At 39.9% G+C, this 72,089-nt stretch overlaps 1 protein-coding gene across 2 annotated transcripts; it reads right to left on the bottom strand.

The window, feature by feature from the left end:
* Positions 1 to 22,340: 22,340 nt before the first annotated feature.
* Positions 22,341 to 58,139, bottom strand: hnf1ba (HNF1 homeobox Ba). 2 transcript variants are annotated; one of them, XM_034169181.1, is made up of 10 exons: positions 57,625 to 58,139; positions 55,679 to 55,878; positions 55,151 to 55,418; positions 54,824 to 55,059; positions 41,905 to 42,059; positions 30,477 to 30,603; positions 30,200 to 30,382; positions 29,641 to 29,759; positions 28,347 to 28,391; positions 22,341 to 23,162 (listed from the first exon to the last, which is right to left on the bottom strand). In XM_034169181.1, exons 1-10 carry the CDS (start codon positions 57,999 to 58,001, stop codon positions 23,142 to 23,144), a joined length of 1,731 nt encoding a protein of 576 aa, XP_034025072.1. In that variant the 5' UTR covers positions 58,002 to 58,139; the 3' UTR covers positions 22,341 to 23,141. The 2 variants fall into 2 exon arrangements, with proteins under 2 accessions (XP_034025072.1, XP_034025073.1); XM_034169182.1 differs by having other exon boundaries at positions 54,836 to 55,059; positions 57,625 to 58,136.
* Positions 58,140 to 72,089: the final 13,950 nt, after the last annotated feature.

Here is a 72,089-nt window from a genome sequence, read left to right as displayed (position 1 = left end):
TATGTATATGTGTGTATATATATATATATATATATATATATATATGTATATCTGTGTATATATATATATATATGTATATATATATATATATATTGATATCGGTTTAGGTGTGTAGGAATCTATGTGTATATGTAGCAAAGGGTATTACTGGTTGTGGGGAAGAAGGGGTAGGGATAAATAAGCTGATGCTTCACCCTACCCCTTTTCGGACATGTTGGGTACACAGTAGGAACTTTTTTGTTGTTGTCTTTACTGATCTATCTTGTAATTGTTGTTGTATCAAATGTTCGAAATAAATAGTTTTCATTCATTCATTCAAGATACCATGCTAGCTAAAGCTAACAAGCTTGGTAACTCAATCAAAGCTTTTTATTTATTTCTTTTTGGACTGTGTGCTTGGTCTGACAAGGGGTTGGTTGGGTGTGAGTATTAAAAGCTATGACTGACATATCTCCTCAATAACTGTAGCAGTAGCAATGTAGCTAAAGTTACCTAGCTATCTATCTGACGCTCACGTGCTGATTGGGTCTTTCCGCACCGAACGCCGAACTGTTTACACAGAGACTGCTACCTGCTGCTTTGGACTCTGAACTAACAGTCTTTTTCAAGACTTTTTCACCGTGCTCCAACGCCTGAAGAAGACCTCTAACGGTCGAAACGTCGCGACGGAGCACTTTTTTCAATTTTTTGGCCATATCAATTTTTTTTTTAGCAAGCTAACTAGCTTGCTAACGCTTTCGTTTTTATTTTATTTTTTAGCGCTGTTGCCGTGCGTTACCTGTGCTGCTCCACAGCGTGTCTGGTGGATTTTTATTTTATTTTATTTTTTAGCACCGTTGCCGTGCGTTACTTGTGCTGCTCCATGGCCTGTCTGGTGGATTTTTATTTTATTTTTTAGCACTGTTGCCGTGCGTTACCTGTGCTGCTCCATGGCCTGTCTGGTGGATTTTTATTTTATTTTTTAGCACTGTTGCCGTGCGTTACCTGTGCTGCTCCACAGTCTGTCTGGTGGATTTTTATTTTATTTTATTTTTTAGCACTGTTGCCGTGCGTTACCTGTGCTGCTTCATGGCCTGTCTGGTGCCTTAACTAAAGCACTCCTTCTGCTGAATCACCTCTAAATTATTTACACATTATTCACTTTGCATGTTTTTAGGAATCCGCTAGGTTAGCGTAGCTACTAGCTCTTAGCCGATTTAGCATGGCGGCTTCTCCTGTCTCTCCCGCACTTTTCTGCTCTGGGTGTGAAATGTTTAGTTATTCCTCGGCCTCCTTTAGCAGTAACGGTACTTGTAATAAGTGTAGCTTATTCGTAGCTTTGGAGGCCAGGCTGGGCGAATTGGAGACTCGGCTCCGCACCGTGGAAAATTCTACAGCTAGCCAGGCCCCTGTAGTCGGTGCGGACCAAGGTAGCTTAGCCGCCGTTAGTTCCCCCCTGGCAGATCCCGAGCAGTCGGGAAAGCAGGCTGACTGGGTGACTGTGAGGAGGAAGCGTAGCCCTAAACAGAAGCCCCGTGTACACCGTCAACCCGTTCACATCTCTAACCGTTTTTCCCCACTCGACGATACACCCGCCGAGGATCAAACTCTGGTTATTGGCGACTCTGTTTTGAGAAATGTGAAGTTAGCGACACCAGCAACCATAGTCAATTGTCTTCCGGGGGCCAGAGCAGGCGACATTGAAGGAAATTTGAAACTGCTGGCTAAGGCTAAGCGTAAATTTGGTAAGATTGTAATTCACGTCGGCAGTAATGACACTCGGTTACGCCAATCGGAGGTCAATAAAATTAACATTAAATCGGTGTGTAACTTTGCAAAAACAATGTCGGACTCTGTAGTTTTCTCTGGGCCCCTCCCCAATCGGACCGGGAGTGACATGTTTAGCCGCATGTTCTCCTTGAATTGCTGGCTGTCTGAGTGGTGTCCAAAAAATGAGGTGGGCTTCATAGATAATTGGCAAAGCTTCTGGGGAAAACCTGGTCTTGTTAGGAGAGACGGCATCCATCCCACTTTGGATGGAGCAGCTCTCATTTCTAGAAATCTGGCCAATTTTCTTAAATCCTCCAAACTGTGACTATCCAGGGTTGGGACCAGGAAGCAGAGTTGTAGTCTTACACACCTCTCTGCAGCTTCTCTCCCCCTGCCATCCCCTCATTACCCCATCCCCGTAGAGACGGTGCCTGCTCCCAGACCACCAATAACCAGCAAAAATCTATTTAAGCATAAAAATTCAAAAAGAAAAAATAATATAGCACCTTCAACTGCACCACAGACTAAAACAGTTAAATGTGGTCTATTAAACATTAGGTCTCTCTCTTCTAAGTCCCTGTTGGTAAATGATATAATAATTGATCAACATATTGATTTATTCTGCCTAACAGAAACCTGGTTACAGCAGGATGAATATGTTAGTTTAAATGAGTCAACACCCCCGAGTCACACTAACTGTCAGAATGCTCGTAGCACGGGCCGGGGCGGAGGATTAGCAGCAATCTTCCATTCCAGCTTATTAATTAATCAAAAACCCAGACAGAGCTTTAATTCATTTGAAAGCTTGTCTCTTAGTCTTGTCCATCCAAATTGGAAGTCCCAAAAACCAGTTTTATTTGTTATTATCTATCGTCCACCTGGTCGTTACTGTGAGTTTCTCTGTGAATTTTCAGACCTTTTGTCTGACTTAGTGCTTAGCTCAGATAAGATAATTATAGTGGGCGATTTTAACATCCACTCAGATGCTGAGAATGACAGCCTCAACACTGCATTTAATCTATTATTAGACTCTATTGGCTTTGCTCAAAAAGTAAATGAGTCCACCCACCACTTTAATCATATCTTAGATCTTGTTCTGACTTATGGTATGGAAATAGAAGACTTAACAGTATTCCCTGAAAACTCCCTTCTGTCTGATCATTTCTTAATAACATTTACATTTACTCTGATGGACTACCCAGCAGTGGGGAATAAGTTTCATTACACTAGAAGTCTTTCAGAAAGCGCTGTAACTAGGTTTAAGGATATGATTCCTTCTTTATGTTCTCTAATGCCATATACCAACAGAGTGCAGAGTAGCTACCTAAACTCTGTAAGGGAGATAGAGTATCTCGTCAATAGTTTTACATCCTCATTGAAGACAACTTTGGATGCTGTAGCTCCTCTGAAAAAGAGAGCTTTAAATCAGAAGTGTCTGACTCCGTGGTATAACTCACAAACTCGTAGCTTAAAGCAGATAACCCGTAAGTTGGAGAGGAAATGGCGTCTCACTAATTTAGAAGATCTTCACTTAGCCTGGAAAAAGAGTCTGTTGCTCTATAAAAAAGCCCTCCGTAAAGCTAGGACATCTTTCTACTCATCACTAATTGAAGAAAATAAGAACAACCCCAGGTTTCTTTTCAGCACTGTAGCCAGGCTGACAAAGAGTCAGAGCTCTATTGAGCTGAATATTCCATTAACTTTAACTAGTAATGACTTCATGACTTTCTTTGCTAACAAAATTTTAACTATTAGAGAAAAAATTACTCATAACCATCCCAAAGACGTATCGTTATCTTTGGCTGCTTTCAGTGATGCCGGTATTTGGTTAGACTCTTTCTCTCCGATTGTTCTGTCTGAGTTATTTTCATTAGTTACTTCATCCAAACCATCAACATGTTTATTAGACCCCATTCCTACCAGGCTGCTCAAGGAAGCCCTACCATTATTTAATGCTTCGATCTTAAATATGATCAATTTATCTTTGTTAGTTGGCTATGTACCACAGGCTTTTAAGGTGGCAGTAATTAAACCATTACTTAAAAAGCCATCACTTGACCCAGCTATCTTAGCTAATTATAGGCCAATCTCCAACCTTCCTTTTCTCTCAAAAATTCTTGAAAGGGTAGTTGTAAAACAGCTAACTGATCATCTGCAGAGGAATGGTCTATTTGAAGAGTTTCAGTCAGGTTTTAGAATTCATCATAGTACAGAAACAGCATTAGTGAAGGTTACAAATGATCTTCTTATGGCCTCGGACAGTGGACTCATCTCTGTGCTTGTTCTGTTAGACCTCAGTGCTGCTTTTGATACTGTTGACCATAAAATTTTATTACAGAGATTAGAGCATGCCATAGGTATTAAAGGCACTGCGCTGCCGTGGTTTGAATCATATTTGTTTAATAGATTACAATTTGTTCATGTAAATGGGGAATCTTCTTCACAGACTAAAGTTAATTATGGAGTTCCACAAGGTTATGTGCTAGGACCAATTTTATTCACTTTATACATGCTTCCCTTAGGCAGTATTATTAGACGGTATTGCTTAAATTTTCATTGTTACGCAGATGATACCCAGCTTTATCTATCCATGAAGCCAGAGGGGACACACCAATTAGCTAAACTGCAGGATTGTCTTACAGACATAAAGACATGGATGACCTCTAATTTCCTGCTTTTAAACTCAGATAAATCTGAAGTTATTGTACTTGGCCCCACAAATCTTAGAAACATGGTGTCTAACCAGATCCTTACTCTGGATGGCATTACCCTGACCTCTAGTAATACTGTGAGAAATCTTGGAGTCATTTTTGATCAGGATATGTCATTCAAAGCGCATATTAAACAAATATGTAGGACTGCTTTTTTGCATTTACGCAATATCTCTAAAATCAGAAAGGTCTTGTCTCAGAGTGATGCTGAAAAACTAATTCATGCATTTATTTCCTCTAGGCTGTACTATTGTAATTCATTATTATCAGGTTGTCCTAAAAGTTCCCTAAAAAGCCTTCAGTTAATTCAAAATGCTGCAGCTAGAGTACTGACGGGGACTAGAAGGAGAGAGCATATCTCACCCATATTGGCCTCTCTTCATTGGCTTCCTGTTAATTCTAGAATAGAATTTAAAATTCTTCTTCTTACTTATAAGGTTTTGAATAATCAGGTCCCATCTTATCTTAGGGACCTCGTAGTACCATATCACCCCAATAGAGCGCTTCGCTCTCAGACTGCAGGCTTACTTGTAGTTCCTAGGGTTTGTAAGAGTAGAATGGGAGGCAGAGCCTTCAGCTTTCAGGCTCCTCTCCTGTGGAACCAGCTCCCAATTCAGATCAGGGGGACAGGCACCCTCTCTACTTTTAAGATTAGGCTTAAAACTTTCCTTTTTGCTAAAGCTTATAGTTAGGGCTGGATCAGGTGACCCTAAACCATCCCTTAGTTATGCTGCTATAGACGTAGACTGCTGGGGGGTTCCTATGATGCACTGTTTCTTTCTCTTTTTGCTCTGTATGCACCACTCTGCATTTAATCATTAGTGATCGATCTCTGCTCCCCTCCACAGCATGTCTTTTTCCTGGTTCTCTCCCTCAGCCCCAACCAGTCCTAGCAGAAGACTGCCCCTCCCTGAGCCTGGTTCTGCTGGAGGTTTCTTCCTGTTAAAAGGGAGTTTTTCCTTCCCACTGTAGCCAAGTGCTTGCACACAGGGGGTCGTTTTGACCGTTGGGGTTTTACATAATTGTTGTATGGCCTTGCCTTGCAATATGGAGCGCCTTGGGGCAGCTGTTTGTTGTGATTTGGCGCTATATAAAAAAATTGATTGATTGATTGATTGATCTATACCTGCTAATTAGTGCTAACAGTATTAGCATACAAATTAATTCATATGAACATTTCACTCACCAGAAATCCTAAAACACAATTAACCAAACAGCAAGCCATACTATCTAACATATTTCTTATAAATTGCTCAGAAGGGAAAAGCCCTGTCAATTCCACAGCTAACAGCCGGCTACAGTCCTCTGCTAAAAGCTGTATCTGGCACACGCTAGGTATCACTCAGTGCAAGTAAACTCCTAATTATTCATAACAATATAACTTAAAATGACTTAAACCGATGAGTTGTATAAAAATTCAACACTTGTTGCACACTTGTCATGAACTGACAAACTAGCAATAAAAAACATTTTTGTCTACCTGGCTGTAAACACGGTCTTTCTGTTACGATTTTGAGATGGATTTCTATGGAGATTGAGTCGCTTTTGGAGCCAACCTCAAGTGGGCATTTATGAAAATGCAGGCTTTAGCACTTAAGTTTCCAGCGCTGATTAACAGTCTATGGTAACCACTGCTTTTTTCATTAATTTCTTTGCACCGTATAAACCCTTTAAATATACGAGGTCTGTTAGAAAAGTATCCAACCTTTTTATTTTTTGCAAAGACCATATGGATTTGAATCACGTGTGATTGCATCAGCCAAGCTTGAACCTTCGTGTGCATGCGTGAGTTTTTTCACGCCTGTCGGTTGCGTCATTCGCCTGTGAGCAGGCTTTGTGTGAGCACTGGTCCACCCCTCTCGTCTGATTTTTATTGCGAATAAATGTCTGAACGATTTGGAGCTTTGCTGCATCAAATTTTTCCAGAAACTGAGAGACCTCCAGGTGGACACCATTCGGAAAATTCATATGGCTTTCAGCGACGATTTTATGGGGATTACACAGATTAAGGAGTGCTCCAGCCGGTTTAAAGACCGCCCACAGGGTCTGAGAGCGCGGCCGATCGACAGGCTGACACCCCGCTGAAACAACCAGCTCATTTCCAACGTGAAGGCTTTGTTGATCCGGGACGTCGTCTGACTTCCACAAAAAAAGGCAGAAGGCGTGGACATCAGCACTTACAGGAGTTTTTTTCATGGAAAGAGGAGCGGAGGGGCGCGGCACAAAACCACCTCCGTGTTGGTCTCACAGGACAGCTTTCAGATGGCTCAGACGGCTTTCGGTTGCTTTTCAGTCGTGTGAATATCCGAGAAATTGTGCATGAGCTGGACATGCCCCAACATGTCCTGTGAGGCTTCATCACGGCGTTGCTTTGCGAGATGCGGAAACGTCCCGATGTACGGAATTCCTCCGCACGTCTGTCTCAATGTGCCGAAAAAGTGCTGATGTCCACATCTTCCACAATTTCTGTGCTAGTCAGATGACGTCCCGGATCAACACAGTGTCCAGTTTAGAAATGAACGGCACATTCCACTGTTACAGGAGTTTTTGTCATGGAATGAGGAGCGGAGGAATTCCGCGCGTCGCGGCAGAGCCGCATGGCACAAAGCAATGCCATGATGAAGCCTCACAGGACATGTTGGGGCATGTCCAGCTCATGCACAATTTCTCGGATAGTCACACGACTGAAAAGCCACCGAAAACCGTCTGAGCCATCTGAAAGCCGTCCTGTGAGACCAACACGGAGGTGGTTTTGTCACGCGCCATGAGCGGCACGGTGGTGCATCCCTCCGCTCCTCTTTCCATGAAAAAAAACTCCTGTAACATTGGAATGTGCTGAAAAAGTGCTGATGTCCACGCCTTCTGCCTTTTTTTGTGGAAGTCAGACAACGTCCCGGATCAACAAAGCCTTCACGTTGGAAATGATCTGGTTGTTTCAGCGGGGTGTCAGCCTGTCGATCGGCCGCGCTCTCAGACACTGTGGGCGGTCTTTAAACCGGCTGGAGCACTCCTTAATCTGTGCACAGGCGAATGACGCAACCAACAGGCGTGAAAAAACTCACGCATGCGCACGAAGGTTCAAGCTTGGCTGATGCAATCACACGTGATTCAAATCCATATGGTTTTTGCAAAAAATAAAAAGGTTGGATACTTTTCTAACAGACCTCATATATAGGTAGCTGCAGCATGTTAACACAATGTTTATTTCAACCAAACATGACTGTTACCCTGAATTTAAACAATGAACTTGTGTGTTTTAAAAACACTTTTTTACGGTGCACATAATGCAGCTATACTAGACAAAGATTTATATGAATTATGCCAAATCACAACAAACAGTTGCCCCAAGGCGCTTTATATTGAAAGGCAAGGCCATACAATAATTATGTAAAACCCCAACGGTCAAAACGACCCCCTGTGAGCAAGCACTTGGCTACAGTGGGAAGGAAAAACTCCCTTTTAACAGGAAGAAACCTCCAGCAGAACCAGGCTCAAGGAGGGGCAGTCTTCTGCTGGGACTGGTTGGGGCTGAGGGAGAGAACCAGGAAAAAGACATGCTGTGGAGGGGAGCAGAGATCGATCACTAATGATTAAATGCAGAGTGGTGCATACAGAGCAAAAAGAGAAAGAAACAGTGCATCATGGGAACCCCCCAGCAGTCTACGTCTATAGCAGCATAACTAAGGGATGGTTCAGGGTCACCTGATCCAGCCCTAACTATAAGCTTTAGCAAAAAGGAAAGTTTTAAGCCTAATCTTAAAAGTAGAGAGGGTGTCTGTCTCCCTGATCTGAATTGGGAGCTGGTTCCACAGGAGAGGAGCCTGAAAGCTGAAGGCTCTGCCTCCCATTCTACTCTTACAAACCCTAGGAACTACAAGTAAGCCTGCAGTCTGAGAGCGAAGCACTCTATTGGGGTGATATGGTACTACGAGGTCCCTAAGATAAGATGGGACCTGATTATTCAAAACCTTATAAGTAAGAAGAACAATTTTAAATTCTATTCTAGAATTAACAGGAAGCCAATGAAGAGAGGCCAATATGGGTGAGATATGCTCTCTCCTTCTAGTCCCCGTCAGTACTCTAGCTGCAGCATTTTGAATTAACTGAAGGCTTTTTAGGGAACTTTTAGGACAACCTGATAATAATGAATTACAATAGTCCAGCCTAGAGGAAATAAATGCATGAATTAGTTTTTCAGCATCACTCTGAGACAAGACCTTTCTGATTTTAGAGATATTGCGTAAATGCAAAAAAGCAGTCCTACATATTTGTTTAATATGCGCTTTGAATGACATATCCTGATCAAAAATGACTCCAAGATTTCTCACAGTATTACTAGAGGTCAGGGTAATGCCATCCAGAGTAAGGATCTGGTTAGACACCATGTTTCTAAGATTTGTGGGGCCAAGTACAATAACTTCAGTTTTATCTGAGTTTAAAAGCAGGAAATTAGAGGTCATCCATGTCTTTATGTCTGTAAGACAATCCTGCAGTTTAGCTAATTGGTGTGTGTCCTCTGGCTTCATGGATAGATAAAGCTGGGTATCATCTGCGTAACAATGAAAATTTAAGCAATACCGTCTAATAATACTGCCTAAGGGAAGCATGTATAAAGTGAATAAAATTGGTCCTAGCACAGAACCTTGTGGAACTCCATAATTAACTTTAGTCTGTGAAGAAGATTCCCCATTTACATGAACAAATTGTAATCTATTAGACAAATATGATTCAAACCACAACATGATTATAGAGGACTACAAGTGTGCATGCTCCGAGATACACCTTCAGTCTGATTGTGAAAGTCTTTGTCTTATAAATTCATGCATCAGTAGAGCTTCTGTAAGCAATAACGCAAAAACAATCATGCTACCATGTTGTAATTCATCAAGTTAAAATTTATATGACGGTCCAGTGATTTGACGGTGGTTATTAATGTTGAGATCAATTGAAAAAGAAACAGTTGGACAGTTAGTGGATGCTGGATGGATGATGGACAATTAGGGACAACAGCAGTTGAACTCATAAAATTTGTCTGCCAACTGCTGAACACAGGGTATGTTGTGTGCTCATCTTTGCACTCCAGCCACTGGCGCCCATCTTCACATCAGCAGCTACCCATCACCTAGCATACTAAGTTAGCAACCAACCACAAGGACAAACATGATGCCCACTATGTGGACAAATATGGTACAAAATACATGACAGCACAGAAAAGTAAAACCAGAACTTCTGAATGGATATAACAATTAACATGTAGCTGGTCTCTTTCTAGTCTGATACAGGCCCATTAGGCCGGTACTTCTTGGATACTGAAGCGTCTAGTGGATGAGAGTCCTCCTGAATGGGACACCAGTATGGCGCAGGCTACTTCCCCAACCAAGGCTGGTGTCCATTTACAGTTGGGGGCACTGGGACAATGGAGATGAATAGTCTTTTCAAAACACCAAAACATACACTGGGAACCACTTAGAACCACTTACAGGTTACAGAATCTTTGAGGTCAGGTCAGGTCTGGGAGCATGCACAGGGATCATGCATCGTCCTGTCCACCTTGGATCCTGGATAACGACCATACAGACACTCCATCCCCACCTCTTGAAACCATCTATCTGCTGCAGCCAAATGAAATATGGGTGTTCCCTTGGCTTTTTCAGTTGCTGAGGTATGCAGGTACACATGCACAGCCAAACACTCCACAAGGACAAAATGTTGCAGCTGGTATTCTCACAATAATGCAAGTTATACTCTTCATCTGAGTCTCCCAAAGCAACCATTCATTTGATGTAAAGACAATCAGCATTAAATGGTAAATGGGCTGCATTTATGTAGCATTTTTCCATCTACATTCGACGCTCAAAGCACTTTACAGTTATGCCTCACATTCACCTGTTCACACAGACACACACACACAGATGTCAGGGTGCTGCCGTCCAAGGCACTCACTACACACCGCGAACAACTCTGGGATTAAGGACCTTGCCCAAGGGCCCTTACTGATTTTCCGATCAGGCTGGGGTTTGAACCGAGGATCCTCTGGTTTAAAGCCCAACACTTAACCACTAGACCATCACCTCACCTTAGGATCTGCAGTACCAAAGACATCCAGTCATCATTTTAGGCAACTGGTTAGGTACAGTGGCTTAGTGGTTAGCCATGTTGCTTCACACCAAGAAGGTCATGGGATTGTTTCCCAATTGGCCCTTTCTATGTGGAGTTTGCATGTTCTCTGCGTGGGTTTCTTCCTAATATCAAAAACATGCTTATTTAGGATCTGCGCATTTCTCTGCCACGGTGCATCTCTACATCTGTAGTTGGTCCCCGGTTGCCGGACTGTGGCTGCCCACCGCTCCTAATGGTTGGACTGCGTCAAACTGCAACTAGGATACAATGCAGTGGACAAATTTTGTTTTCTGTATGTAATAATGACAATAAAGGCCCTTCCTCTTCTTCTGGTTAGTGTCTCAGAACCATACAGTAAGATAGGAAACATCAGAACCATAAAGATTGAGATCTTTGTCCTACTACTGTTATGTGTCGACGCGGTTTGAGGAGCGGACCTGCGTCTGACAGAACCCAGCGGTAAAGATAACCAGAAGGCGGTTCCCAACAGAAACAATTTATTTTTCACCTGTGCTTACAAATGTAAAACATAAAAAGCGTCCCTCTGGTGGAGTGATAAGTGGCACGTTCTCCAGCGCCCGCAAGGATTAAAGCCCGGCGCTCCTGGACTCACTACCACCGCCAAACACCCCCCAGGTGGACACGACGAACCGATTCTCTGTGGGGCAAAGAGAAGGTGAGGTGAGTCAGCAGATACAACTCTATCTTTCGCATAACACACGCTATCAGCAACACACTCAGGTCAATGTTTCTTTTTAACTTTATACAAATGAGCAGCCTCTCACAACAAGTGGAGGATCACTTATCCTGCACGCCACCGCAGTGAGAAGCAAGCTGCACAATTCAATCAATCAATCAATCAATTTTTTTATATAGCGCCAAATCACAACAAACAGTTGCCCCAAGGCGCTTTATATTGTAAGGCAAGGCCATACAATAATTATGTAAAACCCCAACGGTCAAAACGACCCCCTGTGAGCAAGCACTTGGCTACAGTGGGAAGGAAAAACTCCCTTTTAACAGGAAGAAACCTCCAGCAGAACCAGGCTCAGGGAGGGGCAGTCTTCTGCTGGGACTGGTTGGGGCTGAGGGAGAGAACCAGGAAAAAGACATGCTGTGGAGGGGAGCAGAGATCGATCACTAATGATTAAATGCAGAGTGGTGCATACAGAGCAAAAAGAGAAAGAAACAGTGCATCATGGGAACCCCCCAGCAGTCTACGTCTATAGCAGCATAACTAAGGGATGGTTCAGGGTCACCTGATCCAGCCCTAACTATAAGCTTTAGCAAAAAGGAAAGTTTTAAGCCTAATCTTAAAAGTAGAGAGGGTGTCTGTCTCCCTGATCTGAATTGGGAGCTGGTTCCACAGGAGAGGAGCCTGAAAGCTGAAGGCTCTGCCTCCCATTCTACTCTTACAAACCCTAGGAACTACAAGTAAGCCTGCAGTCTGAGAGCGAAGCGCTCTATTGGGGTGATATGGTACTACGAGGTCCCTAAGATAAGATGGGACCTGATTATTCAAAACCTTATAAGTAAGTAGAAGAATTTTAAATTCTATTCTAGAATTAACAGGAAGCCAATGAAGAGAGGCCAATATGGGTGAGATATGCTCTCTCCTTCTAGTCCCCGTCAGTACTCTAGCTGCAGCATTTTGAATTAACTGAAGGCTTTTTAGGGAACTTTTAGGACAACCTGATAATAATGAATTACAATAGTCCAGCCTAGAGGAAATAAATGCATGAATTAGTTTTTCAGCATCACTCTGAGACAAGACCTTTCTGATTTTAGAGATATTGCGTAAATGCAAAAAAGCAGTCCTACATATTTGTTTAATATGTGCTTTGAATGACATATCCTGATCAAAAATGACTCCAAGATTTCTCACAGTATTACTAGAGGTCAGGGTAATGCCATCCAGAGTAAGGATCTGGTTAGACACCGTGTTTCTAAGATTTGTGGGGCCAAGTACAATAACTTCAGTTTTATCTGAGTTTAAAAGCAGGAAATTAGAGGTCATCCATGTCTTTATGTCTGTAAGACAATCCTGCAGTTTAGCTAATTGGTGTGTGTCCTCTGGCTTCATGGATAGATAAAGCTGGGTATCATCTGCGTAACAATGAAAATTTAAGCAATACCGTCTAATAATACTGCCTAAGGGAAGCATGTATAAAGTGAATAAAATTGGTCCTAGCACAGAACCTTGTGGAACTCCATAATTAACCTTAGTCTGTGAAGAAGATTCCCCATTTACATGAACAAATTGTAATCTATTAGACAAATATGATTCAAACCACCGCAGCGCAGTGCCTTTAATACCTATGGCATGCTCTAATCTCTGTAATAAAATTTTATGGTCAACAATATCAAAAGCAGCACTGAGGTCTAACAGAACAAGCACAGAGATGAGTCCACTGTCCGAGGCCATAAGAAGATCATTTGTAACCTTCACTAATGCTGTTTCTGTACTATGATGAATTCTAAAACCTGACTGAAACTCTTCAAATAGACCATTCCTCTGCAGATGATCAGTTAGCTGTTTTACAACTACCGTTTCAAGAATTTTTGAGAGAAAAGGAAGGTTGGAGATTGGCCTATAATTAGCTAAGATAGCTGGGTCAAGTGATGGCTTTTTAAGTAATGGTTTAATTACTGCCACCTTAAAAGCCTGTGGTACATAGCCAACTAACAAAGACAGATTGATCATATTTAAGATCGAAGCATTAAATAATGGTAGGGCTTCCTTGAGCAGCCTGGTAGGAATGGGGTCTAATAAACATGTTGATGGTTTGGATGAAGTAACTAATGAAAATAACTCAGACAGAACAATCGGAGAGAAAGAGTCTAACCAAATACCGGCATCACTGAAAGCAGCCAAAGATAACGATACGTCTTTGGGATGGTTATGAGTAATTTTTTCTCTAATAGTTAAAATTTTGTTAGCAAAGAAAGTCATGAAGTCATTACTAGTTAAAGTTAATGGAATACTCAGCTCAATAGAGCTCTGACTCTTTGTCAGCCTGGCTACAGTGCTGAAAAGAAACCTGGGGTTGTTCTTATTTTCTTCAATTAGTGATGAGTAGAAAGATGTCCCAGCTTTACGGAGGGCTTTTTTATAGAGCAACAGACTCTTTTTCCAGGCTAAGTGAAGATCTTCTAAATTAGTGAGACGCCATTTCCTCTCCAACTTACGGGTTATCTGCTTTAAGCTACGAGTTTGTGAGTTATACCACGGAGTCAGATACTTCTGATTTAAAGCTCTCTTTTTCAGAGGAGCTACAGCATCCAAAGTTGTCTTCAATGAGGATGTAAAACTATTGACGAGATACTCTATCTCCCTTACAGAGTTTAGGTAGCTACTCTGCACTGTGTTGGTATATGGCATTAGAGAACATAAAGAAGGAATCATATCCTTAAACCTAGTTACAGCGCTTTCTGAAAGACTTCTAGTGTAATGAAACTTATTCCCCACTGCTGGGTAGTCCATCAGAGTAAATGTAAATGTTATTAAGAAATGATCAGACAGAAGGGAGTTTTCAGGGAATACTGTTAAGTCTTCTATTTCCATACCATAAGTCAGAACAAGATCTAAGATATGATTAAAGTGGTGGGTGGACTCATTTACTTTTTGAGCAAAGCCAATAGAGTCTAATAATAGATTAAATGCAGTGTTGAGGCTGTCATTCTCAGCATCTGTGTGGATGTTAAAATCGCCCACTATAATTATCTTATCTGAGCTAAGCACTAAGTCAGACAAAAGGTCTAAAAATTCACAGAGAAACTCACAGTAACGACCAGGTGGACGATAGATAATAACAAATAAAACTGGTTTTTGGGACTTCCAATTTGGATGGACAAGACTAAGAGACAAGCTTTCAAATGAATTAAAGCTCTGTCTGGGTTTTTGATTAATTAATAACCTGGAATGGAAGATTGCTGCTAATCCTCCGCCCCGGCCCGTGCTACGAGCATTCTGACAGTTAGTGTGACTCGGGGGTGTTGACTCATTTAAACTAACATATTCATCCTGCTGTAACCAGGTTTCTGTTAGGCAGAATAAATCAATATGTTGATCAATTATTATATCATTTACCAACAGGGACTTAGAAGAGAGAGACCTAATGTTTAATAGACCACATTTAACTGTTTTAGTCTGTGGTGCAGTTGAAGGTGCTATATTATTTTTTCTTTTTGAATTTTTATGCTTAAATAGATTTTTGCTGGTTATTGGTGGTCTGGGAGCAGGCACCGTCTCTACGGGGATGGGGTAATGAGGGGATGGCAGGGGGAGAGAAGCTGCAGAGAGGTGTGTAAGACTACAACTCTGCTTCCTGGTCCCAACCCTGGATAGTCACAGTTTGGAGGATTTAAGAAAATTGGCCAGATTTCTAGAAATGAGAGCTGCTCCATCCAAAGTGGGATGGATGCTGTCTCTCCTAACAAGACCAGGTTTTCCCCAGAAGCTTTGCCAATTATCTATGAAGCCCACCTCATTTTTTGGACACCACTCAGACAGCCAGCAATTCAGGGAGAACATGCGGCTAAACATGTCAGTCCCGGTCCGATTGGGGACCGAATTCTCTTCACAATCTCAGTTTACTGTGTAAAAAAACACCAAGATACTATCAACAGTTACTTAATCACTTAATTACCTTTAGCGTGTGCTGACAGCATGTGTCCTCACCCTTCCCTGCTTCACGGACTCGATATGTCAAACCCAGGCGCGGTCCTCAGCGTCTCACAAACGAACGTCACAAGGTCGAGTTCCCGGCAGTTCTGCTCAAATCACACATGACTTATATGCAGAACGCCATCCAATTATCTGCTTCAGCTGCAAGTCTTCAAGGCCGCACGTGAGCCCTTGCCACAGGTGTTCCACATGACGCTAATAAGGGTGAGGACTCTTCAGCCAGCACTTTCTCCACAGACAAATCAGCCCTCATGCCACCTGGAGAGCAAAGAAAAGAAAAGAACACCAACACAGCCAGCCACGCCCCCCCCAACACACAACAACTGCAAAGGTATTAGCACCCCAGTTCACTGACTTCAAGATTACACAAGCTCTTCCCAGGTGATTCTCAAGCACAGATGTTCAGGTCTGGAGTTCTCGGAGAGGTGAACGTCTCTGATAAGTGAATATGTCTACAAGTTCAGTACTTTGCCACAGACAGATAAACTTTTGATCTTATGAATCCAAGACGATCATAAACCCAGACATTCTGACTCTTTACTCAGCTTCTCAAGTGCTGAGATCAACAGATTCCATAAAGATCACAGCATCATCTGCGAAGTCAAGGTTAGCAAAATTTTCCTCAACAACAAAGGTGCCTTAGTCACCCAGGGTATAGGCGTCTTCTTCTTGCATATGGTTACGGCATCTACAAACTAGATGGAGATTCTGCAAATTTTCAGTAAGTCCCAGAGCAATTGGATGAACCAAAAATGGAAACGTTTTGCAAAACTCAATGTAGGCTGCATAGAAACACTGCCAAACTTTACTGCTTATTTTTCTATCACTGTTTTTGAAGTATAGCTGCACTAAACAGTTACCATACAGTACCACAGTTTGTATTTATTTCTGACATAATGCAGATATTGAAGAGATACAATTGTCCAGAGGTGTACTCTCTTAAGACGTGCTGTACACTGTAGCTTGCGTGTGTCAGCTGGCTAAATAGCGCTACTGAACCAGCTCAATCCAGTGGTAAAATAACCATCGCTATCTTGACTTGCCTAACGCTAACATCAGAGAATGAATTCTTTAATGTTCCCACATGAAACAAATCAAACTACATTTCATCTTTATACCAACCATCACAACCCTTGCTGTATCACTAGAGTGACCCCTTGTCCACTAGAGGGGGCCAGCACCCCAGTTTGACAACTGCTGCATTAAACTAAGAGAAACCATGTATTGTTGCTATAAAATGACCATGACAATGAATTCATTTTAGTAAACCAACCTTTACTTGAAATATCAATATTTTCTCAGAAAGTATAAATAATGATTTATGAATGATTTCACTTTTATACAAAAATAATACATTAGGAGAAAAACAAATCATGTCGTGTCACAAGTGTGAGTGTCCTCTGATCAGATGGCAGTAAATGTGCCTATAACAGTCACAAACAACCGACATAACAACAATAATGACCTAATATTGAACAGGAGACTGGATCTGCCACACCTGAAACAAGCCGGGGTTTACATCAAAATCAATGTCTTGTAAAAACATACCTAGATAAAAAGAAATTAATGCCAACTGTTGTGTCCACCTGAAACTGTCTAATACTGTTTGTCTTCACCCACAGTTACTGAACCTCTGCTCCTCTACATCTCCTGAAGGATTAGAACAAAATAGCACCCTCATCTCTCACTCCTTCACAAATGACTCAACCGCATTGACTGTTTTGTGTGGGAATACTTGTCAATATTTTCATTGTACGTGGGGTGTCGCTGCCATGACTTATGAGTAGTGGTGGGCACAGTTCAGCTAATCAGCTAACAGCTTATTAGCAAAGCTAACTTTTTCATAAGTACATTAGTTTTTCAGCTAACTTTGAAAATTGTTACTCAACCGTATTCACTGTTTTGTTTGGGAATACTTGTCAAAATTTTCATTCTACGTGGGGTGTCCCTGCCACAACTTATGAGCTGTGGTGGGTTCAGTTCAGCTAATCAGCTAACAGCTTATTAGCAAAGCTAACTTTTTCATAAGTAGATTAGCTAACTTTGAAAATTGTTACTCAGCTGCGTTGACTGTTTTGCTTGGGAATACTTGTCAATACTTGTCAATATTTTAATTTTACTCTGCCATGAGCAGTGGTGGGCACAGTTCAGCTAATCAGCTAACTAGCAAAATTTTTCGGCAGATCACCTTTTCAGCTAACGTTGAAAATAATTAGTGGGCCAGTTAATGCCCACTAAATTCAGTGGCACTAACTTTAAGTCAGCTAACAATAATAAATAAAGTTTAATAGTCGCAAGTATTTCTAAACACCAAAATCATATGTTTGTTCCTGTTGGAGCTTGTATACTAGTCCAGTAAGTGAAACTGACACATTGTGTGAATGCAATATATATATATATATATATATATATATATATATATATATATATATATATATATATATATATATATATATATATATATATATATATATAGATTATTTTCACAGTCTGTCTGTTTTTCAAGATATTAAAGATAAAAAAAAATCAAGCCAAAGGTAAATTCCTATAAAAAAAAAGGTAGTAGTTAAAGGTCAGCAGTAGCTTCAGCAACACGTTTTAGAGGTTTATTGGCTTTCAGTAAGTGGATTAGAGGTTATTAACGCTGACTTTTAAGTTAACTGTGCCCACCACTGCCTGTAGGATTTAGAGCAACAAAGCAATCTCATTTCTCGCTTCACAAATTCAACTGCATTGGCTGTTTTGTTGGGGGATTCTTGTCAGTATTTTCATTCTACAGGGGGTCCCTTCCATGATTTATGAGAATATGGTACGTCCTCACACTGCGGCAGAAAAGGAACAAGGAAGAGACAGAAGGGCGAGTCTCATTCCTGAAATTCACCTGAACTGGTGTGCAAACAACAGACAGAGGAGTTTCAATAGAGGGAGACCTTGGGTGAGTCAGCTCCCCCCCTTCTACAATACAAGGCAGATTACATAGCAGGATATCTTTCAACATGTGGTCATTTCTTTCAACATTTGGTCAAATCATGCATACACGTCACTGCGTTAATATCTACTGGCAGACATTTATAGGCTTTTTGTGCCATTTTTGAAAGGCAGCATCATCAACATCAAAGAATTGATGGTGCGTATTCATTTCCAGTCTCCACTGGTGGACCTCCGCATAGAATCCAGTTATACAAAGCATTAGATACATTATAGACACATTGCATAGTCCTTTGAAGATTGTCAAAGTCTTTCAATCACAGTGTACACTTTGAACAAGTTGAAATGATGAATCCCTTGGATGAGAAATTGTATTAAGTAGCTGTACCATCACAAGTACAGTAAAAATGATTGTGAGGGAGAAAACATGGAAGACTCCTTCAAAAGAACCATACTAACCATTGTTTTAAAAGCCCAATATATGCAATTTGCCAGTGAGTTAAATTACTGGGAACCATTTTCCAGAACATACACCTGTAACTACAGGATGACCCCCCCCCCCCCCCCCCCCCCCCCCCCCCCCAAAAAAGCAGAACCCAAGACATGTTGGGGAAGATGAATGGAACAATAGCCTTTCCCAACATGTCTTGGGCAACCAAGGAAAAGATATTTTGCCTGGTGGACTCTTTCGTCAACAAATCATACTATTTGGAGCATAATTTGGAAAGAACATTACTTTTATGCAAAGCAACCTAGATAACTGAAACTTTGCGGAATAATTGTACACAAGCTGAAGTTTAAGTCCAGCAAATTTCAAGGAATTTCTGGACCTTTGTAGAATTTATTACAATTTTTATGGGTTTTGTTTATTTTTTGTGTCACCCTCTACATCTGCTAAAAAAGTAACATTCTTAGTGCTGTTTGTCTGTCTGTTAGCAGGGAAAGAGATAATGCAGATATTAAAACTCTACACATGCTAGATTTTTTTCATAGATGTATCTGCTGTTATATTTTGAGAAATTCACAAAAATGTTGAAAAATGCCCTATTTCGCAATGTTGGAGAGAAAGAAAATTCCTGGTCTGCTCCAAACGTTAATGGTTTCTTCCTTGGCCTGTACCCCACCCTTTCAGCAACTTTCAAGAAAATTGGTTAAGTAATTTTTTCGTGATCCTGCTAAGATTGATCTCTAATCATTTCAAAGAAACGTGTTGGCTGAGGTATGTGCTCTCTGAGCACTCTAGTTGTGAATTAAATTTTTTGTTTGTTTATTTTCTAACAACTTTTTGATACTTAAAGCATTCTTGTAATAGGTAATCCATTGTAGTATTTTATCATTTCAGTGCAATTAAAAGTGCACAAGACCTGAACACCGTTCCTGATGGTGCTTTCAAATGGCGCGGTGAAATTCCAACAATGTTCATTCTCAGGTATGCACTTCAGTTCTGGAGCCACAACAGTGACAGTTAAGGTTGTTATTGAGAATAAAATTTGGCTTTGCAAGGCAAAACTTCAAGTGAAAAAGTAAACACTGTCCCATTAACACATCTATTGGAAACATTTGGACTCGTACTGAAAAACAGTATTAGGAGTGAAAAAGTTGCACTGAAAAAAGGACTATAAAAATATCTAATTTTGAAATATGTTTTTGAATACAGACTGTGTGATTTTTTTTTTTGAATACTGATGAGTTTTACAATCACAGTCTTTACAATTAAAAAAAAAAAAAAGCTTTTTTTTTTTACCATTTTGACATTAAGGCGGGAGGCTTGAGGGGCGGGGCTGCAGAGCGTGATGACTGTATAATATGCATATAGTAAGTCCCTTCGGCTGCTCCCTTGTTTGCACTTGGGGTCGCCACAGCAAATCCAAGGTGGATCTGCATATTGAATTGGCACAAGTTTTACGCCAGATGCCCTTCCTGACGCAACTCCACATTACATGGAGAAATGTGGCAGGGGTGGGACTTGAACCCGGAACCTTCTGAACTGAAACCAAGCGCATTAACCACTTGGCCACCACCCCTTATGACTGTATAATATGCATATAAACTGCATAATGTATGTGACACCCCTCTTATTCTCATTCATTAATACAGCTTTTTTCAATACATATGTTTCTATATCAGTGTTTTCTTTTTCAGTTGACATTTTGTCTTTCAATGCTAAATTTTATTTTAAGCTTCAAAGTTTGCTGCCACTGTTCTGGTTCCATGTTCAATCAGGACAACTTCTTGCAAACACACAATCCTTTATCCTTTGGTTAAATGCTGTGATCATTCTAGGGATTGTAATTCTGAATTTTGTCTGTGCAGTCTGTTGAAATGGGAAAAATTTAAATGGTGATGTACTGATTTGTTGCCACATCTGCCATAGGTAGTATATTATTTGTGCAGAGCTAATCATCATTGCTTAAGTCAACCAGTATCATACACATATTAGTAAGAATACATTATATGCTTGCAAACACATTTAACACAATCTTTTTCAGGCCAGCTGTAGGATACCTTGCCAACTAAGTGTGGGGAACTGTTATGATGACAGGAATAGGCTAGCTAGCTACCTAGCTAATGCAATCACAACCTACATTGTCATACAAGTCATAAATTTTGATTTTTCACTCCAATGTCCACCAAACCTGGCACCCTTATGGGTTTTGGAATTGCCCAGTCAAGATCAAATTTACCAGCAATCAATCATTGGGGTCAAAATTGTATAAGTCAAAGGTTAATAATTTGTTTTTCACTCTGATTTGCAACAAACTTGGTACACATATGAAGGTGGATTCTGGAATTGCCCACTAAGGTAAAATGTTCCAAAGGTCAACAATGGTTTGTTTGCTGACCTACTCCTCCCAGGTGTTTTTGCTGATTGCTGCCAATCTTGGTATGTCAGTGAAGGGTGACCTCAAAATGTCTCTTAGAGAATTCATTTAGTCAAAGATCAGGGTCAAGCAAATACATTTTCAACCAGATTTGGCAAAAGGTAGCACACACGCATGCCCTTGGATTCCAGGATTGCCTTGGTAAGGTCAACCACTGGTCAAGATATTGGGGACAAATATCAGATTGCCATAACGCTTACTGCCCTCATACCCATGGGTAGTATTACCTAGTAATTTTTCTATTGCTACTTTAATCACTTGTGCTGTTTCAGGCAAATCAACTGGATTGTTTCAAAGCAATTAACAAGGCCCCATTTAGCACAAGACACAATGTCTTACTTTTGATTTGGACACCAGAAAAATGTTTCAAAATACCTGTGTTGCAAAAGTGTTTATAGTTTGCCATCAGTAATTTGCAGTACAGATGAAAAGTTTTGTTATCATCCCAGACCACAGGTCTTTCCAAATCTTTAATTCTGGTGTTTTTTCACATTCTGTTGTATATTGTACACAGTATTTTCCCACATAGTGGGTATCATGTTTCTCCCTGCAGTTGCTATCTTAACTTGCTAGCTGATGCCCTGTGAACTTGTGCTGCTGTTTCTAATTTGCAAAAATCCATCCAGTAGGTGGCAGACATGTGAGTGCACTACCAAGAAATGTGTTCAGATCATTATACTGTACACCTTTAATTGTGCTGAAACACTAATAGTACATGGTTTACACAAAATTGTTCACTATGCTGGATTACCAATCCCAGGAAAGTTTCAAGTACCAATAAATAGCTTTTAATTATTCAGTTTATTTATATAGTGTCAACTCACAACACCTCAAAGTGCTATAAAAAAAAGTATGGTCTAATAGTGTTCCATATCAAATTAAAATTGATCCTGAAGATACTGAAATTTGTTAAAGGGTAATACTGTGCAAAATCCATTTTGTCAAAAAAAAAAAAAAAATCCCATTCAGTATGGTGGGTTTTTCATGGTAGAAATCTTAAAGGTCCATCATTCTGGCAAATGTGCATGGCATGATTGCATGATCTGGCAGATATCAGGTGCCTTTCCTGACTCAACTCTACATCAACAAGAAGAGCGGAGATGGGCAGGCTTGAACCCATGACCTTCTAGCTGCAAGGCAAGAATGTGCGCCACAATACAATAATAATATTAGTATTACAACACATCTGCTCAGTGTCTTTGGGGTATATTTGCTACAAACATTAATATCCATTTTTAAGATACATGGTGCCTTTTTTTTTACATGACCTTGCTTTTTTTTTTTTTAAGCATAAATTTTTTTTTTTTTTTTTTGGAAATTCTCTGTTTCAGTTGTATGTTTTTGAAAATAGTTTCCAGTATTTCCTAACCTCTACATAAATTGCAAATATTCTGCTCACAGAGACAAAATGGCCTGTATGGTCCTCAACAGGCAATTTTTTTTTTCTTACAGATATTTCAGGTAATTGTGAACGTCACAGTTCTGCTCTGAAGTCCAATGAAAGGGTCGGAATTTGTGTGGCCACTAAAGAAAGATATGAATCTACCAGTGACATCCAGGACCCAGATGTGAGACAGTCTGCATCAGATGGTACTTCAGCATTCCCAGACTGATCTGTTGGGATTCAGAATCGTCTTCATTTTTCCACCGTCAATCACAGCATATCTGTGACTCGCCTCACAGCATTAGTTTCATGAGTGTTTTTCTGTGCTTGGTTTGTCTTTGTTCCTTCGTATTGTCACAAAAAAGAAAAGAAATTTGATATTTTTGAAAATGGACATGAAAAATTGAATACTGTTTTCAAAGATTGTGGTCCGAGGAAGAAGAAGAAGAAGAAAAAACATTTATCCTTGTTGATCACTTGTGACAGAGCGAGTCCAGTCTCCTCGTGTGACTCTGTCTCATTTTCATCACCGCCTGCCGTCATCGCCACTCCTTGTTTATTGACCGACTCATCAACCAGCGCGCTGTTGCCGGTTATTAAGCGTTGCCATGGTTACCACGGTGAGAAGGTGGAAAAATGTGCTGTGGTTGCTGAGCACCGATGAAGTCAGGTGTGCACTCTCACCAAGCTTGAAGCGGACACTGAAAACAAGGAGAGAAATGTCAGAAAAGGTTAGGCTTGAATTACTTAAAGACAATAATACAATCTGTGCAATAACTCAGATATGATCAACTAGTCGTCACCCCCCCCCCCCCCGCCCCCCAAGAGTAAACTAACGAATGAAACCTAAGCAAATACATCACCTCTGCACCTCCATGTGCCACACCTGACCAAATACATTCCTCATCCTTCTTCCGCTGACGCGAAAAAGCCTTGTTTCCATTAACAGACTTTTTTTTCCTTTTTCAGATTGTTTGTGGAATTTATTTCTCTCCTGTCTATGTCGGTGGGTGGAGGCAGCTGACCCCGGCGTGACCCCGAGGCCGGCAAACAGCGTTACCTGATAAAACTGACCTGCAGCTTTCGGTCATTAGACACTGGGCTCTGAGCAGAGGTGAGTTTTAAACAGTCTCAGGTATAATGGAGGGTTCTGGGCAAACAGTGAGTGTTATAAAGTCTGAGCCAGCCCGTCATGTCATGAGAAGAACCCACAGCTCTCCATTCTGCAGCGACCAAATAAAGGCCCTGATAAGAAAATACCTGGCAGAGTCTGCACACTAATCGCTCTCTAAATACTGGGCTTGTGAAACGCCACCGCGCAAAGTGCAACCAATTATGTCCTGCTTCAACACCTTATTATTTTCTGTCTGCAGCCTCAGTTAGGTCCATAAGTATTTGGACAAGGACCGTTTTTCCCAGAGGCTGTCAAATGTGGCCATTGGGTATTGCAAAGATTTTGTGTCCGTCTGTCTGTGCTCAGCATAACTCCAGCCCTATTGCTGCCAGAGTCTTAAAATTCACATCAAACATTCTTGGGACACAGGCCTTGGACAAGTTCAAAGATGGTTAACCTTGACCTATTTTAAGAAGTATTTTAAGAGGTCAAAATGTCACATTCTGTTTCATATATTTGTGCTATGAATCATCCATTTTTTTAGGGGCGGAAGTGACAGCCAATCAGAGTAGAGTGGCACCGTGACATCACTGACTGGTGTCTCTCTGGTGCTTCAAAACCGCTTCATTTATGTGTAAATATAACATGTTTCTCATATATTATGTAAAAGCTAGCAAGAAATAAACACTTCTAAAATTGAAAACACTGTTTTTGTAACCTGATAACACCTCTGGAGTGATTTACAAGACATCTCGTGAACGTCAGCGTGCACTCTAACTTCCGCTAACTCAAAGCTAAATTAAAGCTCGTATGCACAAACGCATGGCCTCCTGCAGATGCCATTAAAACGTAAATAAAATATTGTTCATAAGCGATTGATTTTATTCTGCAACATTAATATAAACATACACAGGCGACTGTGTCAATGATACATGGATAACACAATAAAGCATAAATGCTTATTTCCATTGTGGTCCTTGTGAAATGATCATGTGACAAAATAAAGGGGCTTAATAGGATCTTAATAATTAATGTAAATAACAATAAATGTGTGTGTCTGTATATATATATATATATATATATATATATATATATATATATATATATATATATTGCACTGGGATACCAATTAAACAACTGTAAATTATAAAGCTGACAGTGCTCATACGGCCGAGGGTATTTTAGTATTGTGTTATATTTATACTTCTGCACAAACACCACCACAGAGGAGATTAAATGAAGCTATAAAGATGTGCTTGTAGTTTTAATTCACTAAAATATCATATTAATCATTTGGAACCATGGCCATTTGTACACACACTGCTTACATTTTCAGAGTCCATAAGTAATCAGACAAACTAAATATAAGGATTATTTCTATTACAACCGCAAATCAGTAAAAGTTAGAATGACATGTAAAATGCAAAAATACAGTGATCCTTGATTTCCGTTTTGTTGCAGACAGTATGAACCTAAGATATTTAATGTTTTGTGATGTCAGCTTCATTTAATTTTTTATATACTATGCATCCATTCCTGCATTTAAAACCTCCAACAAATTCAAAAAAAAATGTTGGGATGGGGGCAATTTATTTCACATATAAGTATAAATCATCACTTTTTGAGAAAGTTGTCTTGAGAGATGTCTGGGGATAGATACATGAACATTTCCATGTCACTATATGTCTTAGACATCATTTACATCAATTATTAAGAAATACAAACAGTATGGTACTGTATGATAAATCTGTGTCAAGTAAGCAGTTCTCAAAAACTGAATGGCCATGGTGGAAGGAGACTCATGAGGGAAGCCACCAAGACAACCAGACGACTCTAAAGAAGTTATAGGCTTCTGTGGTTATAGAAAGAGTTGCAGTTTTACCAGAAGTCACACGGGAAACCTGAGCCCATATTTGATCTGCTTTCCTGTTTTACAATCCCTTTCTACCCCACTCCAACATGAAGCAGTTAGTGGGGATGCAACAGGCAAAGGTTGCACCATATCCCAGTTTCTCCACTCACATCCATGGAAGTCTATAATTCTTTCAGAGCTGTAATGGGTGTCTTAGTGGCTTCCCTCACTAGCTGTCTTCCAGCATGGTCACTCCATTTTTGAGAACTGCCAACCTAACACAGATTTACCATACAATAACATATTTTTTGTATTTCTTAATGACTGGTGTAACTGAAATCCAGGACATATTCAGTACCTTGAAAATGTTCATGTATCCATCCCCTGACTTGTCTTAAGAAAACTGACTGTAAAAGTGATGATTTAATCCTTATATTTAGAATGAATTGCCCAATCCCAACTTTTATTTTATGTTTTTATTCATTTTTGGAATGTGTTTCAGGCCTTAAATGCAACAATGGATGTATATGAACAAATGAAATGAAGCTGACCACACAAGACATGAAATATTTTGGGTTCATTCTGTCTGCGATAAAACACAAGTCAAAGTAAATGTAAGGATGACTGTGTTTTGTTTGTTTGTATGCACTTTCCATATCATCCAGCTTTTTCTGAAGGAGATAGAAGTTTGCACTATGCCAGGTTTCTCCAGTTAGAACGTTCATGTATCCATGATGTATGGATCCATATCCTGACTTGTCTAAAGAAAACTGGCTGTAAAAGTGATGATTTGTATCAATAATAATACTTGTGTTTAGTTTGTCCAAATACATATGGGCTTTTATAATGCAGGGGCTGTGTATCAAAATAGCTGTAATTCATAAACGGTTAATATGATATTTTTGTTAAACCCCTTGAATTAAAGTTAAAGGTCGACATTACAAGAACATCTCAACAGTTCATCTCTACTGTGGTGGTGTACAGAGGCAAAATTCCAAAAACTATGTCAATGTCCAAATACTAATGGACCAGGCGGTAATTATTTAGACTAGTCATAGTTTAAATGAAAATAGAAGGAATTCACTTTTTAAATATTTGACACCCGAGTTTGGAAATATTCTAATTGGAGCGTAAATTCAATTTTTGCCAAGTAAATGCAAATTTCTATTAAGTGAATCCAGTTTGTGTAACGAATGATAAAATAGCTTAGCACACTGTTTAACCCTCCGAGGGATTTGTGTGACTTCCCCACTACATCGGGCAGAGCTGTGACCCATCATCCCATCAGCCTGAACACTGCGCGTCAGCGTGGGAAATTGAGCGTGTGAACACACCGTGGACAGCATGTCAGGGTAGAGCGATCACTGAGAGCAGGGAGAAGTAGGAAAGAGGAAGAGGTATAATTAGAAAAAGAAGAAAAAATATTACACCCCCCTCCCTCCACCTGGCCTATCAGCAGCCTCACTGTAGCATGGATGACACAAAGCCTGGAGAAGTTTGATGATGGGCCTGTTTCCTGATGGCAGAGGCGACTCTTAGAGAGGAAAGTGAAAGGAGGCAGCATTAATCAAGAGACGTTCAGGTTGAGGAAGCAGGAGATTGATTAGATGGAACCTTAAGAGGAAATAGGATTGTGAGGAGTATCATATATGGGAGAGCCTCAAAGGACAAGTTGGGTGTAAATTCCCATGATGCTTCACCGCTACTGAATGTTATGGAACTCTGAATCTCATATACAGACATAACCAAGATCATTAGCTCTGAAATAAATTAATAATATAACACAGGTTTTGAAACTGAAATACACTTTGACGATTATCCCTAAGAAGTTGCTGGACATAATAGCTGGCCTATACAGACGTACTATGAGTGCTGTACGGAGTGGAGGCAGAGACAGAGTATTTTTATAGTGGAAAACTGGCATTCCTCAGGGATGTGTTTTAGGTCCTACACTGTTCAATGCTTGCCAGGACTGGGTGTTGGGTAGAGTTGTGGAAACCAGTGATTTAGGTGCCTATTGTTGGCGAGGAAATGTTTACTGACCTTGACTTTGCAGATGATGCTGGTCTCTCAGTTTTTTTTTTTTTTTTTTTCTGTTATCAAGAATACCACAATTGTAGCATTTGAGAAGCTGAGCAATCGGAATATCTGCATTTGCAACTGTCCTGGATCAAGAATAAATTCCAGGCTTCCAATGACTTCCTGGAGGTGGCCAACAGAAATCTATCTGTGTGCAAAGAAATCATCTGACTTATAGAGGCATTCACTCATCTTGGCAGTGAGATTCATGTCTCTGGGTCCTTGGCCTTTGAGCTCAAGACACACCCGAGAAGAGCTCATGAAGTCATGAGGTCACTGGATACAGATGTTTGGTGATGGTGATATCTTTACAGGAGAATGAAAGTCCAGGTCTTTGGGGTCCTGGTGCTTCTTGTCTTACTGTATGGTTGGTTGTGAGACTTGGATGCTAACCAGTGACTTAAGGTGACCACTGGATGCTTTTGATGCTAGGACACTTTGGAGGATCCTTGGGTACTGTTTGAAAGACTGTTACTAAGCAAGACCCAGATAAGGACTATCAATTGCATTGTTTCATTTCAGTCATTTGATATGAAAAAAGGGCAACTTTGTCACTGCTCCTAAAGTTGGCCAGGCTCCGCAATGCACTGAGTACCTCCACTCAGTGTTCAATGGTTTTGCTTCATGTTGGAACAACATGTGAATTTTCCACCCCAACTCTCCTTCAATACTCTCCTACTGATGAGGTCAAACCAAATACCAGCAGGAGTCTGAAAGCTTTGAGCAGCAACAGAAGCAGTGTGCACGGCCACAAGTGTTTCAAGTGTTTTGATGTGCGATTTTGATGATTTGTTTCAGTGCATTTGAACTGCGTGACTGAACTAAGAAAATTGTATTTACCCAGGAGAGACCCCCAAGTTGCACCATCTTGTTTACAGGAGCGTCCTAATGTGACAGGAATTAAACAAGTCAACACACAATCATAACACACACGGCTTGTAGCATCGGCGCCTTCCTTTTGTTAGCGTGTGTCCAGATTGCGTTATTCAATCAGAATGGCGTGAGGATATGAGGCTGGTTTTTTTTAATACATGTAGTTCAGGGATGGGCAACTCTATGGACAAGGAGGCCAAATATAATTTTATATTTATTGTCAAAGGGCTGACCACATCTTACATCAAGTGAAACATCTGTCCAGCAAACCTTCTGGAATGCTTGAAGTCTAAATTTAAGATTGAGAACTTAAACAAAAAAAAAAATGCTGGAATAATCGTAGTATACTTCTTGGTGGTGCATACTTGCATTTTAATCAACATGATCCATCCATCCCTGGTTCTCAAGACCAGGCACCTAAGTGGCTCTACTTTACTCTATTCTACTCTTCTCTTTTTTTAGATATTTAGATATACCTTAGTACAGGGGTGCTCAAGTTCGCTCCTCGAGAGCTACCTTCCTGACACTCTTAGTTGTCTCCCTGCTCCAACACACCTGAATCCAATGAAAGGCTCATTAAAAGCCTGCTAACAGTTCTTTCATTGGATTCAGGTGTGTTGGAGCAGGGAGACAACTAAGAGTGTCAGGAAGGTAGCTCTCGAGGACCGAACTTGAGCACCCCTGCCTTAGTAAATACACTAGTAGAGTTCTACCTTAAATTTGGAATATATTATAGAAGACATAACTTACTGAATTTTCATGATTACAATGCACCACCAGAAAATGTTTCCAGACAAATTGCTTGGAAGTTTTTATTTCACTAAAACTCTAAAAACATGATTTGCAGGTGGGAGTGATGACAATTTTTTTTCAGTATGGATTAGCCACACAATAGGTTTTCCAGTTAAATTGACTCTGCATGCATGAGGTCCCATTTCAAATAGTGTTCAACTCTATCACAGTACAAATGAAGTCTATGAAAAGTTGATTTAACACTACGTGCACTCACTGCAGGGTCAATTGAAGCCTGCACATAGTCTTTCTTCCAGGTTGCCCATGCCTGATCTAATGCAAGACCAAATTAAACTTATACATCAAGTAAGGGTGGTTTAGGAAACAATAAGCAGCTACATTACAGAGAAAACTGTAAAAATTCTAAAATTTGTTTGTTGTCATGCAAACGTCCCCATAAAGATTAGTGAGACGGATAGGCAGATCGAAGTGAGCTGGTTGTTCTGACCCATGTGGGTTAAAGACTGACCGTCTTGCTTGAGGGCATGGAGCTGAGAGTACTGATGTTGTTGGTATCCGTGAGAACCATGGTTGATGGGAAACGCGATGGGTGAGAATATTGCGGGGAGTCCTGTTTGTGTGGATACACTGCAAAGGCAAGAACAGCCAACAATTACAAAGTCCTCATTTGTACATGGACCCATTGTAAACTGAATGTATGGTAAGAGGTTTACAGTAAACCTCAGTTGTTTAAGTTGTTGTAATGTCATGATCATAATGGACACACGATGTATATATTTAGCAACATTGCACATAATAGACATTTTACGCTGCAACAGTAGTTGTTAATAAACAGTACTCTTCAAAAAGTTTTTTCAGGATTTTGTTGACATTTTAAGGGAGTTGTTCTTTAAATTAAGACCTTACAACATCTTAAGCTGCACAATTTCAGCATTTTGCAGATAAATTAACAACCCCGATGTACAACCAATGTTCCAGTACTCAAGATAAATAAGATTACCATTGCGCTATTGTGCTTCACAAAACCTCGTGACAGTTAAGAGCATGCAGCACTGTGTGTTACTGACTGTGTGAATGTGTGACAGCAGCCATGAAGGGCTGCTGGCTCATGTGGCTCGGAGACTGTTGCATCAGGCTCTGCTGGTGCGGACTGTGGAGCTGCTGAGAGAACTGAACCGGTTGCAGGGCTGCCAGGCTGCCTGCAACACTGTTGATCACCGGCACCGTCTGAGACTGTGACGTGTTCAAAGCTGGTGAGACACAGCGGGACATTAATGAGCTCAGCACCAAACACAGCACTATTAATAACTTTAATTTGAGTGTTCTGATGGAGGGAAGACTTACTCTGTGCTATAGCCATGACTCCAGAAAGAGGCATGATGAGGTTCTGTGTCTGCTGATGGCTGTGATGGGAACTGTGGATGTTGGTCAGTGTGCTCACTGGAGGGAGTCCTCCACCTGAACCAGAAATCTGAACATGAAAAAAAATGAGACTTTCCATGAGACTTTGCACCCTTTTTTGATTGATGGTTCATGGTGCAAAATGAATAATACACACTTGTTTTTGAAGGTATGTCCAACATACTATTTAAGCCCTAAAGGTCCTTTTTCAGTTATTTGGTTGTAAATGTGTCCAGCTTTAACAAGAGGTGAATGAATGAAAGATGTTTAAAAAGCTTAATCTCATAGAAGCAACTCAGTCTCACGGCAAGTCGTGATTCAGCAACACGAAATATACATTAATTTATTGGTTTGTGATATTAGGGAGATTAGGGTTGGGGTAGGAGTAGGGTTAGTAATAGTGAGTTTAAAAAAAAAATCCGTCACGAAAATTTGACTAATTTCGTCAAGGGAGCACAAAAAAAACAAACAAACAAACAAAAAAAATGTGAGACTGGCCTGCATAGAAGTGGTGAATGTTTCCTTAGCTGTGAGTGTGGTCATGGGGGGGGGGGGGGGGGGGGGGGGGTGCTGGAGCCTAGGATGCAAGGTAGGGTACACTATGGACAGGACACCAGTCTTTTGCCAGGCCATATATAGACTGACAAAACTCTGTCACACTCACAGTCACACAGACAGTCAATTTGAAGATTACAATTCACCTAATCTCCATGTTTTTTGTAGTGGGAGGAAGTTGGCGCACCCAGAGGAAACCCATGTGAACTTGCAAACTCCACACAGAAAGGACCAGGCAGATATCGATCCCAGGACATCTTTGCTATGAGGCAACAGTGCTAACCACTAATCCACCGTGCCGCCCTGACCCTTGTCATGTTTTACATATTGCGATTTTGTCCCTTTTTCTTGTGATTTACTCTTTTTTTCAAGTTTTAAGGTGACGTGAATTTATATACACTGCTTGACTTATCTACAGGTCTTAAACAGTGAATCAGATTTTTCTTCAAAAATGCCTTTGAAGTTAATACAGAATATTCTTTTCTGTGTTAGACAGTAGTGTTGCCATACGATATACTTTATTGTCCCACAGGGAAATCTGTCTTGGACTCATATGCAGCATACGTATGTCTTCAAAGTACAAAAAAAAAACAATCTACATAATAGATAACAATGAAAGTGTGTGTGTGCACATCTGACCTTTGCTGAGATGTTATAAAACTTTTGTTTACAACTGCTCAGTCATTACAATGGTGGATTGTGTTTGCAGGAAACTGTTGAATTCTCTTTTTTGTGGAGTTTCGATCAGAAATTTATAGCAAACAGTCTCACTACTAGTGTTATAGAATAACTAGCGTCTTGCTTGTGGGGATCCATGTGCTCTAGATTGGGTAGTGTTTATAAAATAGGTAGCTGACATTTTTCAAGGGTGGTAATAAATTAAACAAAGCTTGTATAATGAGCTGGAATGGTGTGTGAGTCCAGAATGTCTTTAGACCGTTAGACCTCAACAGTTTTTAGAAGAAGAACTCACCCCTTTTATTTTCCCTTTTAATGTTAATTTACTGTCTCAATGTATTTAAAAGTTGTTTAGGTTCTTGTTATTATATACACACTATTATTATTCTTATTAATTATTCTTATTATTCTTATTCTTATTATTTTGTTTTATTATTACTTCCATTTTGTCATTTGATTTTTTAAATGGACCACAATGGAAATAAGTGTTTTCACTGTCATCCATCCATTGTGTCATCCATGTATTTTTAACGTATTTGCAATTATATTATGTACTTACATTGAACTACTAAATCAAATCATGCATGCAGGCACCAATGCTTTTAATATAAAGATGATTTACTGCCCCCTGCTGGAATGGCGTATGAGTCCAGAATCTAGTTAGCAACATTAACTAATATCTGTAGCTTCTTCAAAAATACGTTCCATTTTGGCAGCGTTCATCCTTGACCCAAAAGACACAATTATACCAAACGGCACATGTTAGCTGTCCCCAGTTTGTCCGTGATCAAAGTTACACGCACGCACACACAGAGAGGTTTTTGTCTTTTCTGCATTCTGCTGCAAGCAGGTGGTTCTAAGTTTAGACATGCAGAAACACGCAATACACGCATAGACATGCAATACACTTCTCAAATGTTAGCTCTCCCTGGTTTCTCAGCGAACAAACCCATACACACACAGGCACGCACACAGAGGCCACTTGGCTATTAGAATATAGATGAATAAATGTAGACCATATGTTTTTGATTTCTTTGTCTTGTATGTTACTCCACTATGTTTATGCTTTGGCAGTATGATGGATGTGAAATAGGCATTAAATTACATTAAGTGGCATTTTTTTAAGCCAGTGGGCAGGCCACCAGGCCATACACTTAAGTGCACTTGTTTCCAGTGTGGAAGGTTCCTGGTTCAAACCTGCTCATGCCCATTCTCCATGTAATATGGAGAATGAATGTGCATTCAGTGTAAGACTTGTACAAAATCAACATGCAGGTCCACATTGGATCTGCTGTGGTGACCCCAAGTGCCAACAAGGGAGTAGCCAAAGGAACTTGCTGGCATTTTAAAAAAAAAGAAAGAAAGTGTGATTTAAAAGGCTCAAAGAACTGAACCAGTTTCAATTTATCCATCCATCCATCCATTTTCTTCCGCTTTATCCAGAGTCGGGTCGCGGGGGCAGCAGCTCAAGCAAAGCCACCAAGATCTCCCGATCCACACACACCTCCCCCAGCTCCTCCAGGGGAACCCCAAGGCGTTTCCAAGCCAGCCGAGAGATGTAGTCCCTCCAGCATGTCCTGGGTCTTCCCCGGGGCCTCCTCCCAATGGGACGTGCTCGGAACACCTCTCCAGCGAGGCGTCCAGGGGGCATCCGGAAAAGATGTCCGAGCCACCTCAACTGACTCCTTTCGACATGGAGGAGCAGCAGCTCGACTCCGAGCTCCTCCCGAGTGACCGAGCTCCTCACCCTATCTCTAAGGGAGCGCCCAGCCACCCTGCGGAGGAAACTCATCTTGGCCGCTTGTACTCGCGATATCGTTCTTTCGGTCATGAGCCAAATCTCATGACCATAGGTAAGGATTGGAACGTAGATCGATCAGTAAATCGAGAGCTTTGCCCCCCTACTCAGCTCTCTCTTCACCACGACGGTCCGATACAGCGACCGCATCACTGCAGATGCTGCACCAATCCGTCTATCGATCTCACGCTCCATCCGTCCCTCACTTGTGAACAAGACCCCAAGATACTTAAACTCCTCCACTTGAGGCAAGGACACTCCACTGTTTCTACAGTTTCAATTTATTTTCATTTATATAGCACCAAATCACAACAGAGTTGCCTCAAGGCGCTTCACACAAGTAAGGTCTAACCTTACTAACCCCCAGAGCAGCAGTGGTAAGGGAAAACTCCCTCTGAGGAAGAAACCTCAAGCAGACCAGACTCAAAGGGGTGACCCTCTGCTTGGGCCATGCTACAGACATAAATTACAGAACAATTCACGAAATGAATATACAGGAAATGCTGTTGGTGCACAGGACAGGAGGGTCTCCAGCACAAATACAGTTTGGTCCACAAAGACCTTAGCTAAAACAAGTTCCTTAAAGAACCAATTTTTGCTGAAGCTCTTTGGAGTAGCATTTATGTTGCACAAAGAAACCTTTTTAATGGTTCTTTGAGGCTCCTTTGTCAGTTCTTTAAAGAACCATTTGAAAAACGTCTGTTTCCTGGGAGTCCACATAGAGGGGAAACTGAGCTGGGACAGGAACACCATACACTTGGCAAATAAAACAGGCACAGCAAAGACTCCACTTTCTGAAAATTCTGAGGAAAAATAACATAAACCAGAGATTGCTTGTCTTTTTACCACTGTACCATGGAGATCATCCTCACATACTGCCTCTGTATGTGGTTTGCCAGCTGTACAGGGACAAACAAGAAAGATCTCCAAAGGGTTACCAAAATGGCAATGAAGACCACTGGGTGCCCTCTACCCACACTGGGGGAACTTTCATGGCTCTTACTGTCTCAGGAGAGTCAACACCATCCTAAAGGACTCATCCCATTTCCCAAATTTCCTGTGTTGTCTGTTGTGTCAATAGCATGGCCCAAGCAGAGGGTCACCCCTTTGAGTCTGGTCAGCTTGAGGTTTCCTCCTCAAATCATCAGAGGGAGTTTTTCCTTACACTGTCACCTGTGTGCTTGCTGTGGGGGTTGGTAAGGTTAGACCTTACTTGTGTGAAGCGCCATGAGGCAACTTTGTTGTGATATGGCACTATACAACTCCTGGCAATAATTATGGAATCACCGGCCTCAGAGGATGTTCATTCAGTTGTTTAATTTTGTAGAAAAAAAGCAGATCACAGACATGACACAAAACTAAAGTCATTTCAAATGGCAACTTTCTGGCTTTAAGAAACACTATAAGAAATCAGGAAAAACAATTGTGGCAGTCAGTAACGGTTACTTTTTTAGACCAAGCAGAGGGAAAAAAATATGGACTCACTCAATTCTGAGGAAAAAATTATGGAATCATGAAAAACAAAAGAATGCTCCAACACATCACTAGTATTTTGTTGCACCACCTCTGGCTTTTATAACAGCTTGCAGTCTCTGAGGCATGGACTTAATGAGTGACAAACAGTACTCTTCATCAATCTGGCTCCAACTTTCTCTGATTGCTGTTGCCAGATCAGCTTTGCAGGTTGGAGCCTTGTCATGGACCATTTTCTTCAACTTCCACCAAAGATTTTCAATTGGATTAAGATCCGAACTATTTGCAGGCCATGACATTGACCCTATGTGTCTTTTTGCAAGGAATGTTTTCACAGTTTTTACTCTATGGCAAGATGCATTATCATCTTGAAAAATGATTTCATCATCCCCAAACATCCTTTCAATTGATGGGATAAGAAAAGTGTCCAAAATATCAATGTAAACTTGTGCATTTATTGATGATGTAATGACAGCCATCTCCCCAGTGCCTTTACCTGACATGCAGCCCCATATCATCAATGACTGTGGAAATTTACATGTTCTCTTCAGGCAGTCATCTTTATAAATCCCATTGGAACGGCACCAAACAAAAGTTCCAGCATCATCACCTTGCCCAATGCAGATTCGAGATTCATCACTGAATATGACTTTCATCCAGTCATCCACAGTCCACGATTGCTTTTCCTTAGCCCATTGTAACCTTGTTTTTTCTGTTTAGGTGTTAATGATGGCTTTCTTTTAGCTTTTCTGTATGTAAATCCCATTTCCTTTAGGCGGTTTCTTACAGTTCGGTGACAGACGTTGACTCCAGTTTCCTCCCATTCGTTCCTCATTTGTTTTGTTGTGCATTTTTCGATTTTTGAGACATATTGCTTTAAGTTTTCTGTCTTGACGCTTTGATGTCTTCCTTGGTCTACCAGTATGTTTGCCTTTAACAACCTTCCCATGTTGTTTGTATTTGGTCCAGAGTTTAGACACAGCTGACTGTGAACAACCAACATCTTTTGCAACATTGCGTGATGATTTACCCTCTTTTAAGAGTTTGATAATCCTCTCCTAGGTTTCAGTTGACATCTCTCGTGTTGGAGCCATGATTCATGTCAGTCCACTTGGTGCAACAGCTCTCCAAGGTGTGATCACTCCTTTTTAGATGCAGACTAACGAGCAGATCTGATATGATGCAGGTGTTAGTTTTGGGGATAAAAATTTACAGGGTGATTCCATAATTTATTCCTCAGAATTGAGTGAGTCCATATTTTTTTCCCTCTGCTTGATCTAAAAAAGTAATTGTTACTGACTGCCACAATTATTTTTCTTAAAGCCAGAAAGTTGCCATTTGAAATGACTTTAGTTTTGTGTCATGTCTGTGATCTGCTTTTTTTCTACAAAATTAAACAGCTGAATGAACATCCTCTGAGGCCGGTGATTCCATAATTTTTGCCAGGGGTTGTATTTATATTTGCTTTAATGGCCCTGTACCATCTGCCTGATGGCAGTAGCTCACACAGAGAGTGGCCAGGGTGGATTTTTTTTCAATTTATTTTCATTTATACAACCCCTGGCAAAAATTATGGAATCACGGTCCTCGGAGGATGTTCATTCAGTTGTTTAATTTTGTAGAAAAAAAGCAGATCACAGACATGACACAAAACTAAAGTCATTTCAAATGGCACCTTTCTGGCTTTAAGAAACACTATAAGAAATCAAGAAAAAAGATTGTGGCAGTCAGTAACTGTTACTTTTTTAGACCAAGCAGAGGAAAAAAATATGGAATCACTCAATTCTGAGGAAAAAATTATGGAATCACTCTGTAAATTTTCATCCCCAAAACTAACACCTGCAGCAAATCACATCTGCTCGTTGACATTGACCCTATGCCATGACATTGACCCTATGTGTCTTTTTGCAAGGAATGTTTTCACAGTTTTTGCTCTATGGCAAGATGCATTATCATCTTGAAAAATGACTTCATCATCCCCAAACATCCTTTCAATTGTCCAAAATATCAACGTAAACTTGTGCATTTATTGATGATGTAATGACAGCCATCTCCCCAGTGCCTTTACCTGACATGCAGCCCCATATCATCAATGACTGTGGAAATTTACATGTTCTCTTCAGGCAGTCATCTTTATAAATCCCATTGGAACGGCACCAAACAAAAGTTCCAGCATCATCACCTTGCCCAATGCAGATTCGAGATTCATCACTGAATATGACTTTCATCCAGTCATCCACAGTCCACGATTGCTTTTCCTTAGCCCATTGTAACCTTGTTTTTTTTTCTGTTTAGGTGTTAATGATGGCTTTCTTTTAGCTTTTCTGTATGTAAATCCCATTTCCTTTAGGCGGTTTCTTACAGTTCGGTGACAGACGTTGACTCCAGTTTCCTCCCATTCGTTCCTCATTTGTTTTGTTGTGCATTTTTTGATTTTTGAGACATATTGCTTTAAGTTTTCTGTCTTGACGCTTTGATGTCTTCCTTGGTCTACCAGTATGTTTGCCTTTAACAACCTTCCCATGTTGTTTGTATTTGGTCCAGAGTTTAGACACAGCTGACTGAACAACCAACATCTTTTGCAACATTGCGTGATGATTTACCCTCTTTTAAGAGTTTGATAATCCTCTCCTTTGTTTCAATTGACATCTCTCGTGTTGGAGCCATGATTCATGTCAGTCCACTTGGTGCAACAGCTCTCCAAGGTGTGATCACTCCTTTTTAGATGCAGACTAACGAGCAGATCTGATTTGATGCAGGTGTTAGTTTTGGGGATGAAAATTTACAGGGTGATTCCATAATTTATTCCTCAGAATTGAGTGATTCCATATTTTTTTTCCTCTGCTTGGTCTAAAAAAGTAACCGTTACTGACTGCCACAATCTTTTTTTCTTGATTTCTTATAGTGTTTCTTAAAGCCAGAAAGTTGCCATTTGAAATGACTTTAGTTTTGTGTCATGTCTGTGATCTGCTTTTTTTCTACAAAATTAAACAACTGAATGAACATCCTCTGAGGCCGGTGATTCCATAATTTTTGCCAGGGGTTGTACATTCTTTTTTTTTTTTTTTTTTTGTGCTCTGGACAAACCTCTTTCATTTGGTTAAATTTTATGTTGATTTTTCTTTTGTTTTCCAGACCTTTCAAGTCTGTCCATCGTTTACTCAGGTTTATATTTGCACTGAAAGGCTTGCACCTTACCTTTTGTCATACTGATTACAATGACAATAAAGAATCTGTATCTGTATATGGCTACGTATGACACTTGCACTGCACTGCTTTGAAACAGTTTGGAACACCACCAAAATTTATTGAAGCTCCAACTTCATACAAAATGTTCCTGGAACCCATAATTCACATTTTGAGTTTTAACATCCACATTCAAATAATGACTGTCAGTTGGTGGCGATATTATTGGAGGAGGTAGGTGCAAAATGTGCTTCATTACATTATAACGTGAACACAGGTTGACTGAGCTCAGTATCGCCCTCTTTGGACCATAGACCATAGACTGTATACAATGGAGCAGGTTTAGTCCCTTTACCTGTGTTGTTTGACCAACTTCCTCCTCAAATGCATACATTTGTTTAAAGCCTACATTTTGTGAAATGAGAATAATGACCAAATATCTACTTCTGCTCTGACTAACAAAAGCTAATCTGTATTTGCTCCATGACCTACTTCAAATGATGAGGTAAGAGACAAATAAAGTTTTATATGCTGAGCAAACCTTCCAGTGTAACAGGACGATGTCAGTATATTGGGAAAGGCTAACAATATATTGGTTTGGCATAAGGGATTTCTTCAACATGTTTGATGAATTCTTAAGAGCTTTTCCTCCTTTTGTGCCAACAAACTATTCCTTCAACTCGATTTTCTATGCCTAAAATTTAAGGGTTTCCTTATGTTCATGCATGGATTAGTGGCCAATCAGTTTGTTCAATAAATCGACAGTGTATGGTCAACACTAAAACATCGGTTTGTATCATCTTGACAAAAATTCTAGATATGGTGCAGTTACATCCAAATGAAAGAGAAAACATTTGTCACAGTCAATTGAGGCTTTTCAGGTTTCAAATCCCGCAGAACTTCGGAGAGGTCGCAGCGCTGCGAGATCTCAGTAACATTGAGAACTCCATTGATACGCTCTGATCACGCTTCACTTTAACCGCTACACACGGACAACACAATTAACATCGCAACATAAAACAATTTTTATATTGTGCCTAAAACTCTCATGAATATATTCTCTGGGTTTATAGACATTGTTATTACGTTTATTTTATGTAAACATGCGAGAATCACAGACTGTCTCTCCGTTATTTTCAATGGGAGCTGCTGTGAGCTACGCTCGCTTCCTGATCATGTCGTTCTGGGGGAAGTGAAGTTTGCTCTTTAACGTCTTCATTATTGTTCTTTACAACACTGTTTGTCCTCTTTGTTCCAGACTAATATATATAATATGTCTGAAATTCGGTTTGCGCTTTTTAAATTCCACGCAGATTAAACGTAGCAGACACGGAATTTTTGTTAGAATTGTTTTAGCAAGTTTTCAGGGTATCATGCAGCAGTCTCTTATTAACGTGATGAAAAGCATAAAAAAATGACATTTTTGGAGTATAATATTCATTTACAATTGTCATCGTGTGGATTCTCTATGTTGTTTTGACTGCAGCGACTCTCTGGCGTGCAAGGGATTATGGGATACGTGAAAACCCTGAATGGTGGAAAGTCTAACCTACAGTTTGCATGAGCACTCCATGTGTCTCTGAGGTATGACACAATCAAGTTTTTTTTGCATCCAATCCTGGTCTGAGTCATTTAATACTAAGCATTTGCTGATACCAAGTCCCAATCTGAATTGTATTTTCCTTGATGATACCGTATTTTCTGGAGTATAAGTCACACAGGAGTAAAAGTCAAACCTGTTAAAAAAGACCTCTTGAAGAGGAAAAACCCATATATAAATCCCAATGGAGTATACATCCCACCTTTTTCAGTATTATCAGTTTATTAATTTGGGATTTTTGCACATTGTTGAAGTGTATTTCTTATTATTGATATTTATACTTTTATTATTGGTGTTTATTTTGTTTAGTGCTTTGATTCCTGAGAAAGTCTGATCTAAATAGTGACTGCAATTACTGTTCTGAATAAGAAGCTCATGATTTTGTGTCATCATTTGTCATCATTATGTCATCAGGAGTTGACATATCACCCGGCCCCCCACAAATCGGTAATACAAAGTGTCGGGGGAACACCCAAGTACACCCTTACAGTAAATATGAATGAAGTTGGCCAACTATGTTCTTGAGATGTCGCGCCAACAAGGGTGGCAATGACAATATCTCACTGTAGCCTTTAAATTGACCCTAAGGTCACCGTAATCAACTGGTGTCGGGAGATCACCCAAGTACACCCTTTTGCTAAATATAAATAAAATTGATCAACTGGTTCTTGAGACATCACGCTAACAAGTGAAAACGGACGGATGGACAGACTGATCGCTATATCCCCCCTCCCCCATATTTCATACCGAGGGGATAAAAACTGTGACTTATACTCCAGAAAATACGGTACACCCACTGCAAATACATTAAAGATTATCCGGTATATATACTTGTAATGCATTAAAAAATACCTGCACACAAAGCTGTTTCGTAATGTTTTTTAACAAAATATATTTATTTATATATATATATATATATATATATATATATATATATATATATATATATATATATATATATATCTTTTACACATAAAACTTGTGTGAAGCACCTTGAGGCAGCATTGTTGTGATTTTGCACAATACAAATAAAATAAATTGAAACTGAAGTGCTTGATAAAACAGCAGCTTAACAGTCTTATGGTGAGTCAAATAAGGTTGTTTTGTCTCAATTATGACTCAAAACCAAGATCTTTCCCAGACTCTTTCACTTAAAAATTTAAGCTGAATTATCTAAAAACAAGTCCTTATATCTTACTGAAATTGTACTTGTTAAGTGATCGTGTCTTATATTAAGTGTATTTTATTTATTTTGAATTGAAATTAGACAATATACTTGCTAAGATTTTGAGTTTTTGCAGTGTATGTGTGAGGCGTATTATGTGAACAAAAGTGTACAAAATAACACATCTACATCAGGATCCTCCCACTCGTCGGCACTGCCTGCAGCAGAACGACTTGTCAGACTGCAGAAGAGAAACCAGCATGCTGCACTATCTGCTGGTCGCTTCATCCTAATCCAGAAGGCAGAAGTGTTGCAACCCCAAAGGGAAGTTTGCGTGCATGACTCAGCATTCAATTTGCATGAATTTGTATCATCAGCAAACCTGGCACAGCAAAAGGCAGTTAGATGAGTGGCTTTAATCCTGCATGGCAAAGAACAATACTGAATCACAAACCATCGATCATATGTTCGGCCACACCGCTACTCAAAAGCCGCGTGGCCGTGCACAGATTTCCTTTTCCCTGATCAAATATTGGACTAGTGCAGAAAGGAGAAACTCAGTCCCTTCTCTGGAACAGACAAAAAGTACTGGGTCTGATCCAGCGCTGGCGTCACTGCTCCAGCAGAACAAGCAGTGCTCCACCTGTGGCTTCTCTTTGCAAGGCATTTAATCAATAAGAGCAGAATGTTTCTTTGTTGGCTTTATTGGCTGAGTGCTGAACGTGCCTGGCGCACTGTGGTGATGGCTCCAGCCATGGCCTACCACCCCGGCTCCACCTTCCAAACACAAGGGCACAATGTGCCAATTGTTGTCTATGGGAGAGGAGGTTCAGGAACCTACTGTGTACGTTTAGGCGAAGCGCTTGTCTGGTCTTATCTAATCTGAGGCCACGAAGGCCCAGGTGTGTTCACTCACCATCTTGGCATCAGGTGACAGCAGACTATGACTGGGGTCCAGTGCTCCCGGAGACACCTGCTGCAGCACCGACTGGCTCGTCGCCATGGCGTTGCTACTGTGGTGACTGATGGTTGTGGAGGAGGTGACCTCACCGGGCCCTTGGCTGTATCGCACTAAGAGAGAGACAGAGAGAATAATTAGTTGCTCATATCAGGCATATAATCCAAATCGAGGGCAGAGCAATTAACAGCACCTCCCTCTGTGGTATGTCGCGCAGCTGTCATGCCAACCGAGCAGAGACTCTCCTGCTCTTTGCCTCACACAGAAGAGGACAAACAAACACGCTGACCTATTCGCTGCTGCTATCTGTGTCGCTCAGCCAAGGCCACTCGGTGTGTGTGCTCACAACAGCAGCAACGCAGAACTCCCACCAGCCTCTGTGCCGTACATGGTGACCAGCACACATGCAAGGATGACATCAATATGCAAGCCATCAATGACTGCTCCCCACCGCCCCCCAATGATGAGAAAATACTATTGTGAGGTCTTCCATCAGTGGCATCACTTGAACCTCGTCTAGACAACATGTTGTCTCATATTGAGGTCCAAAGGAATGCCCCCCATTCACTATCTGTTTGCCAGTGTAGCCCCCCCACCCCGATACCGACAGAGTAAACATTATGCAATCGCAAGTAATGTCAAACACATTCCTATCCTGCAGTCTCACAGAGGGAAAGAGTCTGTCCCAGGTTGGAAGTTTGAGGGTCTGATGTGACAGACTGTTTGTCCTCAGATCTGCACAGAGCAATCTGTCCCTGACCCAGCTGTGGCACCCTGAACGCACCGCCGACTTAAGCCGCACATGACAACATGCATTTATACACAACTACTTGAGATAACGGGAGCAGACGCTCTGGCGTCAACTACATCTTTTTTTCCCTTTAGAAAACTTAAAAACGTGTTTATAGTTCAGGGGTTTTCAAGTGTGAGGAAAAGAAATGACACATATTTCTAAGAGTAAAAAGTAACACCAACATAGGCCCTGGGGCCCACCCACTGACGCTTAACTATGGATATTATCTCTCTACTTTTAAGATTAGGCTTAAAACTTTCCTTTTTGCTAAAGCTTATAGTTAGGGCTGGATCAGGTGACCCTGAACCATCCCTTAGTTATGCTGCTATAGACGTAGACTGCTGGGGGGTTCCCATGATGCACTGTTTCTTTCTCTTTTTGCTCTGTATGCACCACTCTGCATTTAATCATTAGTGATCGATCTCTGCTCCCCTCCACAGCATGTCTTTTTCCTGGTTCTCTCCCTCAGCCCCAACCAGTCCCAGCAGAAGACTGCCCCTCCCTGAGCCTGGTTCTGCTGGAGGTTTCTTCCTGTTAAAAGGGAGTTTTTCCTTCCCACTGTAGCCAAGTGCTTGCTCACAGGGGGTCGTTTTGACCGTTGGGGTTTTACATCATTATTGTATGGCCTTGCCTTACAATATAAAGCGCCTTGGGGCAACTGTTTGTTGTGATTTGGCGCTATATAAAAAAAAAAATTGATTGATTGATTGATATTATCGTGTTACATAGAGGAGAATGAATTGCTTCCACTGGACGGGACCCTAGTCCATTACAGGTTACTTCGCCAGCTAAGGACGGTACATATTTACAGCTGGGTGGACTGAGACAATGCAGATGAAATGGTAGAGAAGCTATGGAAACCACCTGGACAACTGAGAGCCTTCACAAAAACATGCAGATGAAATGTCTTGTCCAAGGACACAGACAGGTAGCCTGACCATGAATCAATCCAAGAGCTAGAAGAAGAGGTACTGCATAGCAGTACCTTGACATCGGCATGTATAAATGTGAGGCCTCATTGTAAAGCGCTTTGAGCTTCTGATTCAGATGGAAAAGCGCTATATGAATACAATCCAGTTACCAAAACTAACAGTGAAATAAGAATTAACTGTTTCATTATAATTTATTAGTAATGTTCCGGTTACTGAGTCTGATTCCAAAACTGGAGGTTCCTGGTTCAAGACAACCCCAAACCCCCATCTCCATATATATCTAGAGTTGTGCCAAGAAGGCATCCGATGTAAAACGTACGGCAAATCAAACTGCGGTTCCATATCAGGTCCAGTGTGGAAACCCCATGCAAAAATGGAGAAACCACAAGTTCTTGTTAACTAAAGTATTAATTCATACATCATTTAATACTTTATAAAAGATATGGAAGATGATTACTGATTGAGTTTGAGATGCAGCACTTAATTCACTTAGTTAATGCTTATTACTGCATTCACTAATGTCAGTTAATGTACCCATATTGTAAACCATTTACAGCGTGTGAGCTCTCTTCGTTACCCGCTAAGCAGCGTAGATATGGTCACACCTATCTGTTAGTCTGTGTGCACTATAAATCACAAAGCTGAAGACAGATTGTGACGTAATTTTGCAGAGCTGGTCCTAATCTTAGGACAGAGTTGATTACATTTTATGGCAGATCTGGACTTGATTCAAAATGTTATTTTACTTGTATTGTTTCCTGGTAATTCAACCTCTGGCATACTACATAAAACCCCTCCTCTGGAAATTTTCCGAATTGAGCTTACTCCAGTTATTAATCAGTTAAGGCTAATTCCCAGTTTTGCTCAACTGCAGTTTTGTTTCCAACTAGTAATCCAGGTATTGACTGGTAACACTTTTACCAACCATAGATGACTCACTTCTAGAGCCATATTTCATCCTCCAAACACACGTCCTCCATTTTGCACAAACCACAGAGTTCATTTTATCTTCGGCAGCACACTAGAAACCTCACAAAAGTCCACCAGGCCTTGTAAACACCTCTGCAGAACAATAAAGCACTCCATTGGACTCATGACCCCCATTGCTACACAATAGAAGAGGACTAATAAAAAGGCAGTTATCTTGGAGCTGGGTGACCTCTTAGTGTCAGAAACAGGAAAGGATGCTATTCAAGCCAGTTTTGTTTCTTTGGGTAGAAGTCATTTTAGCTACAGGAAACGTCCGGGTTCGATCCACATTTTGAGAGGCTTGGTATCTAAAGCTAATAGCAGCGATCGCATCAACAACCTTCAGTCTTCAGTTTCTGTAAATCTAAAAGCTGGTTATTTGTACATGTACACAGGTCGGTACACTGTCAACTTGCAAAACAGATCAAGATCCCGGAATGATATCTGGTATGATGTGACCTCCATAAAGAGATGAGGAAAGCTCTTGGAGTGCAGGGGGAGGGTGAGAACCTCACAAGGGGAGTGGTAGCAGAGGGCTTCAGCAGGTTTTAAAGCCTCTAGCTCCCTGTGTGACCCATGTAATATCAAAGCCTGCCTCCTCATCCCCAGGCAGCGCTCATTGTACAGCCGCTGCATATAACAGACCTCCTGGGTCTTTGCAGGACGTACATCCAGTCTCTTTGTGGTTCTCTGTGAGACACAGTGCAACAGAAAGTGCAGACCTGGGCCATTCTTTCTGTATTTGTCCCTGTTCCAAGCTAGCCTGAGGTGACACAAGCCCATGGATAATCCCCCCTGCTACTGTAGCTGATCTGGAACTGATGAGTCTGCGGGTTTTGTGATGTGAAGAGAAATACAGCACAGCTTACACAGCACCGACTCGATTTTATGGTGTTTTTGTTAAAAACATCCAAATTTGATGTATGTCTTCTATTGTCACATATGGTGTACCCCAGGGTTCCTTCCTTAGTCCCCTGCTCTTCTTTCTGTATCATCTCTTGACCAAAGTCTATATTTTTGGGGGAATGTGTTTCCTTATCTGATGTGAGGGTCAAAGTTCAGAAGTCTAATCTGCAGCAAACTGAGATTTTGGGCTTTATGCATCAGTGATGTCAAGCAATCACACAGAGGACCAGCCAGAGATGAATACATTAAAACAAAAGTGACCCCTGTTATACTCCAGAATTATATTCACCATATAACCACAAAAGTCATGTTTTTAGCATTAATTGAATAATATTACTAGTTAATTAAACTAACTGCCATAGGCCATCTGCGATGTATGCACCTGATCCGGCCAGGTTTTAGAGGTGACGCAGAGTAGGTAGGACTTAATTAGTACTAGGCTATGAGAACGCTTGGGAACACTGGGGCCTGTGTGTGTTTCTCCCTGTAGAACTGGAGGTGAGTCAGGTAAAGGCATCCAGAATAAAACCAGTGCCAAATTCTAATGCACATCTCTACTGGATCTGTTTTAGCGACTCTGAACCACCAGGGGAAGTTGAAAGGCAAACAATAACTACCACAGGCCACTAGAACTGGCAACTACGGGTAGTGGACTGCTGTTTTAGCCTTACTGGCAACCAGACCTAGACTTTGTAAATGACAAAAACAAACAAGCTCGCTAAAATCTACACCTAATTTCAACCGCACCTGCTCGTAATTTCCATCATGCATGTTGTACGATTATTCCCTGCAACAATCTCAGATAGGTACTATGTGAAATATTGCATCAGCAAAGAAAACTTGCTTTTTGTCTTGATGTGGTGCATCAAAGTTAACCAACGTTTAATCAATTTATCCTCATAATGTGCACTTTTAATTTAGAAACTTAAAGTGTGAAATCATTTATTACACTATGTAACACAATTTTTGTTCCTGGCTTCTAAGTGTTATATTTCAACTGCTTATGTCTAAAGTCTATGGAAAAATGACTACATTCAGCACAAACTTTGATTTTTTTTTTTTTTTTTTTTTTACGTTCTAGAAAGTTCTAAAAGTTTCTTTAAATTTCTAGATAATTCTGGAAACTTATAGAAAATTCTGGACCGTTCTAGCAGTTAAAGAATATTCTAGAAGACTACTCAGTAGTAGTGAAGGCGAATCGAGAATATTCTTGAAAATGGACAAATTTCAAAATATCATTGTCCTGATCACAGAAGCAAAGTTTCTGTGGAATAACAGCTATTTTCTATTTATTTAAGGCATAACAGGTTAGGAAAACACACTGTGTACCCAGGAACAAAACAAAAAATAAAAATTTGTTACATAGTGTTATTTTTGAGTCATTTTATTAAACTGGAGGTTTGGATGGACTCATCTGTCTATTCACTTGTTGCTTTTTTTGTATGTTTTTTTGAGTATGAGTAAGTTTTTCCAAAGTCTGGGGGGAGATTGTGCTGCATATGCAAGATAATTGCAATATTTGCATTATTTCATGCAACTAAAAGCAAAAAAATGAATAAATAAAAAGGATAAAAATATGTTTTACCAAATGACACAAAAGCATTAACATTCAAAAGAGCGAGCGGAAACATGCAACTTTTGATTTGTTACACACAGGCCTTGATGTTGTGAGATTACATTAATAAATTTGACTTCCGTTTAGAATCGTTACAAATCATGAAAATGTCCTAAATACACTCCCCACCAAAAGTACTGGAACAGCAAGGCCAGTTCCTTTGTTTTTGTTGTTCACTGAAGCCATTTGGGTTTAAGATCAAAAGATGAATGTAAGCAAAAAAGAGTTCAAAATTTCAGCTTTTATTTCTGGTATTTCTATTTAGATGTGTTAAATAACTTAGGACATATCGCCTTTTGTATTGGACCACAACATTTTTAGGTGAGCAAACGTAAAGGAAAAAAAAAATAATCTTAAATTACGACCCTTCAGCTGCTCCCTTGTTTTCACTTGGGGTCACCACAGCAAATCCAAGGTGGATATGCATGTTGATTTGGCACAAGTTTTATGATGGATGCCCTTCCTGACGCAACTCCACGTTACATGGAGAAATGGGCAGGGGTGGAGTTTGAACCGGGAACCTTCTACACTGAAACCACTTGGCCGCCACCCCTACAAAAAATTATCTTAAAGTAAATAACATTTAATGTTTAGTGGTATAACTGTTGCTTGCAATAAGTGCCTCAAGCCTGTGTCCCATGAACATCACCAAACTGTTGCATTCTTCATTTGTGGTGCTATTCCAGGCTTTTACTGTAGCTTCTTTGAGTTCTTGTTTTTTTCGTGGGGGTTTCTCCCTTCAGGCTCCTCTTCAGGAGGTGAAGTCCATGCTGCTCTATTGGGTTAAGGTCAGGTGTTTGATTGGCCAGACAAACCTTCCACTTTTTCCCCCTGATGAAGTTGTTTCATTGGCAGTCTGCTTTGGGTCATTGTTGTGCTGCATGATAAACTTGTCTTCATGAGACAAGTGTCTCCATGATAAATCTTCCCGATTAGTTTGGATCCATTTCTCTGTAAACTGGCAGACATAGTGTTTCTGTACACTTCTAAATTCATAATTCAGCTGCTACCATCATCAGTTAGATCATCAATAAGTATTAATGAACTTGTTCCCGAAGCAGCCATGCAGGCCCAATCCATGACATGACCTCCACCGTGCTTCACAGATGTTCTTATAAGCTTCGGATGATTGTAAGCAGTTCCTTTCTTTCTCCACACTTTGGCCTTTCCATCACTTTGTTGGAGATTCATCTTGGTCTCATCAGTCCAAGAGATTGTGTTCCAGAACTTTTGTGCCTTATCTCTGTACTTCTTTGCAAATTCTAATCTTGCCTTCTGATTCTTACTGCTGATGAGTGATTTACATCTTGTGGTATGGCTTCTATATTTCTGCTCTCTGAGTCTTCTTTGAACAGTGGATTGTGATACCTTCACTCCTGCACTGTGGAGGGTGTTGGTGATGTCACTTACTGATGTTTTGGGGGTTTTCTTCACAGCTCTCACAATATTTCCATCATCAACTGCTGTTGAGTTCCTTGGCCGACCTATTGGATCCCTGTTGCCGAGTACACCAGTCGTTTCTTTCTTTTTCAGGACATTCCAAATTGTTGTGGTGGCTATGCCCACTGTTTGTCCAATGGCTCTGATCGGTTTTCCTGCTTTTCTCCCGTAGACAGCTCCCTGGTCTTCATGTTGGTTTATCCTCTTTAACAAGAAATGTAGTCTTTATAGGTTAAACTTTAGGGTAAAACCTACACTAGTCATGCAGAGCTATTTAATGTTTGAATAATCAACCTAAAAGGCAACACCTGGGCAGAAAGAAACATTTTCCCAATAGTTTTGCTCACTTGAAAAAATGGGTGGGTTCAAACAAAGGGTGGAATGTCCTGAGTTATTTAACAGATCTAGATGTAACTACCAGGAAATAAAAGCAGAAATTCTGAACTCTTGTCTCATATTTTTGACCCAAATGTCTTCAAGGAAGAACAAAAACAAAGAAATTTTCCTTCCTGTTCCAGTACCTTTGGATGGGACTGGACCACATTATTCGAAGTCAGTTAAAAACAGACTCAGTGGGAAGAAAGAAATGCACACTCACACATCGCTGATCAAAATATGTAATCTACATGAGAACAATTCCGTTTCAGAAAGTAAGACTGAGCCCGTCTCAAAAGCACAAGTCACACTGTTTGACTGTTTATCCAGTTGTGACCAACGAACCAACGAACCAAAACAGAATCAATAAAAACTCCCAAAGTAAGGAGGTTTTTCTTTGAGCTGACCCAGCAGTGACCTCGCCCATTTAACTGAAGGTGTGGAAGTGTTTTTTTGGAGGGAGGGGTCACTGGGGACCCGGAGGTCATCAGTCCTTTCTGGCCAGAAAAGGGCCAATACTCCAGTGGACAGCTCCTGCTGCTTCAAGTCTGCACCCAACCACAGCAACCATGCCACTGGCCATAAAGGCTTTAAAACCAGTCCTCCTCAAGGCCCAGCCAGATAAATGAACCCAGGTTACAGTTGCTGCAGTCTTCTAATACACCACAGACAATGGGACCCCCCACCAAGGTGGAGTACAGGGAGAAGAAGTCAGAGGAGGTTCTTATCAAAGGCCAGGGAGACGTAGCAGCAAAGGATTTTAATTGTCCATTAAGCATGCATAATACAGGCCGTGCCCTAGCAACGCAATGAGCCACCCCGCTGTGGCGTTATTGTCAGGCCAGGGGCCAACACTGAAAAACAGCTGATGATGTCGGCGAGATGCCAGCAGGACACCTTGTAAGAACCAGCTGAGGGTTTGGGGGAGTCACAAACCCCGTCCCTTCTGCTGCTCCCCAGGCCGCCTGTCGCTGACCTCGCTGGCTTTGCAACCAGAGGTCAATGCCTGGTCAGGTGTTCCTTACATAAAAAAAAAAGAAGAGAGAGAACAAGCAGTCCGCGAGTGGGACAAGTTTATCCAAAGGTAAAAGAGCACGCCAAGACAAACAGTTTGTTTAGTCTTCAAAGCTTGCCTTGTGTTCGGACACGAGAGAGCGACAATAGGCGCTGAGCGACTCTCTCAAATCGCAGTTTTATGGAGGGTGAGTGATGGCAGGGAGGATAATGTTCTGCAAAGCCTATCAGCTTTGGTTTTATGTCGTAAACACAGGTAGACTGGGTCGATACTAATTACGCCGGCTGCAAACAGCCGGTGGAGGTGAAATGGTCAGAGCAATAATGCAGAGTATTTCCTTGTTTTGGTAACTCGTCGAGCAGAGTCATTAGCAACGAGGAGCGTGTGCGGACGGCATGATGTCGGCTGTGTCTGACACACACACACATACACACACATACACACACACACACACACACACACACCCACATACACACACACACTGACCCCGGCCTGTCACAGGATCGCTGCCCTTTGTGTCCTGCTTCTCGTGCTGACTTTGGAGTGGAGATTGCAGGTACAATGTGGATTGTTCTCAGTGTGTTCTCAAAGATCAGAATAACAATGGCATTTGCTCAGCTCACTCACACTCATTGATCACTTGTCTCTGCGCTTGCTCTCTGATCACATCAGCTGAGGAACAACAAAAATCATGCACTTCTTTGGAGTATTAGCAGCCAATGCAGTTTTTAGTTTTCACTTTCAATTTATTTCATTTATATAGCGCCAAATCACAAGTTGCTTCAAGGTACTTCACACAAGTAAGGTCTAACCTTACCAACCCCCAGAACAAGCACACAGGCGACAGTGACAAGGAAAAACTCCTACTGATGATTTGAGGAAGAAACCTCAAGCAGACCAGACTCAAAGGGGTGACCCTCTGCTTGGGCCATGCTACAGCTCACAAGTTACAAAAAATGTAGTTTTGCCAGTGTTCTTAAAATTCATTCTAACTATGATTATTCTTGATTATTTTGTTATTATAATATCATATAAATCTGTGGTCTCAAACAGGTGACATTGGGGGCTGCACACGGCCTATGAGCCAGTAGTTTTTGGCCTGACTTGTGTTTTTCTCCTCAACAAAAGAAGCAAATGTGAGGTCAGGTTTAGAAGCGTGTGCTGATGGTGCATCCTAGACCTATAATCCATCCAGATCTACCAGCTGGTACACAGGCTTATCTTTGGATTATGCATCACATGACCACAGTCTCAGAGCTCCAGGTCTCCTAATAGCCAATTTTTTTCAGCTCCTCCCTTTTTCCTCTTGGGGTCGCTACAGCAGACCCAATATGGATGTCTTGAAGGCAGTATATTTAATCTTTAGTTAACCAGATTAGTCCCATTGAGATCGAGATCTCTTTTGCAAGGGAGGCCTGGAAAATTATAAAGTTTCCAATTCACCTAACCTACATGCCTTTAAATGTGGGAGAAAACCAGAGCAAACACGGGGAGAACATGTAAACTCCACACAGAAAGGCCACAGGTGGGAATTGAACCCATGACCTTCTTGCTGTGAGTCAACAGTGCTAACCACTAAGCCACCATGCTGCATGTTGATTTGGCATAAGTTTTACACCAGATGTCCTTCCTGACACGACTCCACAATGGAGAATGAACAGGGCCTTGAACCAGAAACATTCTGCTCTGGAAACAAGCACACTAAACCACTTGTCCACAGAATCAAACACTTCATTTGACAACGTTGTTTTAAGTTACAGCCAAAGATCCTCTGTGGAACGAGTGCAAGTGTGCAACACATGACAGTAAATTAGGGTCTCAAACATGTGGTCTGGGGAGTGAGATGAAGCTCTTGAATCAGTAGTTTTCATCCTGAATTAAAATTTTCCTGATGCACATGAAAAAGAAGATGCGTGTGTTTATGTGCACACAAAATATTATGGTAAACCAGAAGTCTCCAGCTGGTGGCGGATAAGATATCTTAGCTAGTGGGAGTAGTTTTCAAACTGAACACTAACTTCCTTTTGCATGTAAAACAATAAAGACGTGATTATGTAGATATTAGGGTAAACCAGAGGTCTCAGACTGGTGGCCACGGGGTTGAACCAAAGCACCACACTCGCAGAGCGCAAACCTCCGCCAACACTAGTTTCCAATTCTAATTCTGCAGGTAGTGCAAAATTCTGCTGCACGACTTCTTACCCGCGCCCACAGGAGAATGCATATTACTCCTGTCCTCAAGTCTTTACATTGGCTCCCTGTTTTTTACAGGATAAATTACAAAATCCTCGTGCTGACCTTTAGAGCTCTACATGGGCAGGCACCAGAGTACATTAAGGACCTGATCCAGCCTTATGTTTCCAGCAGGAGTTTGAGGTCTTCCAATCAGAACCTGCTGATGGTTCCCCTGAATTTGTTTTAAAACTCGAGGGGACAGATCTTTTAAAGCTGTGGCACCTCGCCTCTGGAATGAGCTTCCCTGTTCTCTTCGCTCACTGGATTCTGTGGATGTTTTTAGACAGCAACTAAAGACACATTTTTTTAAACTGGCATTTTAGTGTCAATTTATTTTATTGTTCTATATTTGTATGTGTTGTTTTTATTGTCTATTTATATCGTGTGAAGCACTTTGTGACCTTGGTCTGTGAAAAGTGCTATATAAATAAAGCTTACTTACTTACTTACAATTCTGCTAATTTTTACCTTGGAAAAAAATTTTCAAGGTCAAAGTCCTGTTAGAAGTGTCTTTTCATAAGATAAAATATAATACAAAAAATATAGATCAAAAGGGCTTTTCAATGTTAAAAAGAATCAAATATCAGATAAATCCGTAATCCGGATTAGATCTGGATCAAACTTTGTCAGGCGATAGTGAATGTCAGTCTGCACCTCACTTTCAAATATGAGAGTGATTGGGGCATGTTTGATTAAGATGTAAAATATACATTAAATAGGGTTTTCAATTTTAAATTTAAATGGCAACAAAATGTGTAATCTGGATCAGATTCAGATCAAACTTTGTCAGACGATAAAGGATACCATCCTACATAATGCTCTCAAATATAAAAGAAATTTGATATTTTTTGACAGAGTTATGAATTTTTGAAAATTTGTTCAGTGTTAAAGATGGTGATTTTTCCAATTTTCCAAGATTTTTCCTGACTTTGCCCTTTGACCTATGACCTTGAAAATTGAATCAGTTATTGCCTATCAAGATATGAATCCTCAGTAAAAATTTCATAACAATTTATGAACAAATGTGGACTCCAGGCATCAAACAAACAAACAAACAGCAGAAAACATAACATCCTCCAACTTCATTGGCAGAGGTAAAAATATCCAACCTATTTGGCTGCAATGTGCACAACTGAGTTTTCTTTCCTGGAGAGAACTACAAAAAGATATGACACAATATACAGTGCATTACAGTAAATCAGAGGTGTCAAACTGAAGGCCCGAGGGCTGAATAACACTCACAAACCATGAGACTAAGGTCCACTGAACAAAGTGAAACCTGGGTCACCTTTCAAAATTTTTTTAGTTTTCTTCAAATTATATTTATATTTAAGGTTTCCAGAAATAATATGCATTTTACAAAAGACTAACATATTTAGGCACAACAAGATACATATTTTTTTTTTGAGTTGATCCAACATTTTAGCTTTTTGATTTTTCCAGCATATGCACAATAAATCCACCTCCTCCCACACACACAAAAAAGAATAAACTGGAAAAGTTATGTCCTAATATACAGTAAACCAGGGGTCTCAAACTGGTGGCCTGGGGGCTAAGTAACACCCACATTCCTTTAGGCTTTGGTGCACTGAAAAAAGATTAAACTTGGATCAGCTTTTTTTTAAATTCAAAAATATTTATTTAAAAAAATATTGCAATTTATTATTTTATTATTTTTTCCGCTCGTTATATTGATCATTTAAGGGTTCCAGGGGAGGGGATGGTCTAGTGGTTAAAGTGTTGGGCTTGAGACCCGAGGATCCTTGGTTCAAATCCCAGCCTGAACGGAAAATCACAAAGGGCCCTTGGGCAAGGTCCTTAATCCCCCAGTTGCTCCCATTGTGTAGTGAATACGTTGTATGGCAGCACCCTCACATTGGGGTGAATGTGAGGCATTATTGTAAAGCGCTTTGAGCATCTGATGCAGATGGAAAAGCGGTATATAAATGCAGTCCATTTAACATTCCACCACATTATACGTACAACAAATTATGCCAATGTTTTATTTAAGTTAGGTCTGAAGTTTCACTTTTGTCAGTGTATGCACAATAGGCTGGTGTGTGTGCGTGTGTGCATGCGTGCATAGACTCAAACTGGAAAAGGCCTGTGTAAATATATGTGACACTATGGTAAGCCAGAAGTCTCAAACTGGTGGCCCGCTGGCTGAATAAGACCCAGATGTGTAAGATATACTTTTTCCCAGAAGCAAACTGGAAAAGATTTGGCTTCTATAAATATATATGCACACATATACTTCAGTTTAGAGCATATAGGGAGGTGATGGTCTAGTGGTTGAGCATTGGGCTTCAGACCAGAGGATCTGTGGTTCAAAACCCAGCCAAGACTGGAACATCACTAAGGGCCCTTGGACAAGATCCTTAACCCCCTAGTTGCTCCTGGTGTGTAGTGAGTACATTGCATGGCAGCACCTTGACATTGGTGTGAGTGTGAATGTAAGGCATCATTGTAAAGTGCTTGGAGCTTCTGATGCAGATAGAAAAGTTCTATATAAATGCAGTCCATTTTATACTCGGCCCTGATGAGGTTGATACACTCCGTCCTAACATACTGTTCAGCTAAACATGAAGCAACGCTACCTGGCATCTTACTGGGAGGTGAAGCGCTGGTCTGACCGTGATGCGGCGAGCTGTGAGGCAGCAGCGTGCTGATAGTGTGGGTCGGCGTGTTGTACGCGTCCATCGCCAACTTCTGCCTGAAGGCTTCCTCTTTACGCCGGTTTGCAAACCAGTTGTAAACTCGCACTTCAGTCACCAGATTGGAGCCGAGACCCTGAGCTTTGGAGGGGGACACGCCTCTCTGAAGACATTCGGCTCTGCACCAGACAGGAATGTTACATATTTCCAACACCGCATGACCACTTGTGTTTCTCACTGAAGGTGCAGCCAGTTACCGTGGTAACTTACCTGTTGCACTCCTCCACCAGAGCCTCCCTCTCCTCCTTGCTGGGGTTCTTCTGCCGGTCATAGGCCTGGTAGAGGATTTGCTGGGACGCAGGCCCCCATTTGAAACGGTTACGTCTCATTTTCTTGCAGGAAGGCTCGCTGCCGATTTCCTCACTGGCCTGACCCATGCCTTGCCCAGATGCATTGAACTCTGGGAAAAAAAACACCGGATCCTGATTGCCTTTGTCTGTCATATTGCTCCCAGAACCTTGAACTGCCTGGTTGAACTCTGAAAAAATGAGAAGAGTTTCACGTAAAATTCCTTTCAAAGTGTTCTTCAGGAAACAAATTGTGACAAAGGGAAGGTGCACAGTGCCATTTTTTTTTTTAACTCATAAATGCATCTAACATCAGCTTGTGGAAACATCTGATCTTATTTTCCCTGCAGGTTGGACGTACAAACACATAGAAGGCCACCGTGCTGCTGCTGCTGCTGCCAACATATTACAAGCCGGAGCTGAAGTGTGAGAAACTCAAATATTAACTTACGTCTGAGAATTTCCCGCTGTTTCCTGACATACCAGGTGTAGAGAGCTGCTCGCTTCTGCGTTTTCATGGGCGTGCCTTTGTTGAGGTGCTGGGAGAGGTGAGACTGATTCAGGCCCGTGATGTCCACCACCTCCCTCTGGGGGATGTTGTGCTGCTGCATGTAACCTTTGATTATGCGGGCAGCACGCCATGGATCCTCTCTGGGTTCATAGAAAAACACAGGACTCACTTCAACACTGAATTATGAGCTGCTTTTGGATGAAACAGTTTCTCGACTCAGATTTTATGGCTGAAATAGAGCTTTTTGTTCCGCGTCATATAGCTGATGTGATCACATGTGCTCATATATAGTTTTAACACTGTGTGGACATTAAGGCGCACAAACATTCAGCTGCTCATTCTTTTTAACCTCCTCTTTTTTTGTGCAAGACTTCCAATTTCAGAAGGGCTGTGCAAGACCAATAAATCCCCTCCTAGACAAGCCGTTTATCATTGTAGAGCCGCTCAATAGGCTGTAAATATTTTCAAAGGTTAGTTCAAGTGGATTCAGCCAAGCTGAGAAACTTGGACTTAGGATTTGAAAGCTCAACTCCTCAAATCAGCCTGCAAGCAATTTTTTTTTCACCCCCTATATTTTGTTTTTAATATTTTCTGATTCTGTGTGACACACATACATCTGATTGGACAAAATTTTAAATATTCTTTAAAAGATACAGTCATACCTCAAGTCTGGAGAAGCATGATAAATTACTCAATCCTTAGACAAATATTACAGTCACCTCAATAATGTTTTAAAATACAGTCTAAATAAAGTATCGCACACATTTATCATGCTGTACTTTTGTTATAACAAAACAATAAAGATAATTAGTCACAGTTATGTGACATTTGTAATATAGAAAATATTAGAAATATTCAAAGAAAAGGTCAACATGTAAATACAAATTCAAGAACTTGGGCTTGAAATAAATGCAACATGAAGCCGTTTTATCCTTTTTAATGAATTCAGAATAAATTGACTTTTTTTTTTGCTGCAGATTAAATATTAGAGTATAAAAGCTTGGCTTACCCTATGAAGGCTCAGCAGGAGCAGGGACTTCGGTAATTATGGCAAATCTACACACGTCTGTTTGTTTTGGAGAATGTGGAGACCTACATCTAAAGTCTGCGGGTTAAGTGGGAGATGTTAGTTTATAACTTTTGACAATGAATAACCAGATCTCCATTCACTCTAATCACACGCCACTGTGTATCTTTCAGTTGATGATTTATAGAATAAAATTAATAATAACTCAACTACACGTGGGTTCGTTTTCATTTTGTTCTGGCGACTCCAAATGTTGAGACGGACACAGAAAATACGAGTCTGAGGTGAGAAAATTAGAAAAAAAAATGTTACAGATATTTTAGTGCCCGGTTAATGATTATTTGTCCTCTTATTTGGCGACAGAAGAAAGTGGAAGAAAATTAAAATTTTTGTAATTAAAAATTTGAAGTAATGTATTGTATTATTATTATTATTATCAACAATAATTTGTTGCTATGTGTTTTTCCTTCCTCTCTGAGCCATTTGTCGTTTTTTTTTTATTGTAGAGAGGTGGAGTACAGAGTTAATAATTTTTGCAAAGGTAAAGAAACATTAATCCATGTGGATAATTAGTTACCAGAATGTAAAAACGAAGCCGTGGCGGGTAATTTTAAATTGGTAAACAAAGAAATTAAAGTGCTTTTTAAGCCCCATGTTGTTATTATTATTATTATTATTATTATTATTTAAAGTTATGACTGACTTCTGTCTTTAACATATTATAATTAATGGAATTTATTTCTCAAAACGAAGATTACTTTATAAACTTGAACAAGTAAAAAACAATCTCAGATTTTCTTTTCGTTATTTATTTATTTATTTATTTTTAATAAATAATAGATGAATAGATCAGACTCACGCCAGCATGCGGTCCACGTCCGCTCTCTGCTCCGCGGCCTCCTCCGTGTTCAAGGACTGGAGCTCCTTGAGGATCGGCGGGGTGTCGTAATCGTCCCCGTCCTCGGAGCCCTCGTCCCCGGACAGCTTGCCCTTGCTGTGGCCGTTGGTGAGCGTGTGGAACACGGGCTTGGAGTCGGAGTCTCCTCCGTTCAGCTTGGCGCTGGAAGGAGGAGGAGACATGGACAGGTTCTCCAGTTTCACTCCGAAGCCCGGCGGCCCGGGGTCCATGTCGTCCAGGGCTTGGATCAGAACCTCTTTGGTGACTCCTGAGTCCAGCAGGGCGCTGAGGAGCTCCTGCTGCAGGGACGTCAGCTTCGATACCATTTTGGAGAACATTAAAAAGCAAACATAGGTCCCGCTGACTGACACCTGTTGGGGCGCGCTTCACTGGCCCGCGGAGGGGAGGACGCAGCGCTTTGCCATGATGTGCCTTCAGAGCAGCGCACCAATATAAAAGATGGTAATGAGTGGGCCGGCTGATGGAAATCCACGGACGCGTGTTTACACTGCAGCAGCGACGCTTTTATTGGCCCCACTTATCAGCAGAACCTCGGCGGACTTTGGACCCTGTTCTGTGCTCCATAAAGAAAGAGACGAGCTGCTCCACACATTCTCCCAGCGCCGCTCCTCACAGTCACAGGCCGCACCGCCCAACTTACACTGAGACGCTTTTTTACAATTATTACGCGGCTGAGCAACAGGAAAAAAAACAATTCTCAACTATACTGTGGTCATCGTGTTTCCAGAGAATTTTTTTGTTTGTTTGTTTGCTCTAAGTTGTTGTCCGGCACAATTATCTGATTAGTTAATCAATTAATCATTTTTTGAAGGAATAATACCAAACCTTTCAAAGTGTTCTAAAATTGTATTTACCATGTCCATTAGAGCTAAATTAATTAATTAATTAAAAAAAGATTACTTGAGTGACAGAAGAAAAAAAAAAAAAACACTAATTTTTAAATCAATTATTCATAATTTTTCAAGGGAAAAAACATATTTGAGCTTAATGGAATACAGATACATATTCATCAGTTATTTTGTTAATCCATTAATAATTGTTTTCAAGCAATAATACCAAACCTTAATGAATTTGTATTTACCATGTGTCAATTAGAGCTAAAAAAAAAAAAAAAAAAAGATTACTTGAGTGACAGAAAAAAATTACAAACTTTTCGATCAATTATTCATGATAATTTCAAGGGGAAAATAATAATCTGAGTCTGAACACTGTGGAATTTCAGTCATGCTTCATATTACAGTGGAAAATATTTGACTAATTGATGAGGGGATCACACATACATACTCATCAATTATTTTGTTAATCAATCAATCAATTAATCAATTTTTTCAAGACAAAGTGACAAACGTTTAACTGAAGACTAAGTATTGTGGAATTGTGTTCATGGTGTATAGTACAACCATTTTATTTATTTATTTATTTATTTATTTAGAAATTGATTATCAAAAAATAAATATTTTAATAAGTTATTGCCATTTTTCAAAGAAATGCCACAAATTTTAAAAAGTAAGCATTATGGAGTTTTAATTACAGTGTGCATTAGAGCAAAAATATAAACTTTTAAGGTTTTTTTTTTAAAGGAAAAATTCCAAGTAACGTTTTGTAATTTTTTTTCCCAATTCAATTTATTTATATAGCGCCAAATCACAAAATAAGTCACCCCAAAGCACTTCAGAAGGGTAAGGTCAAACCTCATATATGTTGTTTTTTTTTTTTTGGAATTGTGTAATTTGTGTTAAGTTGACAGTTATTTGAGTGACCACTTAGTATATTAACAGAAAAATCGTCAACCACATTGATGATCAGTTCATTCAAGAAAATGTGCCAGACTTTAACTGAATATTTGCATTTCTTTACTCTGAGACTTATGGAGTCATATATTTGTGCTGAAACAATCGATTAATTGATTGACAGGTATTTTGACAGTGACTAATTTTTTTAAAGCCAAACTTTGACTGAAAACTAAGCATTTTGAATGTTACTCATGCTGTATTAGAGCTGCAAAAATTCTCAGAAAAATAACAGCCATCTTTTTAATTTAAGCCTTTCTTTGTTGTTGTTTTATACATATTTTAGGCATTATGCAATTTTAATTATGTGTACATTATCTAAAAGAACTATGTGATTAATCAGCCAATAAACAGAAAAATATTCATCAGCTACATTGATAATCAATTAATATTTTTTCCAAGAAAAATTGCCAAACTTGACTGAAATAACATTTATATTTCATTATTTCTACACTAAGAACAGTGGAACAGGAAAATAAACATAATCATTGCAGTATGTCTGTCATACTGCAACATGAGGACGTTATGTGCTCATTCAAACTGCCTTAAGTCAAATTATCCAAATAAATTTGACTGAAAATAAGTCTTAAAAGTTGAATCATTTGAATCTTTAGAATTTTGAGGCAGTCATCTCGTGTGTTTTGAGTTCTGCTTATTAATCCAGCACACCACCTCCTCCGTGCACTCTGTTCAAAATGATTACACTCAAAATACTTTTATTTGTTCAGTCTTTGTGTCTACAAGATAATTTCCTAATTTCTGTCTTTTAATAAAGAACCAAAGCAATGCACCTGCACAGAGCTCTAACAAAGCCCAAAATGTGTCATCAGTCAAACTTGCAGTTTTGTAATGTGGAAACAGGAACAATGAATGCACTATGGCTCATTGTATTGGTATTTTTGTACCTACTCTTATCACATTGCAATCAAGAGCAGGTGTTTACAGCAGTTATTATTTATTCACTGCTACTAAATATTGATTCTGCACAGTTATTTTCCTCTCTTTTTTTGCACATAATAGGTAATATATAGCATGTTAAATGGTACAAATTCTATTGTAGATAGAATTATATATGCATGGCCATACACTATATATATATATATATATATATATATATATATATATATATATATATATATATATATATATATATATATATATATATATATATATATATAGTGTAACAGGAAGACAGAGGATGGGAAGGAGAGGAACAGTAGTACCCAGTAAGCCAGTAGCGGGCAGTATTTCTAGTATTATATTTGTACATTTTGCAAAATGTTTTTTATTTTTACTTTTGAATCTCTGCGTGCTTCTTACCCTGTGCGCTGCTATGCAATGCTGCTGGAACCTCAATTTCCCTGATGGAGTCCTCCCAAGGGATTAATAATGTTCTATCTAATCTGTAATACATATATATACATATATATATATAGAGAGAGAGAGAGAGAGAGAGAGAGAGAGAGAGAGAGAGAGAGAGAGAGAGAGAGAGAGAGAGAGAGAGAGAGAGAGAGAATATATTTAAGTGATGAATGAATTTGTATTTTAAAGCCATATTCATGAGTACTGAATTAGAATTTTGCTTTATAATCATTTTTATAAGGATAATGATAATGAATGAAATTTTAGATGTAATGCAAAAAAAAAGCGTGTACAAAATTGTCCAGGGTACGAGCACATAAGTTACATTTGCAATAACCAGTTTGCAAAATAATAAAATATACGTACTTAGCAATGCGGCCAAGTGGAAAAAATGGGTTTATATCAACAGGCTTTTATATTTTATATTGTTTTCAAACTAAATTATTTCAGCACCAATTGAACAATCACAGATCCATATTTTATTTCCAGATGGAACATATCAGCTTCATCATGTGTTATAGTATCTGGTAAGTCAAGAATGTTTATCTGCAAACAAGATATTTAACATTTTAATGTAAGACTAACCATAGCATGCATGAGCAGCTGGTGTGGAAGTGAAAGTAAAATCTGTGAAGTCAGGCAGCTGAATTTCTATGATGGTTTACAATTACTGGTCAGCTGTGCAATCTTTCAGTGTAGTATCAATGTGGTTGATCATTAGTAATCGTCAGGATTGCCCTCAAACCTTAATGACCTCCAGTGAGAGTTTAAGTAGAAAATCTGCCTCGCGCATTAGATCAAATAAAAAGATCATAAAGCACAAGAACAGGGATATAGATCACTAAAGAAAGTTATTTATTATTATGTTGTTAATTAATGGTATTTGTTGTTGATATTAGACACTTTATAAAAAAAAAGACCCTCAGTGTGTGTGTGTGTGTGTGTGTGTGTGTGTGTGTGTGTGTGTGTGTGTGTGTGTGTGTGTGTGTGTGTGTGTGTGTGTGTGTGTTTTCACTGATCAGGCTGCTGTCTTATCTTCACCTTCTTTTGTTGTGTAAAGTTGTTTTTTTTTTCCCCCCTCAGATATACAGTGTATCTGCCTGTCGCTCTGCTGTAAAATATCAGCCGGTTTGTTTGACGTCTGCTAACATAAATTACAGTCTGTCTTCTGGAGTGACATTTAATCACTCAGTAGTTATTTTATGCCCCACCACCACCACCACACACACACACACACACACACACACACACACACACACACACACACACACACACACACACACACACACACACACACACACACACACACACACAAAGTGATTTTTAACACAACTTTTTTTTTTTTTGCAATAAAACCTTATATGATCACATGGAAAGAAAGGTTAACAGTTAAAAGTTAGATTTGTGTTTGAAACTTCAGATATGACAGGTTGAAGCTCAACAAGAGAAAATAAAATTTAATGATAAATTATAATGATCAAATATAGTCACATTACCTGGCTTCAAAAAAAAAAAAAAAAAGGTAATTTGAACTATTTTAATGCAATACAAATGTCTATTTTCAGTAACAAAGCTTTAGATAAATTACAATGACCACAACAAAGTCACATTAATTGGCTATGAACTTAAAAAAAATAAAACCAGTGTTCAGCGAGAATGAACATGAGTCACCTCAGATGGTAAACAGTCTGAAACCGCTTCTGATTCCTAATTCACCTGAAGAATTCCCTATTGTGACCTTCGGAGAGAAAGAACACATCAGAAAGTTACAGGTAGCATTACTGGATACTTTTGATTTACTTTTATTTTTGAGAACTGTTGCTAAAGTTATAGGCTGAGTAAATCCCCTCAAAATCCCTCAAAAAATAAACAACAAAAACAAACAAATAAGTTCACTTATAAAATTAACTATATTTTGCACAGAACTTACTGAAACCAACATTAAATCAATCAGATAACTTGTCACCATTTATTTATTTTTTACACCTGTAGTTTCATGGCTTAAGTTATGGATCAAGGGTCAAAATATGAACCAGTGATCTGGGGGGTGACATGTATTTTTTCCCAGGGTTTTTGAAATATTGTTGACTAATAATTGTCTAAAATTATATTTTGTCAAGAAAGCTCATCTGCAAAATAAAATAAAATAGGATGAGACAGGACAGGAGGGGACATACTGCTGGATGCCGTGTTTTTGTTTGGACACTGTCTCAATTATGGGAAAGGTCAAACAAAGGGTCAAAGGCGGAATATCTTGTGCTTTGAATTCTGTCAACTTCATAAATTTAAAAATGTACATTTAGATAAAGATGTACATTTGGAAAACAATAACTTTGCAGAGGCTCAGGCCAAAACATTTTTAACAGTGACATCAGATTTACCATCATTTTCTACAGACGTTTATTTTTTAACAAACCTGAGTACATATCAAAGTAGACCACCATTAGAACAATATGTGGACAGCACCACTAATCAGATAACAGTCTTGCTAATCTCAAGTCTTTTTTAAGAGTCATAAGTAAATTTTTACATTTTCATGCCCAGGACCAACATACCATACACTCTGGGCTCTACGCCAATAATGTTTATGCCTTTTGAGACAATATGGCGATTAGTAAACAAAGTCAATAACCATCAAAGTAGTAATTCTAAGAAAACACATTGGAGGTGAAGCCTCCAAAAAGACTTGAAGTGTTTGGATTGAGATCAGTGACAGTTAATGGTAATGCTGAAAATAAAATTAGGCATTGAAAAACAATATGTTTACTGAAAATGAAAACAGTGGAATTGAAATACTTGCTGAAGAATGCTGTATTGGTATAGACAAAAAACTTTATTGTACTGAATAAAGTTGTACAGGTATCAACAAAAATTGTACTGAATAAAGTTTTTACAGGTATAGACAAAGTTTTTTGTACTCAAAGTTGTACAGGTATAGACACAAAAGTTGTACCGAATAAAGTTGGACAGGTATAGACAAAAAAGTTTTTTGTACTCAATTAAGTTGTACAGGTATAGACAAAAAGTTGCATTGTACTCAATAAAGTTGTACAGGTATAGACATAAAACTTGTTTTGTACCGAATAAACAAGGTTGGGTAGGAATACTTTGAAATGTAATCCAAAAGTAATCAGATTATCAGATGCCATTGGTGAACTGGCAGAACAGTGCTGTTTGTCAAGGGCAAGAAGGATAATTAGGGACAATTCACATCCCTTTAACAATCTGTTTTCCCTCCTGCCTTCAGGTAGACGGTACCGTAGCCTGAGTTGCAAAACACGCAGATTCAGGGACAGGTTTTACCCAACTGCCATAAGACAGTTAAATACAAATCAGTAGAAAGACCTATGCAATATAGAATGTAGGATATAGAATACAGTGTAGCATCTGGTAGCAGCTTAATCCTTGTAGCATCTTCATATGTGCAAAATCCCGTGTCCTTTATTTATTTATTGTATGTTGTGTATACACAGATACATCAACAGTTACTGGTAGTTTTTTAACCTATTTAGAACTATCACATACGTTAAACTGGCATTCTGTGCTTTATTTTGTGTTTTTTTATCTATTCGTGTAGTGCATCGATATTTCGTTCTCTGACAGCAGAACATGATGTTTTTTTTACTGAATGACAATAAAAATGAGTCTAAGTCTATATCTAAAAAGTTATAGCGGTACTGAAAAGGTTTGCTTGTATCAAAAAAGTTGCCCTGGCACTAAAAAATGAAGTGTTGGTATTGGGGAAAAAAAAACTGCCTCACTACCAAAAAAGTTGCACGGTGTCTTTGTTCAGAAAGTGAATCAGGATTCAACTTAAAATATAACACTTTCTATTCAAATTAACGTTGAAACTTGAACATTTTTAAATGAAATTAGTTATGAAAATGTTAGTAACTACGCTACAAATCAGACATAATAAAACCCAGAAGTATTAGTAGGGTAACAAAGACACTGGTGTTACGTCATCAATCAATGTGAAGATGAGGGAAGAAAAAAGTAAATGTGAAGTTTGTCCAGACGTGAGTGAAAAGTCTGTGGGTGAATTTATCCTGACACTTTCACATGATGTTGCCATTTAAAATCTGTCATCCATTAACAACAAATAATAACATCCAGCGAAAAGTGTTTATCCAGTACACAGACCATCACGCCTGTTATGAAAGTGGCCTGTGCACTGGAGCGCAGCACGGAACACGGACTACCCATTAAGGTACAGGGGACAGGGGCCATCCAGAACAAGAAGAGTCCGCCTGCTGGCGTCTGGAGCAGAACTGCAGTGAGTGATGAATAACCACCAACACTTAAAATAAAAAAAAAGAGTGTCTCCCTTCTAGGTCAGAGTTAAAAGAACAGTCTAACATCAGGGGGTTTGTCAGAAAGTCCGCTATACGTAGGCTCTGATGCTTATCCCCAGATACCATAACTGGGCCAGCACTACATTTCAGCTGGTTAGACTGAGACAATGCGGAAAGTGTCTTACCAAAGGACAGACAGGTAGCACGGCCAGGAATACCTGCTCAAGGTACATTAAGTGAGTACATTAATCCTCAAAGCGACCAAGCTATTTTAGCGACTAGGATAATTATAGCATCAAATATTGAAGAACCGACAGCTACCAAATATGCCAATATGTCAACACAAATCTCAATGAACCCATCAGTCATCCTTTGTGGTAATCATGAGCTATTTTCATCCTCACTCTGAGCATCAAGAATCAGTCTCATTGCTTGTGCAGCTGTAAATCTTGCTATTCTACATCTGTTGACCAGGCCTCCTTGCAAAACAGTGAAATATAATGATTAGAGTTGGCAAATTACAATACCATCTGAAGCTATCATATCAAAAAACTCATAGATCTTCCCAGGGTCATAAGTGACCCTGCACAAGTTTGGATTATACGTACTTACCACACGGATCGGCCGATCCTTGCAAAATTCTGTAAACAAATGCAAATAGATTGACAAATTCATGGTAGAAAACTTTTTTTCTGATTAAAATTAGAAAAATTGTGCACAAAAATATGTGCTCGGAGTCACGAATGACCCCACTAGGTTGCTGATTTCTACTAGATTTGGTTTTGGCTGAGATTTCCACCAACACCGTGTCTCAACATCAGTAACGTCAGAATAACACATACAGAAGTGAGGGGATGGACACATGAACATATGAATGTGTCTTCATTTTCATCAATCATTAAGAAATACAAACAGTATGCCACTGCATGGTACATCTGTCTGGAGTAGGCAGTTCTCAAAAAGCTTTGCAAGAAGTAGACTTGATAACTCTGAAGTCATTATATGTTTTTGTGAGGGGGACTGGAAAAATTGCAGTTTTTAGACCAGATTGTGTCTGTTGCATCTACTCCTACAAGACAACATAATATCTCGGCTCTTTTCTGCCTTGTGCCTTCTGGCAAAGTGAAATTTCAAAATCTTTGTAAAACAGAGTAAAATAGACTCTACTGGCCATACATTTGGTCCCACTCCAAGTAGTGTTAAATTAACTCTACCATTGTGTTTAATCAAGTTGTTCAACTGAACAACATATTAACACTGTTAACTGTTTTCTTGGGGTCAGGTATTAAAAACTAGAGACAGACCAAAAATAGGTTGGGCCAATTATCGGCCGATTAAGAACTCACAGATTATCGGCCGGGCCGCTTATTGGTCGGGCTGATTATCATCAGTAGAGCCAATGCCATCGAGCTAGTACTAACATACATACAAATCAAATAATACTAAAATTTCACTCAGCAGAAATACCGGAGCACAGACGTCTTTCATGGGCTGTTAGCACAATTAACCACAGCTTGAGCCATATTAGCTCAGATATTTGTAATAAAATGCTTAGAAAGGAGGAACACAGCCAAGGCTACAGCAGCTAGCAGCACCTGCTAGCCAGCACATTAGCTGTCACTCAAAGGCAACCACACCATCATTTATTCACAACTTTATGGCTTAAATTAACTTAAACTGGGGAGTTACATTAAAATTCACCTCCTTACCGTTGTCATGAATGAGGAAACTGGCTATTGAGACTAAATCCGTGTTTCTGTACCAGGCTGTATTCATGTTTATTTCTGATGTAAAGTTGGCCATATTAACATGCGTGTCTATGGGGCATGGCTCGCTTTTGGAGCAAGCCTCAAGTGGCCATTCAGGGAACTGCAATTTTTGGTCACTTTCTGTGTTGGCTTCATTTTTCAACACTTCTGGGTCAAAATGGTAAAGTGACAATAATACTCTCAACTATACATATAAGAATAACAAATCACTTTTTCTTACAAGTTTGCTCACACCTGAGGTTATTTTTGACAGGAAATTAAATCAATTGGTGTACAAAGTTAGTTTAAAATGTTGGCTTTTCTTCGTTGTTGTTTATTATACTCTTATCTAATGTCAAAACTCATTTTTATGAATGAATATGCTAAACACATTCAGGTGTCAAGGAAACTATATTTTTGCACAGATCTAATTGACAATTTACTCAAAATGTAAAAAAACAAAAAAAAAAGTTGCACAAAATATTTGCATTTATGGGTGGAACAAGAATTAGACAGACAGATGGACAGATGGACGGACAGACAGAGTTTGACTAATCAACATCCATATGTCTTTGGTCAGAAAGGTTTGGCATCATGGGCTTTGGCAGAGGTTTTTACGAGTGCCATTCTACAGTGCATTTATCTTAAAATGGATGAGCGTGAATATACGTATTTGACAATGATGCAGCAGCCCGGCTGGATCCGGTCAGCGCCAGCGGGTGTCTGTGTCACCTGATGGCTTTCAGGTGTCAGAGACTCACTTGGCCGCTGCTGGTGTCTTCACTGACCTCTCATGACCTCCAGAGCGCTGTTGAGGCACGGAGCGGAACATTTAGTCACGACCTGAAATTAAAAAAGGTCATGTGCGTGAGAGTCAGAAACCTGCGGCCATGTACCGTTCCACAGGCTGAACTGGACCTTACCCTCCTCCTGAACCTTACGACTACTCGTCTCCCTCCTCAGAGGTTTCGTATGTCTGTGCAACTGCAGATGACATCCTCTCTCTGGGGTTTGAATTTTTTTCGCCTCCATTTTAGTTGGCTTGTTAGTAGATTTAATTAATTAAATAAATAAATGGAAAATCACATCTTCTTCTGGATAAGCTTGATTGGATAGTCGGCCAAGTTACTTTAAAAAAAATACCATAATAATAATAATGTGCAATATGTTCTGCCTGTCCTCTTACAACCCCTGGCAAAAATTATGGAATCACCGGCCTCGGAGGATGTTCATTCAGTTGTTTAATTTTGTAGAAAAAAAGCAGATCACAGACATGACACAAAACTAAAGTCATTTCAAATGGCAACTTTCTGGCTTTAAGAAACCCTATAAGAAATCAGGAAAAAAAAATTGTGGCAGTCAGTAACGGTTACTTTTTTAGACCAAGCAGAGGAAAAAAATATGGAATCACTCAATTCTGAGGAAAAAAATTATGGAATCATGAAAAACAAAAGAACGCTCCAACACATCACTAGTATTTTGTTGCACCACCTCTGGCTTTTATAACAGCTTGCAGTCTCTGAGGCATGGACTTAATGAGTGACAAACAGTACTCTTCATCAATCTGGCTCCAACTTTCTCTGATTGCTGTTGCCAGATCAGCTTTGCAGGTTGGAGCCTTGTCATGGACCATTTTCTTCAACTTCCACCAAAGATTTTCAATTGGATTAAGATCCGGACTATTTGCAGGCCATGACATTGACCCTGTGTGTCTTTCTGCAAGGAATGTTTTCACAGTTTTTGCTCTATGGCAAGATGCATTATCATCTTGAACATCCTTTCAATTGATGGGATCAGAAAAGTGTCCAAAATATCAACGTAAACTTGTGCATTTATTGATGATGTAATGACAGCCATCTCCCCAGTGCCTTTACCTGACACGCAGCCCCATATCATCAATGACTGTGGAAATTTACATTCTCTTCAGGCAGTCATCTTTATAAATCTCATTGGAACGGCACCAAACAAAAGTTCCAGCATCATCACCTTGCCCAATGCAGATTCGAGATTCATCACTGAATATGACTTTCATCCAGTCATCCACAGTCCATGATTGCTTTTCCTTAGCCCATTGTAACCTTGTTTTTTTCTGTTTAGGTGTTAATGATGGCTTTCGTTTAGCTTTTCTGTATGTAAATCCCATTTCCTTTAGGCGGTTTCTTACAGTTCGGTCACAGACGTTGACTCCAGTTTCCTCCCATTCGTTCCTCATTTGTTTTATTGTGCATTTTCGATTTTTTAGACATATTGCTTTAAGTTTTCTGTCTTGACGCTTTGATGTCTTCCTTGGTCTACCAGTATGTTTGCCTTTAACAACCTTCCCATGTTGTTTATATTTGGTCCAGAGTTTAGACACAGCTGACTGTGAACAACCAACATCTTTTGCAACATTGCATGATGATTTACCTTCTTTTAAGAGTTTGATAATCCTCTCCTTTGTTTCAATTGACATCTCTCGTGTTGGAGCCATGATTTGATGCAGGTGTTAGTTTTGGGGATGAAAATTTACAGGGTGATTCCATAATTTATTCCTCAGAATTGAGTGAGTCCATATTTTTTCCCTCTGCTTGGTCTAAAAAAGTAACCATTACTGACTGCCACAATTTTTTTTCTTGATTTCTTATAGTGTTTCTTAAAGCCAGAAAGTTGCCATTTGAAATGACTTTAGTTTTGTGTCATGTCTGTGATCTGCTTTTTTTCTACAAAATTAACCAACTGAATGAACATCCTCCGAGGCTGGTGATTCCATAATTTTTGCCAGGGGTTGTATACTTATGTAATTGGCTGTTATATCTCAGGAACAACTGGTCCTACAATCTTCATTTTTTGTCTCAAATTATTTACATGTTTCTATGTGCCCTAATTAGTGCAGCAGATAGCTAAAAAAAAACTTTCAAATGGTGATACAAACACCAAATTCAGCACAAATACACCTTAGACATTACTCTTGAAAAGGCAGGGTCTCCACTTGAATTTATAACAGACAGTCAGGGGTCAGTTGAAGAATTACACGGAGGTCAAAATTAAAAGATGCCCCAATCATATTGAAAACTACACTAGATTATTTGTCTGATCATAAATATTCCAAAAAGGTATAGTTTTTACTACCTGTGCCTGAATGATCAGGAGTTATGGGGTAAAAACAGCAAGAATGGTGACAAAGGTCAGTTTCAGTTTGTACAGGGGTCAAAAGTTAAAGTTGCTCTAATTTAGGAAAAACTTAAATGCAAATTATTGGTTGAATTAATAGGGTTTTTAAAAAGGAATAGTTTGCATCCTGTGTCATGCTTCGGTATCACGTTACGGGGTAACATATGTCATAGCATCCAATGGACGTCAACACTATTTGACCTTTACTTTGCAAACCAAACATTCAACACAGTCATAACTATTCCATTTATTAATCCTATTAGCTCAACCAATAATTTGCAAAACCTTTTACCAAAATTGGAGCAACTATAACTTTTGACCCCTGTACAAACTGAAATGGACCTTTATCACCATTTTTGCTATGTTTTACCCCATAGAATTCAGTCATAGATGGTCCAAACTATACCTTGTTGGAATCTTTATGATCAGACAAATAATATGGAACACCTTTCAATATGATTGGAGCATTTTAAATTTTGACCCTTGTGTAGTTCTTCAGTTGACCCCTACCTGGCTGCATATTGAAAATTCAAGTGGACATGCTGCTTTTTCAAAAGAGTAATGTCTGAGGAGTATTTGTGCCAAATTTGGTGCTTGCATCACCATTTGAAAGATTCCTCTGTAAATATTCTCTTATCTGCTGCACTAAATGGGACACTTTGGCATACACCAATCATCAGCTAGAGTACTGACGGGGACTAGAAGGAGAGAGCATATCTCACCCATATTGGCCTCTCTTCATTGGCTTCCTGTTAATTCTAGAATAGAATTTAAAATTCTTCTTCTTACTTATAAGGTTTTGAATAATCAGGTCCCATCTTATCTTAGGGACCTCGTAGTACCATATCACCCTAATAGAGCGCTTCGCTCTCAGACTGCAGGCTTACTTGTAGTTCCTAGGGTTTGTAAGAGTAGAATGGGAGGCAGAGCCTTCAGCTTTCAGGCTCCTCTCCTGTGGAACCAGCTCCCAGTTCAGATCAGGGAGACAGACACCCTCTCTACGTTTAAGATTAGGCTTAAAACTTTCCTTTTTGCTAAAGCTTATAGTTAGGGCTGGATCAGGTGACCCTGAACCATCCCTTAGTTATGCTGCTATAGACGTAGACTGCTGGGGGGTTCCCATGATGCACTGTTTCTTTCTCTTTTTGCTCTGTATGCACCACTCTGCATTTAATCATTAGTGATCGATCTCTGCTCCCCTCCACAGCATGTCTTTTTCCTGGTTCTCTCCCTCAGCCCCAACCAGTCCCAGCAGAAGACTGCCCCTCCCTGAGCCTGGTTCTGCTGGAGGTTTCTTCCTGTTAAAAGGGAGTTTTTCCTTCCCACTGTAGCCAAGTGCTTGCTCATAGGGGGTCGTTTTGACCGTTGGGGTTTTACATAATTATTGTATGGCCTTGCCTTACAATATAAAGCGCCTTGGGGCAACTGTTTGTTGTGATTTGGCGCTATATAAAAAAATTGATTGATTGATTGATTTATCATGGCAATGACCAAAACCAATAAAATTTCACCACTATTCAGATCTTATTGTCCAATGAAGAGCCAATTTTGTACTTAAATTACTCAGAGACTCCAAGTATCTATTTGTTTCAGCTGAATGTTTTCCCTGAGAATTCCTGGAAATGCCTGTTTTGTTTTAATCCCAGTGAATTCACATCGTGCTGTATGTCAGTACCCACTGAGGCTAGACTGAAGACTCTCATCTGGTTCATGCTTCAGAATCTGGGGAGAAGAACCCGGAACCAGTGGGCCTCAGGGCACAAGTAGGACTCTTCTTCTGCGTCAAACATATAAGGCCTGGGTGGGATACTCTGAAAGGCCCTTCTTGTTGATCCTGTCTTCTCATCTTGATTGCTGAGCTATCATCCTGATCGCTTTGATTCCTTGATAGAAGTTATGCTTTCTTTGTGATACTTATTCCTTTGACCCTTGTTATAGGATCAAAGGAATAAGTATCACAGAACATATTCTAACTTTTGTCCAAAGCCATTAGAGATCAAAGTGCAAACATCAAAGGAATGCTCAGGATCAAATGAATCAGGATCAAATATCTAAGGGAG

Source organism: Thalassophryne amazonica, chromosome 4 (genome assembly GCF_902500255.1).
Source record: "Thalassophryne amazonica chromosome 4, fThaAma1.1, whole genome shotgun sequence".
Taxonomy (NCBI): Eukaryota; Metazoa; Chordata; class Actinopteri; order Batrachoidiformes; family Batrachoididae; genus Thalassophryne; species Thalassophryne amazonica.
This window is presented reverse-complemented; position numbering and strand designations above follow the sequence as displayed.

Bases quoted from the DNA above. Each gene is read 5' to 3' on its own strand.
- hnf1ba (XM_034169181.1), bottom strand. From the start codon at position 58,001: ATGTTCTCCAAAATGGTATCGAAGCTGACGTCCCTGCAGCAGGAGCTC. The intron at 30,383-30,476 runs GTAAGTCTTCCC...GTGTCTCACCAG, and splicing joins AGTCATGGCTATAGCACAGA to CTTTGAACACGTCACAGTCT. The intron at 29,760-30,199 runs GTCAGTAACACA...TTGCCTTTGCAG, and splicing joins TGCTGTCACACATTCACACA to TGTATCCACACAAACAGGAC.